This window comes from Phyllobates terribilis, unplaced genomic scaffold (assembly GCF_046119375.1).
Source record: "Phyllobates terribilis strain yellow unplaced genomic scaffold, ASM4611937v1 Scaffold_3__8_contigs__length_932513732, whole genome shotgun sequence".
NCBI lineage: Eukaryota > Metazoa > Chordata > Amphibia > Anura > Dendrobatidae > Phyllobates > Phyllobates terribilis.
Genome location: NW_027362763.1, coordinates 28,767,951 through 28,840,039, shown reverse-complemented (window position 1 = coordinate 28,840,039; position 72,089 = coordinate 28,767,951). Strand labels below are relative to the sequence as shown.

The 72,089-nt window shown below is 44.1% G+C and overlaps 2 protein-coding genes across 2 annotated transcripts in view; both read left to right on the top strand.

Moving 5' to 3' along the window:
- The window catches only part of LOC141258739 (fucolectin-4-like), a 15,467-nt gene extending 2,089 nt beyond the window's left edge, over positions 1 to 13,378 (top strand). Inside the window, exons 2-4 of the mRNA XM_073673795.1 lie at positions 9,137 to 9,227; positions 11,537 to 11,837; positions 13,168 to 13,378. Coding sequence (XP_073529896.1) covers positions 9,167 to 9,227; positions 11,537 to 11,837; positions 13,168 to 13,339 — 534 coding nt within the window. The 5' untranslated portion in view covers positions 9,137 to 9,166 and the 3' untranslated portion in view covers positions 13,340 to 13,378. The remainder of the gene's footprint in view (positions 1 to 9,136; positions 9,228 to 11,536; positions 11,838 to 13,167) is intronic.
- Positions 13,379 to 30,235: 16,857 nt separating this feature from the next.
- LOC141258737 (fucolectin-like) lies at positions 30,236 to 67,825 on the top strand. Its single transcript, XM_073673792.1, has 6 exons — positions 30,236 to 30,405; positions 33,752 to 33,810; positions 44,043 to 44,117; positions 58,551 to 58,625; positions 65,810 to 66,110; positions 67,556 to 67,825. Exons 1-6 carry the CDS (start codon positions 30,251 to 30,253, stop codon positions 67,701 to 67,703), a joined length of 813 nt encoding a protein of 270 aa, XP_073529893.1. The 5' UTR covers positions 30,236 to 30,250; the 3' UTR covers positions 67,704 to 67,825.
- Positions 67,826 to 72,089: the final 4,264 nt, after the last annotated feature.

Here is a 72,089-nt window from a genome sequence, read left to right as displayed (position 1 = left end):
CTCATTTAAAGATTTTTCTGTATTTCCCTATGAAAATTGTACATTCACACTGAAGGCATCAAAACTATGAATTAACACATGTGGAATTATATACTTAACAAAAAAGTGTGAAACAACTGAAAATATGTCTTATATTCTAGGTTCTTCACAGTAGCCACCTTTTGCTTTGATGACTGCTTTGCACTCTCTTGGCATTCTCTTGATGAGCTTCAAGAGGTAGTCACCGGAAATGGTCTTCCAACAATCTTGAAGGAGTTCCCGGAGATGCTTAGCACTTGTTGGCCCTTTTGCCTTCACTCTGCGGTCCAGCTCACCCCAAACCATCTCGATTGGGTTCAGGTCTGGTGACTGTGGAGGCCAGGTCATCTGGCGTACCACCCCATCACCCTCCTTCTTGGTCAAATAGCCCTTACACAGCCTGGAGGTGTTTGGGGGTCATTATCCTGTTGAAAAATAAATGATGGTCCAACTAAACGCAAACTGGATGGAATAGCATGCCGCTGCAAGATGCTGTGGTAGCCATGCTGGTTCAGTATGCCTTCAATTTTGAATAAATCCCCAACAGTGTCACCAGCAAAGCCCCCCACGCCATCACACCTCCTCCCCCATGCTTCACGGTGGGAACCAGGCATGTAGAGTCCATCCGTTCACCTTTTCTGCATCGCACAAAGACACGGTGGTTGCAACCAAAGATCTCAAATTTGGACTCATCAGACCAAAGCACAGATTTCCACTGGTCTAATGTCCATTCCTTGTGTTCTTTAGCCCAAACAAGTCTCTTCTGCTTGTTGCCTGTCCTTAGCAGTGGTTTCCTAGCAGCTATTTTACCATGAAGGCCTGCTGCACAAAGTCTCCTCTTAACAGTTGTTGTAGAGATGTGTCTGCTGCTAGAACTCTGTGTGGCATTGACCTGGTCTCTAATCTGAGCTGCTGTTAACCTGCGATTTCTGAGGCTGGTGACTCGGATAAACTTATCCTCAGAAGCAGAGGTGACTCTTGGTCTTCCTTTCCTGGGCGGTCCTCATGTGAGCCAGTTTCTTTGAAGCACTTGATGGTTTTTGCAACTGCACTTGGGGACACTTTCAAAGTTTGCCCAATTTTTCGGACTGACTGACCTTCATTTCTTAAAGTAATGATGGCCACTCGTTTTTCTTTACTTAGCTGCTTTTTTCTTGCCATAATACAAATTCTAACAGTCTATTCAGTAGGACTATCAGCTGTGTATCCACCAGACTTCTGCACAACACAACTGATGGTCCCAACACCATTTATAAGGCAAGAAATCCCACTTATTAAACCTGACAGGGCACACCTGTGAAGTGAAGACCATTTCCGGTGACTACCTCTAGAAGCTCATCAAGAGAATGCCAAGAGTGTGCAAAGCAGCCATCAAAGCAAAAGGTGGCTACTGTGAAGAACCTAGAATATAAGACATATTTTCAGTTGTTTCACACTTTTTTGTTAAGTATATAATTCCACATGTGATAATTCATAGTTTTGATGCCTTCAGTGTGAATGTACAATTTTCATAGTCAAGAAAATACAGAAAAATCTTTAAATGAGAAGGTGTGTCCAAACTTTTGGTCTGTATTATATATAATGGTCAATGTGACAAAATAAAGTGCAATTGCAAACGTATGAAATATAGATTTTCATAGGGTGCAAATCAATAAAGAAATATAAAATATATATACATAAAACAAATATAAATATATAGATAACACTGATATGAGGAGGAGCATAATGAATAAAAAACACTGAGAATATTAAGAGTGAAAATAAAACATGGAAAAAGGGGGCAAAGTGCAAGTGCTCAAGTGGTAAAGTAAAGATGAATGAATGTGCATACTTACTCAAATATACAGTGCATTGTGAAAGTATTCCCCCCCCCCTTGAACTTTTCTACTTTTTGCCACATTTCTGGCTTCAAACATAAAGATATAAAATTCTAATTTTTGGGGGAAGAATCAACAACAAGTGGGACACAATCGTGAAGTGGAACGAAATTTATTGGATATTTTAAACTTTTTTAACAAATTAAAAACTGAAACGTGGGGCGTGCAATATTATTCGGCCCCCTTGAGTTAATACTTTGTAGCGCCACCTTTTGGTGCGATTACAGCTGCACGTCTCTTGGGGTATGTCTCTAGCAGTTTTGCACATCGAGAGGCTGAAATTCTTGCCCATTCTTCCTTGCAAAACAGCTCGAGCTCATTGAGGTTGGATGGAGGGCGTTTGTGAACAGCAGTTTTCAGCTCTTTCCACAGATTCTCGATTGGATTCAGGTCTGCACTTTGACTTGGCCATTCTAACACCTGGATACGTTTATTTTTGAACCATTCCATTGTAGATTTTGCTTTATGTTTGGGATCATTGTCTTGTTGGAAGATAAATCTCTGTCCCAGTCTCAGGTCTTTTGCAGACTCCACCAGGTTTTCTTCCAGAATTGTCCTGTATATGGCTCCGTCCATCTTCCCATCAATTTTAACCATCTTCCCTGTCCCTTCTGAAGAAAAGCAGGCCCAAACCATGATGCTGCCACCACCATGTTTGACAGTGGGGATGGTGTTTTGAGGGTGATGAGCTGTGTTGCTTTTACACCAAACATATCGTATTTCTGCGGGGCACTTAGCCAAAAAGTTTGATTTTGGTTTCATCTGACCAGAGCACCTTATTCCACAGTTTTGGTGTGTCTCCCAGGTGGCTTGTGGCAAACTTCAAACGAGACTTTTTATGGATATCTTTCAGAAATGGCTTTCTTTTTGCCACTCCTCCATAAAGGCCAGATTTGTCCTATGGACAGACTCTCCCACCTCAGCTGTAGATCTCTGCAGTTCATCCAGAGTGATCATGGGCCTTTTGGCTGCATCTCTGATCAGTCTTCTCCTTGTTTGAGATGAAAGTTTAGAGGGACGGCCGGGTCTTGGTAGATTTGCAGTGGTCTGATACTCCTTCCATTTCCATATGATCGCTTGCACAGTGCTCCTTGAGATGTTTAAAACTTGGGAAATCTTTTTGTATCCAAATCCGGCTTTAAACTTCGCCACAACAGTATCTCGGACCTGCCTGGTGTGTTCCTTGGTCTTCATGATGCTCTCTGCACTTGAAACAGAACCCTGAGACGATCACAGAGCAGAGACCCCTGAGACGATCACAGAGCAGAGACCCCTGAGACGATCACAGAGCAGAGACCCCTGAGACTATCACAGAGCAGAGACCCCTGAGACTATCACAGAGCAGAGACCCCTGAGACTATCACAGAGCAGAGACCCCTGAGACTATCACAGAGCAGAGACCCCTGAGACTATCACAGAGCAGAGACCCCTGAGACTATCACAGAGCAGAGACCCCTGAGACTATCACAGAGCAGAGACCCCTGAGACTATCACAGAGCAGGTGCATTTATACGGAGACTTGATTACACACAGGTGGATCCTATTTATCATTACCGGTCATTTAGGAGAACACTGGATCCTTCAGAGATCCTCACTGAACTTCTGCACTGAAAGTAAAGGGGCAGAATAATATTGCACGCCCCACTTTTCAGTTTTTAATTTGTTAAAAAAGTTTAAAATATCCAATAAATTTCGCTCCACTTCACGATTGTGTCCCACTTGTCGATTCTTCCCCCAAAAATTAGAATTTTATATCTTTATGTTTGAAGCCAGAAATGTGGTAAAAGGTAGAAAAGTTCAAGGGGGCCAAATACTTTCACAAGGCACTGTATAAAATACATACAGTGGTGTGAAAAAGTTTTTGCCCCCTTCCTGATTTCTTATTCTTTTGCATGTTTGTCACTTAAATGTTTCAGATCACAAAACAAATGTAAATGTCAGACGAAGATAACACAAGTAACCACAAAACACAGTTTTTAAATGAAAGCCATTATGATTAAGGGAAAAATAAATCCAAACCTACAAAGCCCTGTGTGAAAACATTATTGCTGTTAGAACCTTGCTGTTAGTTTTTTTTTCCTTTGCTGGTCACATGACCTTGTTGGCCTATTTAATCCTGCTCCGCCCTTCTGGCTTTGCTGGACTTCATTGTATATCTACTTTCTAGCTAGCCTGTGCTCTGTATCTAACTCTGTTAGTTTGCTTGGTCTACGGACCTCTATGTTCTATCTATTTTGTTTGTTCGTCTGTCTGCTACTATTTCTGTTAGGAGGTGTCCCATATTCCTCCCAGTCCTTAGTACTTGTAGGGATTCCCTCCCCACATCTATAGGTCTCCGTACAGACTAGATTAGGACTTTAGCAGGTCTGATCGCAGGATCAGGTTCCCTGTTACATCGTAGGGATTCAGCTGAGTCCTATAGTAGGGACAGATCTCCTCTCTTTCCTTAGCTTTGGTAGCAGAACATAACAGTAAGTCCAGCCAGCAAATTCTCTAAGGAAAGATTTTTTTTTTTTTTGTTCCATCATGGTGTCGGTTCAGGATTTGGCTAAACACCTGCAGGGACTCTCTCTGGAAGTGGCCGAGCTCCGTCAGCACGTGAGTAACTGTCCTGGAGCATATTTCTTGGAGCCTAAGGTATGTTTGCCGGATTTATTTTTTGGTGAACATCGAGAATTTTTTTCATTTAAAAATGCTTGCTTATTGTATTTTCGTTTGAGACCTAAGTCCTCTGGGGATGAATCCCAGCGCATAGGGTTCATAATGTCACTTTTGCGCAAAGAGCCTCAGGAGTGGGCCTTTTCTTTGCAACCTAGTGATACATGCTTCAGATCAGTGGATAGTTTTTTTTCTGCTTTGGGGCTATTATATGATGATCCTGACCGTGTGGCATCAGCTGAGACTGAATTGAATTACGATATTGGTAATCGGGAATTATTGGCTATTAAACTCGCATTTGAACACTGGCGCCACCTCTTGGAAGGTGCGGAATTTCCCGTTCAGGTTCTTACGGATCATAAAAATCTGATATATCTTGATGCTGCCAAGCGCCTGAATGCCCGTCAGGCTAGGTGGGCACTGTTTTTCTCGCGGTTTAATTTCTCCGTTACTTACATCCCTGGTACTAAGAATGTTAAGGCGGATGCCTTGTCTCGCAGTTTTTCTCCCATAGTCGGTGCTGAGAAAGAGGAGAACATTTTACAAGAAGGTGTTGTGATAGCTGCTTTAGACTCCGTTTTGGAAGATGAGATTCTTAAAGCTCAGGAGAATGCCCCATCTAACACTCCTCATGGGAGGTTGTTTGTGTCTGGGACCTTTAGGAGAGATTTGTTTGTTGAGTGTCACGAATCTCGGTTGGCAGGTCATCCCGGAATCTCTGAGACCAAGAGACTGGTGGGTCGCAGTTTTTGGTGGCCTGGATGGCAGAAGGAAGTCATTAAGTGGGTGCGCCAATGTACTATATGTGCTAGATCTAAGTCCTCACATACTCCTGCTGCGGGGTTGCTTTGTCCTTTGGAGGTCCCCAGTGCTCCTTGGACACATTTGGCTATGGACTTTATAACTGACCTTCCCCCCTCTGAGGGTTTTACTGTCATCTGGGTGGTCGTGGACCGTTTTAGCAAGATGTGTCACTTGGTTCCCTTCGTCAAACTGCCCTGCGCTAAAACTCTCGCTAAGGCCTTTGTCAAGGAAATTGTCAGACTTCATGGCGTTCCTACTGACATTGTTTCTGATAGGGGTCCTCAGTTCGTGGCTCGTTTTTGGCGTGCCTTTTGTGACAGGTTGGGAATTCATTTGTCGTTTTCGTCCGGATATCATCCTGAATCTAATGGCCAGACAGAAAGGAAAAACCAGGATGTTGAGCAGTTCTTGCGTTGTTTTGTGGCAGACAATCAAGAGGGGTGGTCTGAGTTTCTGCCACTTGCCGAATTTGCTCTGAACAATCATACATCTTCTTCTGCTGGTTGTTCGCCTTTTTTTTGTTGTTCTGGGAGACATCCGTCGTTTGGGTCGTTCTCCAAGTTGGGATCTGCCGTGCCTGAGGAGGAGAATTTTTCCGGTGATTTGGAAAGAGTTTGGACGGATGTGCGTGGTAATCTTCAGGAGGCCAACAGAAAATCTAAAGACTACTTTGATAGGAAACGACAGGAGGTTTTGTTCGCTGTTGGTGACATGGTTTGGTTGTCCTCTAGGAATCTGCGGTTGAGGATTCCTTCTAAGAAATTGGGTCCCAAGTTTGTAGGGCCCTTTAAGGTGCTTCAGGTTGTCAACCAATCTGCTGTTAGGTTGGAGGTTCCTACCTCCTGGAGAATTAATCCGGTCTTTCATGTCTCTCTGTTAAAAAAAGCTGTTGTGTCGGATGGTGACGCCTCTGCCTCTGTTCCTCCGGTGGTGGAGGACGGGGAATATGAAATTTCTCGCATCCTTGACTCTAGACGGTATAGAGGTAGTTTGCAGTATCTTGTGGCCTGGAAAGGTTTCGGACCCGAGGATAACTCTTGGGTGAGGTCAGATGATGTTTCCGCGTCCAGACTTATCAGAGCGTTTCACAGGAGATTTCCTGATAAGCCTGGTCCTAGGGGATCCGGAGGATCCTCTTAGAAGGGGGGGTACTGTTAGAACCTTGCTGTTAGGTTTTTTTTCCTTTGCTGGTCACATGACCTTGTTGGCCTATTTAATCCTGCTCCGCCCTTCTGGCTTTGCTGGACTTCATTGTATATCTACTTTCTAGCTAGCCTGTGCTCTGTATCTAGCTCTGTTAGTTTGCTTGGTCTACGGACCTCTATGTTCTATATATTTTGTTTGTTTGTCTGTCTGCTACTATTTCTGTTAGGAGGTGTCCCATATTCCTCCCAGTCCTTAGTACTTGTAGGGATTCCCTCCCCACATCTATAGGTCTCCGTACAGACTAGATTAGGACTTTAGCAGGTCTGATCGCAGGATCAGGTTCCCTGTTACATCGTAGGGATTCAGCTGAGTCCTATAGTAGGGACAGATCTCCTCTCTTTCCTTAGCTTTGGTAGCAGAACATAACAATTGCAACCCTCCTCCCTTAAAACATATATTAACTGTGGTTTATCACATCTTTGGGAAGCTGAGTTCAATTTCCCTACCCGCCTACAGGCCTGATTGAGAACAGATGTGACATTAATCAAGAAATCACTTAAATAGGAACTGCTTGACAAAGTGAAGTAGACCAAAAGATCCTCTAAAGCTAGACATCATGCTGCCATCCAAAGAAATTCAAGAACAAATGACAAACAAAGTAATTGAGATCCATCAGTCTGGAAAAGGTTATAAAGCCATTTCTAAAGCTTTGGGACTCCAGCGAACCACAGTGAGAGCCATTATCTACAAATGGAGAAAACATGGAACAGTGGTGAACCTTCCCAGGAGAGGCTGACCGACCAAAATTATCCCAAGAGTGCAACGACAACTCATCCAAGAGGTCACAAAAGACCCAGCAACAACATTCAAAGAACTGAAAGCCTCACTTGCCTCAGGTATGGTCAGGTCAGCGTTCATGACTCCACCATAAGAAAGAGACTGGGTGAAAATGGCCTGCACGGCACAGTTCCAAGATGAAAACCTCTGCTGAGCAAAAAGAACATAAAGGATCATCTCAGTTTTGCCAGAAAACATCTTGATGATCTCCAAGACTTTTGGGAGAACACTTTGTGGATTGATGAGACACAAGTTGAACTTTTTGGACGGTCTATGTCCCATTACATTTGGCTTAGAAGTAACACAGCATTTCAGAAAAGGAACATCATACCAACAGTAAAATATGGTGGTGGTAGTGTGATGGTCTGGGGCTGTTTTGCTGCTTCGGGACCTGGAAGACTTGCTGTGGTAAATGGAAACATGAATTCTGCTGTCTACCAAAATATCCTGAAGGAGAATGTCCGGCCATCTGTTCATGACCTCAAGCTGAAGCACACTTGGGTTATGCAGCAGAACAATGATCCAAAACACACAAGCATGTCCACCTCTGAATGGCTTAAGAAAAACAAAATTAAGACTTTGGAGTGGCTTAGTCAAAGTCCTGACCTTAATCCAATTGAGAGCTGTGGCCAGGCCTTAAAAAGACGGTTCATTCTTGGAAACCCTCCAATGTGGCTGAATTACAACAATTCTGCGAAGATGAGCGGCCAAAATTCCTCCAGAGCGTTGTAAAAGACTCGTTGCCAGATATCGCAAATGCTTGATTGCAGTTGTTGCTGCTAAGGGCGTCCCAACCAGTTATTAGGTTTAGGGGGCAATCACTTTCTCACACAGGGCCCTGTAGGTTTGGATTTCTTTTTCCCTCCATAAAGACCTTCATGTAAAAGCTGCATTTTGTGATTACTTGTGTTATCTTTCTCTAATATTTACATTTGTTTTGTGATCTGACAAACAAGCAAAAGAATAAGAAATCAAGAAGGGGGCAAACACTTTTTCACGGAATCTATGCAACAATATATCACTCAGAGAATAGAGAATAGGGTTAATAATGAACTATCTTAACAATTATTTGTAGAAATACTGGTTCTCCAAGATAATATGCTAAAAGTAAAAAGTTACATCAAAGAAGTAATACAGAAAAAACACATGCAGTGGTCATACATAACATAGGAACCTTATTATGGTATCCGCCAGCGATAAATAAGAGAAAAGAAATACAAACAATGTATCAACAACTTGTATCCAAAAGATGGCAGAGAATGTGCAGATATATGTCCGACAGAGGACTGACGGTATCCGAAATAATTCTAGAATTCAGCCTGGAAATGAAGAAATAAAAAACAAAAAGTAAACTATAAAAAAAAACGAAACAAAAGATACAAAAAGATACAAAGAAGAAGAGATATTTATTTATTTAAAGGAATGGCTACAAAACCGACGTGATCATTAAGACCGGATCATCTTGTGTCTTTACACTTTTTAATTAATTATCAATTAAAAAAACAAATCACGTTTTATCCGTATTGCTCCCAATAGGTTTTTCTTCTTATCTGTAAATGCATAGGGTCCTGTTCACTTTTATACTCGTCATTATACATATGTAGGGTTATTGGGTTCTCGCAGAGATTACCGCTAGTCGCTGAAGGATAATCAATAGTTTATTTCTAGGGAAAGGTTCTTTAACAAAAAAAAAAGAAGAGGATTGTCCCTAGCGGAGCGCCCCATTAATAGGTCTGGAAGTGATTGTTTGCAATGGGCGATATTACTCCACCAGTAAATCTCTGCTTTGTCTTCAGGTTCCTCCATATTCCCGCTGTGCCCTCAATATGACTCCTCAGCTCACTATCGCTCTCTTCTGGCTGATGACTGGAATTACTGCTCAGACCCGTGAGTAAATTACTTTTATTAGTAATTGGCAGATATAAGATATCATGGTCCACACTTAAGATAAAATAAAGACACAATCCATTTATTCCTCTAATCCTGGACAACCCCTTTAATATCTGATCAATCCTTATTGAGAAGCGGCGGGTAGAATATTTTTGAGCTGCTGCTCATCAATGTAAGACATGACCAGCAGGTGGCGGCACAACATTCTCCGCAGATGCATCCGGCACATGTTGGCTGCTGCTTCCCTGTAAGTACGGGGGGGCTACCACAGGGTTGTGGGGTCTCCTTCTGATGTTTTTAATATATTACAATCCGGGAATAGTTTCCAGCCAGGAATGTTTTCTACACATTGACAGCAAGCAGAGATCCTGAGAATGGTGAAGAATCTAAAAACCAGGACTGGCCTTACGTTGGGCAGTGCCCTGTGCAGGGTCTTCGGCTGGCATTGTCCCATACCATGTATGACCATACAGTGCACATATGGCCATATGGTGTCTAATTACAGCATGGTGCCCAAATAATAGTGCCATAAGGTGACACAATAGCAAGCCGCGGGTCCTAGGTGCCCAATCACCTGAGTAGTGGCAGCGCTGATCGCAAGCATCCTAAAGAAAGTCAAATTATACGGAGAGAAGAAGGGATAAGAGCCCAGGAGGCCTCCACCCGCCCATCACTTTGCAGACCCTCCAGGAGCAGGTAACAGAAGAGAGAACTTCCTTCTCTTGTGACCTTGGGAGCACATCTCTCCACACTGCTAACCAGAGGGAGTCCAGGAGTCCAACCATCATGGTCATTTCCATCAGAAGAGAGATAAGGGGTGGCCAGACGCATGGGATTAGTTGGTGGCGTACAGCTGGGATTGTGCAGTGATGCACAATTGGGATTGGTCAGTGGTGCATAGTTGAGATCGGTCACTGGTGCACAGTTGGAATTGGTCGGTGGTGCACAGTTGGGATTGGTTGGTGGTGCACAGTTGGGATTGGTTGGTGGTGCACAGTTGGGATTGGTTGGTGATGTATAGTTGGGATTACTTGGCGGTGTACAGTTGGGATTGGTCGGTGATGTGCACAATTGGCAGGTGGTGCAAGGTTGGGATTAGTCAGTGGTGCAAGGTTGGGATTGGTAAGTGGTGTACAGTTTGGATTGGTCGGTGATGGGCAGTTATGATTGGTCAGTGGTGCACAGTTGGGATTGGTCAGTGGTGTACAGTTGGGATTGGTTAGTGGTGCACAGTTGGGATTGGTCAGTGGTGGACAGTTGGGATTGGTCAATGGTGTATAGTTGGGATTGGTCAGTGGTGTACAGTTGGGATTGGTCAGTGGTGCACAGTTGGGATTGGTCAGTGGTGCACAGTTGGAATTGGTCAGTGGTGTACAGTTGGGATTGGTCAGTGGTGTACAGTTGGGATTGGTCAGTGGTGCACAGTTGGGATTGGTTGGTGGTGTACAGTTGGGATTGATCGATGGTGCACAGTTGGTATTGATCGATGGTGCACAGTTGGGGTTGGTCAGTGGTGCACAGTTGGGATTGGTCAGTGGTTTACAGTTGGGATTGGTCAGTGGTGCACAGTTGGGATTGGTCAGTGGTTTACAGTTGGGATTGGTCAGTGGTGTACAGTTGGGATTGGTCAGTGGTGCACAGTTGGGATTGGTCAGTGGTGCACAGTTGGGATTGGTCACTGGTGTACAGTTGGGATTGGTCAGTGGTGTACAGTTGGGATTGGTCAGTGGTGCACAGTTGGGATTGGTCAGTGGTGCACAGTTGGAATTGGTCGGTGGTGCACAGTTGGGATTGGTTGGTGATGTATTGTTGGGATTACTTGGCGGTGTACAGTTGGGATTGGTCAGTGGTGCACAGTTGGGATTGATCAATGGTGCACAGTTGGGATTGGTCAGTGGTGCAGTTGGGATTGGTCAGTGGTGCACATTTGGGATTGAACAGTGGTGTACAGTTGGGATTGATCGATGGTGCACAGTTGGGATTGGTCAGTGGTGCAGTTGGGATTGGTCAGTGGTGTACAGTTAGGATTGGTCAGTGGTGCACAGTTTGGATTGGTCGGTGGTGCATGGTTGGGATTGGTTGGTGGTTACAGTTGGGATTGGTCGGTGATGTACCGTTTGGATTGGTCAGGGGTGCACAGATCTGATCACTTTCTGTACATTTGGGATTGATATTTTGATGGTCACTATAAGAGCAGTATGGGGTAACATTGAATAACAGAATAGCAATTCTAGTCTAAAAATTAATGAGTTATCAGGTGAACTTTTATCTGAATGTCTGATTTTCTCTGTTTTTGTGATCCACAGTTAAAAATGTTGCCCTTCGAGGCCGAGCCACACAGTCATCCCTCTACTACAGCATTGATTATGGCTACCTCTTCAACGCTATTAATGCCATTGATGGAAACCTAAACTCGTTCTATAAGTATGGATCTTGTTCTAGCACTAACCTTGAGGATTCTCCCTGGTGGAGAGTGGACTTACTGGATCCTCATAAGATCTCTTATATCGCAATCACTAGCAGAGGAGACTGCTGTGGAGATCGGCTCAATGGTGGTCTTATTCTTGTTGGAAACTCAGAAGACAACAATGCAAATAATAACCCAAGGTGAATGTTTTTAGGTTTAGAGAACTGCAAGTAAAAATGTGTTTTCACTTTTCTCAGAACTGATATAATTTAGGAGTGGAGCAATTCTAGTCCTAGGGTGGAGAAATTCCACATGTAGAATGCAATGGTTTCCTTCCTCAGTTTGGTAGATAAACGTGAAAATTAACATGACATTTCAAGAGTTTGGCCTTTCAGCCACCCCTTGAAAATCCATCTAAAAAAATCCATATTATTTTGGTGTGTACTGATGGGACCTGACGACCAATGTTCTATTAAGAGAGATTAATGAGAAAAACTTGGCACTCAAAAAGAGAGAGAACTTTATAAATTTTAAATCACAGTCCATAAGTAGAAACAACAGACGTTTCGGTCAACACGACCTTCATCAGTGAACCATCTGCTGAGAAGAGAGGAAGAGGCAGAAGGAAAAGGACGAAAAGTCCCAATAAAGATAAATCATGTATCCAGATGAGTGGCGTGTGGGGCAAAGAATGCAGTATCCACCGCTAATTCAAGTAGTCGCGACTAGTAGTAGCGATGAAGGTCATATTGACCGAAACGTCTGTTGTTTCTACTTATGGACTGTGATCGAAATTTATAAAATTCTCTCTTTTTGAGTGCCAAGTTTTTCCCACTTATCATGCGGTATTGGACCCTACTTGCACACCTTAATTCAGTAGTGCTACATTACTATTTAGAGAGATTGTTTCGATTCATAAACCTCTTATTTCTGTGCCAGTGACCGGTCTTTGGCTTAAAACTAAAGGAACTTGTCCAGCAAGAGGGTGAAAAGAAGACCCAAGTGTTACTTAATCCTAATAAAAATGTAGTTCTGGGATAAATTGGAAAAAGTTGTAAAGTTCTTAATTGTATCATCCACGGACAAGCTCCATTTTTGTTTTGTACAACCCCCCCAAGCTATAGTCTACATTTACAACAACTAACCTATATATTGACTCTTTGACCCCAAATCTGTTCAAGAATAGATTTTAGGGCATGCAATGATGGAAAGGTGGATGAGAATCTCTTGGACATTTCACTTTGTAGGACAGAGCTCTTGGACAAAACACCCAAGAAATACTCTCCATAATTAATTAACACCATCAAAAAATTTGGTGCAAATGCCATATATTTATTACCTACTTGAAAGTCCTTCAAAATATTACTGGTGGTAACAATGATCTGGAGTATGTAAAAGGTGAACCCTTGCAAACCTCAGCCGGCACTCCTGATAACCCTTGTACAACTAGTACACAAAGGGTCATGGTTGTAGGATTAGAACTTGTTGTTTTTGGAGTTTTTGAAGTCTTTGGTTTTATTCCTATTTTAGTTGCGCTGAGATTAATGCCATAACCAATGGTGCCACCCAAACCTTCCAATGCAACGGGATGATCGGCCGCTACGTGAACATCATTTTACCCGGGAGACATCAGTATCTTCAACTCTGTGAAGTTCAGGTCTTTGGAGTTCCTGAGAACACCGATTCAAAATGTGACAAATGAAAAAGTAATGAAAAGTACAATAAAGTGATACAAACAATACTCTGCGTCTCAAAATATTTTTCCCAGAAGAAATGAAGGTGACAGCGCGTCAAATGATGAAAGAGTGAAATTCCTTTTTTGCATGTGATATTCCAGCTCATTACTAGAGATGAGCAAATTGCTTTAATTCAAATTGAATTTACCTCAAATTTTACAAAAAATTTAATTTGCCAGAATACAAATTTATTGTTTTTTGAATAACTTTGGAATCGGCGTAAGGGTGACTGTGGATTTCAAAAGGGTCGGGAAGGGTTTGAAAACGAAGGCTATAATAATACTCCCATTGTCCTCACCTGTTTTCCTAGTCTGGTGATCTTCTTTGGACTGGTCACTGGTGTGGTCTTCAGTGGGCCATCTCTGGCATCTTCCAGCATCTCTGTTGACTCTTGAGGTGTCTACGACACAACATCATGACATAGTAGCCTAGCCAGTGTAGGTAACAGTGAAGATGATGGGCTCCAGAAGATGTCAAAGATGGCCAAGTGAAGATCCCACCAGTGATGGGCTCCAGATGATGTCAAAGATGGCCAAGTGAAGATCCCACCAGTGATGGGCTCCAGATGATGTCAAAGATGGCCAAGTGAAGATCCCACCAGTGATGGGCTCCAGATGATGTCAAAGATGGCCAAGTGAAGATCCCACCAGTGATGGGCTCCAGATGATGTCAAAGATGGCCAAGTGAAGATCCCACCAGTGATGGGCTCCAGATGATGTCAAAGATGGCCCAGTGAAGATCCCACTGGTGACCAGACCAAAGTATATAAGTAGACCAGAGCAGGACTTTTTATTTTACAATGTTCCTCTCCCAAATTGTCGATGACGCAGTTTCAGACACAGACGTGGCAGCTAGTGTGTCAAAGAGGAAACAAGCTTTGCGATTACGCACTGGATAATTTCACAAGTATGACCGTTATAACAATGTTGATACAGTCCTAGATGGGTGCACTTCAAGACTAATATAGGAAAGACATATCTTTGTACCGTGTTAGCCAGTAGATAGAAAAATATTACAATTTGAGAGTCCTGAGTGATTGATACCTTTAATGATTAACTGAAATGATGGTAGTAAAAATCAACTTTTGAGACTACTCAGGTCTCGTCATCAGGCGTCAGTATAACACGAAATCTGAAGACTCGCATACCTATACCCTTTTTAAAGACGTAAAGCACCATGGAACTAATGGCGCTATAATAATAAATGATAATAATAATATTTATACACAACGGGACATAGAATAGTGCAGTAAATAAGACAAGTGATATGAAGCCGAACTATCAATGTAGGAAGGGGCGAAAGAGTTGTGGCAGTAAATATTGTAACAGTTCATAGATAAAAAGGGTGAAAGTTTCATTGTCCCTTTCAAGATTGAGGAACAGATTAGTTGTTATCAGTGAGAACAGAAATATGAAGACAGCACAAGAGCAAGATCATAAGATAAATATATTACCTGAAAGATGATCATAAAACACAGCACCAAACACACAGTAACCAAACTCAGAATGTAAATGTAGCAACAGAACCAAGCTCGTACAGCTTATGAGCTACATACATGAGCTTCAGCATATTGCACCGGAACCAAAATCATAACATAAGTACAATGGAAGAACCAATCTCTTGAGATATATATATATATATGGTACTAGAACCAAGCTCATAACATAAATTTAGCACCAGAACAAAGATTATAACTAAAATATTGCACCAGAACCAAGCTCATAATTTAAACAGCACCAGAACCAAGCTCATAAAAAAAGATACAACACCATAAACAAGCTCATTACTTAAATAATGGCACGGTTTCTTAACTGACTGTAGCCTAAGGATGCTGTGAGTGACAGCTCAGCCATCCTGGAATCTGGAGTGTACTGAACTGTGGGATTTGTGAGAGTCCAGTCATCCAATCTGATCCCGGGGTATGCTGGGCTGAATTTTGATTCTGGTCTAGTCTGTGGGTGTTTCCCCAGGTGCATCTCATCCTCAAATTATTTGCAAGGTGTTTAGCTGGCTTGCTGTGAGCAGCAGATTGTCAGTTGTAGCTTTGCATCAGTTAGGTGTGTATGCTTGCTCTGTGTCTGTCTTACAACCTTGTTGATGACCTCGGATCTGTTGTGACAATTTGTGTGGATTATACCTTCTGCTTTTGATGCTCTCTGACTTCAGGCATCTGACCCTGGACTTGGTCTATGACTATTCGTTTGTTGTACTCCCTGGTTTTGACGTACCCTCCAGGCATTTAACCCTGGACTGTTACCTGACCACATCTTTGTCTTACCACCCCCCTGAGCTACGAGCCCTCCTGGTATCTGACCTCGGATCTCCTGACTAGTCTGTCACATGGCTTGCCCGTGAGTAATGACTCAGTGTCACAAATAAAGCACCAGATCCAAAGTCATTATAAAAGGTAAAGGATCAGAACCAAACTCATAATATAAATACAGTACTAAAACAAAGTTATTAACATAAATACAGCACCAAAATCAACATCAGTACATGAATACAGCACAATACTAGTCATAAGTACATGACTATAGCACCATAACCAACATCCGTGCATGAATACAACACAAGAACCACTCAGTAAAAAATTACAGTACTAGAACTAAGAGAATAACATACTGTAAAAGAACCAAGCTCATAAAATAGATACGGTACTAGAATCAAACTTATAACATAAATACAGCACTAGAACCAAAATTATAATATGGATGCAGCACTAGGACCAAGTGCATAACATAAATACAGTACTAGAATCAAGAGTATAACATACATTACCAGAACCAAGCTCATAACGTAAATATAGCATCAAGCAAGCTCATAACAATAATAATACTTTTTTGTTAATTTCTATAGTGCCAACATATCCCGCAGCACTTTCCATTTTAGAGGGGATTTGTACAGACAAGAAAGACATAACAGAATAACACATACCTCAGACACCAAAAGGAGTTAGGACCCTGCTCGCAAGCTTACAATCTATGAAATACAGTGGGTACGGAAAGTATTCAGACCCCTTTCAATTTTTCACTCTTTGTTTCATTGCAGCCATTTGGTAAATTCTAAAAAGTTCATTTTTTCTCATTAAAGTACACTCTGCACAACATCATGACTGAAAAAAAACAGAAATGTAGAATTTTTTTGCAAATTTATTAAAAATGAAAAACTGAAATATCACATGGTCATAAGTATTCAGACCCTTTGCTCAGACACTCATATTTAAGTCACATGCTGTCCATTTCCTTGGGATCCTCCTTGAGATGGTTCTACTCCTTCATTGGAGTCCAGCTGTGTTTAATTAAACTGATAGGACTTGATTTGGAAAGGCGCACACCTGTCTATATAAGACCTCACAGCTCACAGTGCATGTCAGACCAAATGAGAATCATGAGCTCAAAGGAACTGCCCAAGGAGCTCAGAGACAGAATTGTGGCAAGGCACAGATCTGGCCAAGGTTACAAAAGAATTTCTGCATTACTCAAGGTTCCTAAGAGCACAGTGGCCACCATAATCCTTAAATGGAAGAAGTTTGGGCCACCAGAAGTCTTCCTAGACCTGGCCGTCCAGCCAAACTGAGCAATCGTGGGAGAGGAGCATTGGTGAGAGAGGTAAAGAAGAACCCCAAGATCACTGTGGCTGAGCTCCAGAGATGCAGTAGGGAGATGGGAGAAAGTTCCACAAAGTCAACTATCGCTACAGCCCTCCACCAGTCAGGCCTTTATGGCAGAGTGGCCCGGTGGAAGCCTCTCCTCAGTGCAAGACCTATGAAAGCTGGCATAGAGTTTGCTCAAAAACACATAAAGGACTCCCAGACTATGAGAAATAAGATTCTCTGGTCTGATGAGACGAAGATAGAACTTTTTGGTGATAATTCTAAGCGGTATGTGTGGAGAAAACCAGGCACTGCTCATCACCTGCCCAATACAATCCCAACAGTGAAACATGGTGGTGACAGCATCATGCTATGGGGGTGTTTTTCAGCTGCAGGGACAGGACAACTGGTTGCAATTGAAGGAAACATGAATGCGGCCAAGTACAGAGATATCCTGGATGAAAACCTCTTCCAGAGTGCTCTGGACCTCAGACTTGGCTGAAGGTTCACCTTCCAACAAGACAATAACCCTAAGCACACAGCTAAAATAACAAAGGAGTGGCTTCAGAACAACTCTGTGACCATTCTTGACTGGCCCAGCCAGAGCCCTGACCTAAACCCAATTGAGCATCTCTGGAGAGACCTGAAAATGGTCGTCCACCAACGTTCACCATCCAACCTGACGAAACTGGAGAGTCATAAAGGTCATAACATAAAAGTAGCATTAGAACCAAGATCATAATATGGATACAGCACTAAAACTAAGCTTGTTACATAAATTCAGTACTAGAACAAGAGTATAACATAGATGGACTCTTCTGAAATCATATATTTTTCAATTATTAACCTCTATACAGGGCTAGAGAAGGACACCAGTGCAGAAACAGGCTCAGTACCTGCACTGTAGTGTGAAAAGTAACAGGCAGAGTCTTCTACAGCAATTAGATCTCGAGTGGATAATAATGTGCATGTGTCAGACCAAACTATCAGAAAGAGATTATTTATTATATGAGGGTCTGATGTCCTGTACTGGGACCAGAGTTCACAGCCCAGCAACGTGAAGCTAGATATCTCATTGACCAGAGAACTCCAGAATTAGTAGGTCTGACGTTTTCACCATGTTCTTTTCATCGATGAGAAGACCCTCGCATTGAGCACATGTGACAGACTTAAAAGAGTCTAGAGAATGGGGGTTGGACCAGATGACCCAGGAGGTCCCTTCCAACTCTACCATTCTATGATTCTATGAATATTATGCTGTGTGCATTGTGACTTACGGCTTGGGGTGAGTCAGTGATGGTCTTGAGGGACACATCCTTGTAAGATCACGCAAATCTGATGAGGTGCATTTGCTAAGTGGCAAGTCAGTGTGAGCACAAGGACCCCAGACGTTAATGCAGCCAAGCTGTGCAGCAGGTAGAACAGTGGGAATTGGTAGAGCTGGTTATGCAAAATGGCAGGTAGATCAGCAGAGGCCGCCCAAGGCACGAGCATCTCATTATGTTAGAAATGAAAATAAATCTTATAAAAGAACCACAGGACGGATTTCATCAACCAAGGTATCATTTTTATCAGTGCAGTGTCGCCCACCTGGCAGTGTATGTGGTTTTCTGTGCACATTCCTGCTGACAGGTGCACTTTAAAAGGCCTTGAATGTTTAAATTAAAGGTGCAAACTGGGTTGCCATACTAACCCGATGCAGACTAGCTGTTGGCAGTCGATTAATCTCCGTACTGTCCAGCCATTCAACAGTTAATATATTTATTCAGGAATAAAGATAACACAGTCTGAATTTCTTATAGCTCAGGATCTTAGCATCTTGTCTGTCAACTTGCAAAGTGAAAGTAAACTGTGCTCCAGCTACTCACACAGACAGAGCTGGAGCACTATTAGACAGTAGTAAATAGTAGTTGATGCAATATATTCAATAATAAGCATTATTCCAACACCCCCACTCAACAACTACTTATCCCTGTTAGTCCCATAGTGGTTCTTAATTCTTCAAATTTGGCTCTTGGAAGTGGCTTTGCCACAACATCAGCTATATATAGACGCCTAACTGGTATACCCTTGTTTGATGTCGATGATTTCCTGACTTCATGTTCACCTGATAAATATGTTGCTTCTTCAGTGGTTGAAAAGCCTAAATACCAAAAATTCTACATCCTTTTCCTTGTTATTTTGAAATTGTGACTGAGATTGTTGTTGCTTCAGCTGGACTACTTGTATGATGTTATGAAACTTGGGTGATAAGGAGTTCTCATCAATCATTACATCTCTGCTTATTGAGAAGTTGTTAGTTTCTGCGTGCAGAATTCTCTATCCTTTCTGGTAGTAGCCCACTAGGATAGTTTCTTTTGCATGAGATTATAATAATAATAATCTTTTTATTTATATAGTACCAACATATTCCGCAGACATATTCAGACAATTTACAGATATTATCGGTACTGTCCCCATTGGGGCTCACAATCTACATTCCCTATCAGTATGTCATTTTGAGTGTGGGATGAAACCGGAGAACCCAGGGGAAACCCAAGCAAACAAGGGGAGAACATACAAACTCTTTGCAGATGTTGTCCGTGGTGGGATTTGAACCCAGGACCCCAGCACTGCAAGGCTACAGTGCTAACCACTGAGCCACCGTGCTGCCTGAGATTCCCACTTGGGTGTGTTTTTCATTGGGAATATGTACAAATACTTTACTTTTTATGAGTTGTAGTTCAGGCTCCTTGTTGTTCCATTGCTCCATTTTTCTGTGCCTAGTGTTTTGCTTTATGATCTTTCATTGCTTGACCTCGGACCTCATTCTGACCATCTATTTGTTTGTTTAACCCCTTTGTTCTGATCCGCTATCTTTCTAGTATTTTGACCTCAGACCGTTACCTGACTACGCTTTTTTCTCTTCCTTTTATTTATGTCATAGCCGCCTGGTTTTTGACCTTGGACTCCTTGACTATCCTGACTCACGGCTTGGTCATGAGAAGTGACTCCGCGTCACAGTGAGGTACTTAGTTATCACTTTTGATTAAAAGTGTATAATCCATCCATGAACGACAAAGTATTCTCCTTGGATAGACCCTAATTATTTTAATCTATCTCTCTGTCATGCCAGGTGTGGGAAAAATTTAGTGCAACACAGGGGGAAAAAGAAAAGGGAGCCCAGACACTAGGGAAAGGGGGAAATTGAGACCTCCTAATCTGGTCTAGCGTCACCCTGTCTCAACTACCGTCCCTATATTGCCTCTTCAGCAATCGCCGCACGCATGCCTCGCCCTACTCTCCCTGGCGTAAGGCTACGGCTAGGGATGGGAGTAGATGAGCACTAATCAACCTCCACTAAACTCTACAGACAACAAGGGTGGACAAAACAGGGGAAATTTCTTAGCTTTAGATGAACTCCAAATAAGCACACGGCCTCAAGCTCCAGAGTGGACGAAATACTGCTCCTTCTAAGCTTAATAAGTAGAAATTGATATAGCCGGTGATTCCCTCTCAGACACACCAGGTATATATACACCCAGGCCAGAGAGCTAATTAGCAAGAGAGAGGTAGCTGCTCGGTCCTAAAGACAGCCTCTTATCTAAGGAGCTGTCTGCAATGCCAAAACGTAGAGATCTCCTGCAACCAACTGCAGGATGACTGTCACCTCTGACACACCGTGACACTCTCTTTGTATCTAACTAAGCCATCAAATGAACTAGTGAAGAGGTAGGATCCAGGTTAGCTTCAATTAAGAAGAGATGGGAGGATACGGGTACACAACCTAGGGGGCCAGTTGAATTAGGGTACATCCAATGACATTTTCATTTTGAGTCCACTGTGAGAAAAGCACAATACAAATGTATATAAATATGTTGCAAAAGTGGAATTCATGTATTTATTAATTGCAGAGTGCTGTTGCATAGTGTCTGTAAATATGTTCATAACAGAAATACAGAACTAGAACCAAGATCAAAAGAAAGATATAGTACCAAAACCAAGCGCATAATATAAGTACAGCACCAGAACCAAGCTCAAAACAGATATAGTACTAGATAATCAAGCTAATAAAAATACAGCACCAGAACCAAGCTCATAGTATAAATAAATAATAAACTAAAAGGTATGCAAATATAAAGACATTATGTGTATTACAACGAATTACTTTATGGACCAGAAAAAAAAATATGATTAGAAGACATACATATCAAATCAGACATACGAGTGTGCTAAAATTCTGATGGGACAATATCATTATTATACATGCGTTATATTGATATACAAATAAATACAACCACCTAAATATAAATGCAAGTGTATAATAGGTAGCAATGACATAACATACATATAGCACTAGAACCAAGCTCAAAGCATAAATACAGCACCCGAAGCAAGTGCATAACATAAATACATCCCCAGAGCCTAGCTCAAAAGATAAGTACAGTACTAAAACCAAGATCATAACATAAATACAGTGGCAGAGCAAAGCTCCTAACATAAAGCATCAGAACATAGAACATAATATAAATTTAGCACCTGAACCAAGCTCATAAAATATATATGGCATCAGAATCAAGCTCATGATATAAATACAGAACCAGAACAATGATCATGACATGCATGCAGCACTAGAACCAAGAACATGAAATAAATACTGCACAAGAACCAAACTCATAACATAAATACAGCACCAGAACTATGATGATAACATAAAACAACCAAAACACAGCAAAAGAACCAATGAAATTGGCAGGCTTACCTGGTGAGGTGGATATTCTATGCCCCAGTGTTATGTCCCATGATTTGGGAATTTTACAGACTGCATTGCACTTCTTTCATTGTCATGTATTGCAGTTTTGTTGCTATGCAGTAATGTTTGCTTTCCTTACAAGTTTGTCCTTTCTCTCTCCCTGTCTCCCTCTGATGTGGCTGTGATGTAACTAACCCCTCCCTTCTTCATGTTCTTCCTCATTCTCCATTTTAGCGATGACAGAAGCTCATGTGCTTTCAGTTTCTATCTAAAAAAGGTCTTTTTTACCTGCTGCATGTTTGCATATTATCGAGCATTCTGCAAGAAAACCAATCTTCTTCTGAATCTTCACCAACGTGCCTTCCTTCTGTCGAGTTAAACTATCTGAGGACATCGCCTTTGTGAGTACGGTTAAAAGAGGCAGCCTAGAAAGGGTGTCTCACAGCGTCCTATACTTGCAGCTCAGCCATGGAGTCAGAATACCCAGGTCCAGTTGATCACACAGACACCCAGACCCGGGCGTTGATGTAGCAAGCTGGAAAGCAAGTGGGCAGTGAGGACTTGAGACACTCTGGAGTCTCAGGAGCAGCAGGATGGAGTCTCAGGAGCAGCAGGATGGAGTCTCAGGAGCAGCAGGATGGAGTCTCGGGAGCAGCAGGATGGAGTCTCAGGAGCAGCAGGATGGGGTCTCGGGAGCAGCAGGATGGAGTCTCAGGAGCAGCAAGATGGAGTCTCAGGAGCAGCAGGATGGAGTCTCAGGAGCAGCAGGATGGAGTCTCAGGAGCAGCAGGATGGAGTCTCAGGAGCAGCAGGATGGAATCTCAGGAGCAGCAGGATGGAGTCTCAGGAGCAGCAGGATGGAGTCTCAGGAGCAGCAGGAAGGGTGAAGTGGAAACCAGCAGAGATGGAGGCAAGTAAAACACAGTATGGACGGAAGGTGGAGCACACCACCAAAATAGCGCTAGAAACTAAAGTCCAAGACACAGGTGCGTGTCCCGCCTTAAATAAGGCGAGGAAGATGATGTCGCTGATCCACGCTGGGCAACCTGCAAAATCCAAAGTGGAGCACAATGGAGGGCAGCGGACCCAGGAGAAGGGAGCAAAGCCAAAAATACCTGGGAAAAGTGTGTAACAGAAATAATATAATTACAACACCAGAACAAAGTGCATATACAGTACCAGAAGCCTTCACAGAACAACTGTAACTACAGTGAGAAGAAAATACACACAGATGGTCTCAATGTACTAAGTATGTGACTTCTGGGGGCAATTGGTCACTCGGGATTGTATTTAGGGGTATCAGACTACAGGGGGCTGAATACAAATGTATTTCACAATTTTCAGATTTATACTGTAGTTTTCAGATAATTAGAATACCATGTATAATTTCCTTTACAATTCATAAACATTTCCTATATCACATAAAATTCCAATAAAATACGTTTAAGTTTGTCTGTGGAATGTGAAAAATTTAGAAACGTTCACGGGTATGAATACTTTTCCAAGGTACTGAATGTAGTTTTTAAGCACCCAGCATCTCTGCTCAGGACTACGAGTCATTTCACAGTCCAGAACTCAGTTGATTTCATACTCCGTGATTGGATCAGAAATACAAGCAGCAACTGTTTGACTGTAGAAGAGGACCTGTTGAGGACCAGAGAACAATCTGCAGATGGCGAGCTGGAAAATGAAGAGGCAGAAACAAGGACACACTCAAGTTCAGTTACGTTCTTTTTAGCCCCATGCCTGGAGAAGACATCTGCAAAGTCCCGATAGGAGGAAGAAATTTTCGGAATCAATAAGCCTTTGTCCGGTGAACACAGAGGGACTGTAGGAAACAGACATTTGCACGAGTAATTTAACTTTAGCGAAGGAAAGAGTTAATTGTAGGATGATACCTCCCTTTCTGCCTAGGGTCTGAAGTTCTCCATGGATTCCAGTTCAGCCATACTGGGAGGAGATTTAAACACAGGTGGACACTGACAGCTTGGGGCCCCTGTGCAAGAAATGTACCTGGGCCCCCTCCTTTTATGGCGACAAAGCTACAGATTATATATATATATATATATCTTACATAGTCTCCTTTATTGTGTATATTGCCGTCCCTTATTACACAGTGCCCTCTCTTGTTATGTACAGCACCGTCCCTTACATATCAAATAATATAGCGCCCTGTATTTTCATTACATACCGTCCTCTCTTGTTAGATTTATAATGCAATGACGGCTGATGGAGCATGAGGGAAAGCTTCTTTTTTGATGGAGGAGCTGATGGACTGGTCTTCTGGTCACCGGCTGCTCCATCGGCAGTCATTTTATATCTAACAAAAGATGACTATGAAATAAAAGAGGGTGCTGTTACTTACAAAAATAACAAGAATACGCTATGTAAGGGACAGCACTGTACATAACAGCAGAGGAAGCTATATAATAAGAGACGGCACCGTATATCACTAGAGTGGATAGTACATAATAAGGGACAGTGTTATACATAATAACTGAGTATACTACAACCCCTGGCAAAAATTATGGAATCACCGGGCTCGGAGGATGTTCATTCAGTTGTTTCATTTTGTTGAAAAAAAAGCAGATCACAGACATGGCACAAAACTAAAGTCATTTCAAATGGCAACTTTAGGACTTTAAGAAACACTAAAAGAAATCAAGATTATCGAGATTGGCTCCAACACGAGAGATGTCAATTGAAACAAAGAAGAGGATTATCAAACTCTTAAAAGAAGGTAAATCATCACGCAATGTTGCAAAAGATGTTGGTTGTTCACAGTCAGCTGTGTCTAAAATCTGGAACAAATACAAACAACATGGGAAGGTTGTTAAAGGCAAACATACTGGTAGACCAAGGAAGACATCAAAGCGTCAAGACCGGAAACTTAAAGCAATATGTCTCCAAAACAGGAAATGAACAACAAAACAAATGAGGAACGAATGGGAGGAAACTGCAGTCAATGTCTGTGACCGAACTGTAAGAAACTGCCTAAAGGAAATGGGATTTACATACAGAAAAGCTAAACATAAGCCATCATTAACACCTAAACAGAAAAAAACAAGGTTACAATGGGCTAAGGAAAAGCAATTGTGGACTGTGGATGACTGGATGAAAGTCATATTCAGTGATGAATCGCAAATCTGCATTGGGCAAGGTGATGATGCTGGAACTTTTGTTTGGTGCCGTTCCAATGAGATTTATAAAGATGACGGCATGAAGAGAACATGCAAATTTCCACAGTCATTGATGATATGGGGCTGCATGTCAGGTAAAGGCACTGGGGAGATGGCTGTCATTACATCTTCAATAAATGCCCAAGTTTACATTGATATTTTGGACAGTTTTCTTATCCCATTAATTGAAAGGATGTTTGGGGATGATGACATCATTTTTCAAGATGATAATGCATCCTGCCATAGAGCAAAACTGTGAAAACATTCCCCGAAAGAAGACATACAAGGTCAATGTCATGGCCTGCAAATAGTCCGGATCTCAATCCAATTGAAAATCTTTGGTGGAAGTTAAAGAAAATGGTCCATGACAAGGATCTAACCTGCAAAGCTGATCTGGCAACAGCAATCAGAGAAAGTTGGAGCCAGATTGATGAAGAGTACTGTTTGTCACTCATTAAGTCCATGCCTCAGAGACTGCAAGCTGTTATTAAAGCCAGAGGTGGTGCAACAAAATGAGATGTATTGGAGTGTTCTTTTGTGTGTTTGTTTTTCATGATTCCAGAATTTTTTTCCTCGGAATTGAGTGATTCCATAATTTTTTCCCTCTGCTTGGTCTGAAAAAAAATACCCTTACTGAGTACCACATTTTTTATCTTGATTTCTTTTAGTGTTTCTTAAAGCCATAAAGTTGCCATTTGAAATGACTTTAGTTTTGTGCCATGTCTGTGATCTGCTTTTTTTCAACAACATTAAACAACAGAATGAACATCCTCCGAGCCCGGTGATTCCATAATTTTTACCAGGGGTTGTATATACTAAGGGACTGTGCTATACATAATAAGGCTACATTCCTGTATCTGTGTGCAGTGTCGGTGTGCTGCCTGCTTTTACAGACGCACTAAGCATGTCCTATTCTGATCCTCAAAATCGGATCAGAACAGGACATTCTCTGACCCTCTTAGATCTCGTTCTCAGATCCGTGATTTTCATGGACGTGTGAATGGACCTAGAAAACTCTACGAGTCCATGTGCCATCCGATAAAAAAAATCTAGCAGCCCAAGGACATTTCGCACAAATGTGAGAATTCAGTCTAAAGGCCCCGTCACACTTAGCGACGCTGCAATGATCCCAACAACGATACGACCTGTCAGGGATCGTTGCTGCGTCGCTATATGGTCGCTGGTGAGCTGTCAAACAGGCAGCCTCACCAGCGATCAGGGAGAATCTTTCCACGATGTCCTGCTCCGGTTACGAGCCTGCTGAAGCAGGAGCAGGCTGGTAACCATGATAAACATCGGGTTACTAGGTGCGCGTGTGCCCCTAGTAACCCGATGTTTACCATAGTTACCAGCCTGATCGCTGCTCTCACGCTGGTCACACACAGCGATGTGTGCTGACCAGCAGGAGGGCAACGACCAAAAAATGGTCCAGGACACTTTGCAGCGATCAGCGACCTCACAGCAGGGGCCTGATCGTTGCAAAGTGTCACACATAGCGACATCGCTGGTGAGGTCGCTGTTGCGTCACCAAAACCATGACACAGCAGCGATCTCGCTATGTGAGACGGGGGCTTAAGGGATTTTACAGATAACATTATCACTCCAAGTCACACAGTGCAGATACAGAATAATATTTACATCCAGCACTTACCGCTGACGTCTCATCTGATCAGAGACGGTTTCTGCTGCTTCTTCTCCATCTGGTTAGACCTTAATGTCGACATCTCCCAGCCACGACTCGTCTTGTCACAATGATCACCGCAGCCCTGAAAATAACAAGGTCACATATATTGTATGCATACATGTGTCTCCCCCGCACTGCGCCCCTGAATACAGATATGTACCCCACCATTAATATATTATTAGCCACTCACCAATCAAAATATATCCATCATTATCCTTTCCCCCACCTCCATCATTGTCATCTCACCCACCTCCATCATTGTCCTCCCCCATGTCCATCATTGTCCTATCCCCCACCTTCATCAATGTCATCTCCCCCACCTCCATAATTGGTCTCCCCCACCTCATCATTGTTCTCCCGCACCTCCATAATTGTCATCTCCCCCACCTCCATCAGTCATCTTTCCCATCTCCAATATTGTCATCTCCCCCACCTCCATCATTGTCCTTCTCCCCACAGCCCTAATTCTCATCTCCCCAACTTCCATCATTGTCATCTCCCCCACCTCCCTCATTGTCATCTCCACCTTCATCATTGCACTCCTCCTTCCTCATCACTGTCATCTCTCCCACCTCCATCATTGTCATCTCCCCCACCTCTATCATTGTCATCTCCCCATCCCCATCATGTCATCTTTCACATGTCCATCATTGTCCTCTCCCCCACCTCCATCATTGTCCTCTCCACATCATTTTTCTCCCCCACTTCCATCACTGTCATCTCCCCCACATCCATCATTGTTCTCTCCATCCCCATCATTGTCATCTCCTCCACTTCCATCATTGTCTTCCCCACCTCCATTATCATTGTTCTCCCTCATCCCCATCATTGTCATCTCCCCCACCACCCCTCATTATCCTGGACCTCTCAGTGTAGTAGTAAAAAAACAAACAACAACAAAAAAAACCCACTTCTCTGCCTGTTCCCCAGCAGCTTCGTCGCTGCTGGCAACTTTCTCCCTGACACAGACAGACGTCATGAAGACATGCAAGCCTGTCAGGGAGAAAGCACCGGGCAGGAAGCAGAGGATGGATCTCTCTCTCCACCGCTATTTTCCTGCTGTCAGCAGTGGAGCTCCAGGGATCACTCCCTGCCCGCCGCGTATGATGAGGGCAATCTGGCCATGGGCTCCCCGCTCCCCGGGGCTTCGGGCTCTGAGTAACAGGCCAGATTGCCCTCAGTATTAGCCGCCCTGCAAGGGCCCCCCTCCACCTCCGGGCCCCGGTGCAGCTACACCGGCGGTATGTCTGCCCGGGATTTAAAGGCATTCTGACATGAGAATCAAGCATTTTTCCCTTAAACCACTCTTTAAAACTAAAGTCCATATGAGTAGCAAGGTAAATCAAGTCAACGAGGGGGGGGCGGCAAATCTCTACCAGTGAGTTCATCTTTGATCCGACTGGATAAGCTGGCATAAAAGGACAGCCAGGAGAGCGCCATTTTTCCAAGCTAATTCAGCAGACAGTGTGCGGAACTGGATGGCATAAGGTCCCACAGAAATAGTCCCTTGTCTGAGCCACAGTATGGAATCAGTGTTGGAGTGGACACGACCTGGTTCATCAAATGCTTTATGAAATGCAGACAGGAAAGATGGGAATAAAGCATAGCATCATCCTGCTCCCACAATGGGGCAGCCCACTCCAAAGCGTCCCCAGACAAAAAAGAAAAAATATAAGCCACTTTGGACTGGTCAGAAAAAAACTACCAAGGACACATCTCAAAGTGTACAGTGTATTGGTTCATGAAACCACAGCAAGCCTTCACCATTAATACATGCAGGAGTAGGCAAATGTGGAGATGTCTCCTAGGCATAGGGTTACAGGTGAGAATTAGGTTTCTGCAGGTGTTGAGTAGCTGATGGACAAACTGCAGGAATCTGGGACCGTGTGTGCACATGGGCTATGAGTTCCCACATGGCCAGGACAAGCTCTTGTTGACTTGCAGCAAGTTGCATTACAGGACCATGGCAGATTGTCTGTGTCCCACAGTAACGGTGTTGTGGTTGCTTCACCTTTGGAATCCATGGTCTTGGTATTCTGTCTTTTGGGGTCTGTCTCTCCAGCTTTCTCTGCAGTCTTTTGGGGTCTGTCTCTGCAGCTTTCTCTGCAGTCTTTTGGGGTCTGTCTCTCCAGATTTGCACATCTAGAGGTGACATTTCACCCCTTCTTCTTTGCCCCCTCGCTCTCGCTCAGTGATCAGATGGAGACGTCTGTGATCAGTGATTTTCACGTCTTGTCACAGATTCTCTGGGATTTGGGTCTGGACTGTGACTGCGCCGTTCACACACAGGAATAAGCTCGGATCTAAACCCTCCATTGTAGCTCTGGCAGGATGTTTAGGGTCATTGTCCTGTTGGAAGGTGAACCTATGCCCCAATTGCAAGTCATTTGTAGCCGCTAACAAGTTTTCCCTAATGATTGCTCTGTATTTAGCTCCATCCATCTTCCCATCACCTCTGACCAGAATCCCTGTCTCTGCTGAAGAAAAGCTTCCCCACAACAGGATGCTGCCTTCACTATGTGTGATGGTGGGGATGGTGTTTTCAAGGTGATGTGCAGTGTTAGTTTTCCACAAAGTCCTACTTTGCTCTCACCTGACTGACCAGAGCTCCTTCTTCCACATCCTCGCTTTGTCCTCTACATGAATTTTTGCAAGCAGCAAATGGTATTTCTTACATCTTGATTTCAAAAAATGGCTTTTTTCTTGCCACTCTTCCATAAAGGCCAGATTTGTGGAGCATAGGACTAATAGTTGTCCTGTGGACGGATTCACCCACATGAGCTGTGGATCTCTGTAGTTCCTCCAGTGACCATGGGACGCTTCTCTAACTAGCGCTCTCCTTGCTTGGGATGTCAGTTTAGGTAGACAGCCATGTCTTGGTAAGTTTGCAGTTGTGCCATACTCCTTCCGTTTTTGCATGATGGATTGAACAGTGCTCCATGAGATGTTCAGAGCTTGGGCTACTTGTTTATAACCTAACCCTACTTTACTCTTCTCCACAAATTTATCCCTGACCTGTCTGGTGAGCTCCTTGGTTTTCAGCTTTATCCCTGACCTGTCTGGTGAGCTCCTTGGTTTTCATGATGCTATTTAATCCTTATTAATGTTCTCACACAAAACTCTGAGGCCTTCACAGAACAGCTGTAGTTACACTGAGAAGAAATCACACCCAGGGCAGGGGGAGGCAATGTACTAATTATGTGACTTCTGGAGGCGATTGGTCACTCAGGATTCTATTTAGGGGCATCAGACTACAGGGGCTGAATACGAATGCACCTCACAATATTCAGATTTATATTTTTAAAGTAATTAAAAAAAACCCTGTATCATTTATTTTACATGTCACAAATACTTGTTACTTTGTGTTGGTGTCACATAAAATCCCAATAAAATACATTTAAGTTTGCGGGTGTTACGTGAAAAATGTGGAAAAGTTAATGGGGTATGAAGACTTTTTCAAGGCACTGTAGATATTTCCTTCTGTATAACTTGTACTTTTGGTATTTTGCAGGGTGGACTTGTCTTCCTCTACAGTAACGTCTGGATTTTTGAAGGCCATTTATGGCATGTATAGAAATATCAGTTATGTCTCATTCTCCTATGTGGTCAACTCCATAACTTATTTTATCTCCTTATCGTACAAGGTCTTCATGACTCTTTTTTGAAATAACTGTGAAATTAAAGTGAAATATGTCTGTAGTAAGAGAACTTCCCTCTTTATATCTGTCCTGTGTGTATATAAGGCTCCTGGTAAGTGATCCCACCATAAGTCTAGGTAGACGATACATAATAACCTGTTGTGTCTCCTTCCGTTTGGCTTCACATCGGCTCTTCCATTGGTTCAGGTGAGAAGCACTTTTTCCCCCTTTTCTCATTGATGTTTGTTGGGGGCAGAAAGTCTCATGACGGTTAATATTTATTACTTATTCCTCTGCACCGCACCAATGTCCCAAGAAGAGACTGTCAGGGGACTGTGTAGAGGGAATGGCGGGGCCTAGAAGGTGAATGGTTTTTAGTATTGGACAACCCTTTTAATTGGAACTGGTAATGTTAATCAGTGGCCGCTCTCTCTCGAAGTGTGTCAGCTCTGATAATTAGCGGAGTCCTCTCTCTCTCTCCTGTGCAGTGTAAGCTCTTATGGTCAGTGGGGTCCTCTCTCTCCTGTAGAGTGTAAACGCTTATGGTCAGTGGGGTCCTCTCTCTTCTGTAGAGTGTAAGCTCTTATGGTCAGTGGGGTCCTCTCTCTCCTGTAGAGTGTAAGCTCTTATGGTCAGTGGGGTCCTCTCTCTCCTGTAGAGTGTAAGCTCTTATGGTCAGTGGGGTCCTCTCTCTCCTGTAGAGTGTAAGCTCTTATGGTCAGTGGGGTCCTCTCTCTCCTGTAGAGTGTAAACGCTTATGGTCAGTGGGGTCCTCTCTCTTCTGTAGAGTGTAAGCTCTTATGGTCAGTGGGGTCCTCTCTCTCCTGTAGAGTGTAAGCTCTTATGGTCAGTGGGGTCCTCTCTCTCCTGTAGAGTGTAAGATCTTATGGTCAGTGGTGTCCTCTCTCTCCTGTAGAGTGTAAGCTGTTATGGTCAGCGGGGTCCTCTCTCTCCTGTAGAGTGTAAGCTCTTATGGGCAGTGAGGTCCTCTCTCTTCTGTAGAGTGTAAGCTCTTATGGTCAGTGGGGTCTTCTCTCTCTCTCCTGTAGAGTGTAAGCTCTTATGGTCAGTGGGGTCCTCTCTCTCTCTGCTGTAGAGTGTAAGCTCTTATGGTCAGTGGGGTCCTCTCTCTCTCTCCTGTGGAGTGTAAGCTCTTATGGGCAGTGAGGTCCTCTCTCTTCTGTAGATTGTAAGCTCTTATGGTCAGTGGGGTCTTCTCTCTCCTGTAAAGCATAAGCTCTTATGGCCAGTGGAGTCCTCTCTCTCTCTCCTGTAGAGTGTAAGCTCTTATGGTCAGTGGGGTCCTCTCTCTCTCTCCTGTAGAGTGTAAGCTCTTATGGTCAGTGGGGTCCTCTCTCTCTCTCCTGTAGAGTGTAAGCTCTTATGGTCAGTGGGGTCCTCTCTCTCTCTCCTGTGGAGTGTAAGCTCTTATGGGCAGTGAGGTCCTCTCTCTTCTGTAGATTGTAAGCTCTTATGGCCAGTGGAGTCCTCTCTCTCCTGTAGAGTGTAAGCTCTTATGGTCAGTGGGGTATTCTCTCTCCTGTAGAGTGTAAGCTCTTATGGTCAGTGGGGTCCTCTCTCTCCTGTAGAGTGTAAGCTCTTATGGTCAGTGAGGTCCTCTCTCTCTCTCCTGTAGAGTGTAAGCTCTTATGGTCAGTGGGGTCCTCTCGCTCTCCTGTAGAGTGTAAGCTCTTATGGTCAGTGGGGTCCTCTCTCTCTCTCCTGTAGAGTGTAAGCTCTTATGGTCAGTGGGGTCCTCTCTCTCCTGTAGAGTGTAAGCTCTTATGGTCAGTGGGGTCCTGTCTCTCTCCTGTAGAGTGTAAGCTCTTACAGTCAGTGGGGTCCTCTCTCTCCTGTAGAGTGTAAGCTCTTATGGTCAGTGGGGTCCTCTCTCCCCTGTAGAGTGTAAGCTCTTATGGTCAGCGGGGTCCTCTCTCTCTCCTGTAGAGTGTAAGCTTTTATGGTCAGCGGGGTCCTCTCTCTCTCCTGTAGAGTGTAAGCTCTTATGGTCAGCGGGGTCCTCTCTCTCTCCTGTAGAGTGTAAGCTCTTATGGTCAGTGGGATATTCTCTCTGTCCTGTAGAGTGTAAGCTCTTATGGTCAGCGGGGTCCTCTCTCCTGTAGAGTGTAAGCTGTTATGGTCAGTGGGGTCCTCTCTCTCCTGTAGAGTGTAAGCTCTTATGGTCAGCGGGGTCCTCTCTCTCCTGTAGAGTGTAAGCTCTTATGGTCAGTGGGGTGCTCTCTCTCCGGTAGAGTGTAAGCTCTTATGGTCAGTGGGGTCCTCTCTCTCCTGTAGAGTGTAAGCTCTTATGGTCAGTGGGGTCCTCTCTCTCCTGTAGAGTGTAAGCTCTTATGGTCAGTGGGGTCCTCTCTCTCCTGTAGAGTGAATGTCCTTGGTGTCTGCATGAGCCCAAGCTCCATAGACTTCAGTATGTGCTGTCAGTTCCCTCCTCATTCCATTATTATGAACCTGGACTGACTGTAGGTCCTTCCTCCAGGAAATATTTGGCCACCGGTTCTTGTGCTTTTATGATTCCCGATTCTCTCCTTAAGGCCACGGCTCCACTATCAGTATTTGGTCAGTATTCGGTCAGTATTTTGTCTCAGGAGTGGGAGCCAAAACCAGGTGAGGAACAATCAGAGGAAAGGTAGAATAGAAACAAGTCACCAATTCTGCATTTATCACCCACTCCTGAGAACAAATACTGACCGAATACTGACCAAATACTGATAGTGGGGCTGCGGCTTAACTCTGGTAGTTGTTTCACCTATATACATAGTCCTCAGGGACAGACATAGTCAGGGAAGTGCAAGACCATTTGTAAGGGAATATATGTTAGGTGCCTCAGCGAGGTAGTGGTGGGCAAGCTGCTGCCCCTGCTCGCTCCTGCACCCTACAGACAGAGTGCCCCCCCGTCCCGGTGCGCTGCTGCTTCCCACTTACTTCTGGCTTACAGGCCTCCTCTGCTTCCAGGAACTCCTCTTCTGGAGCTGGGCAGCAATCAATCCAGGGGACATGAGAGTCATAATAACAATCAAACTTTTACTGGGTAACTGGCAGTCTTTACAGGCAGGGATAAAAGGCCCAACAGGTGGTGATCCTTCCCACAGGTACTGGACACAACTTCTCTGGCCCTAGGGGTTCTTCTCCACCACTAGCACTATATTCAGATTCCATCTCACTCTGCCTGAAGGGGTTCTCTGGCAATCCACTACCCTGAGGTACTAGCCCCACGTTGTCCCTAGCAGCCCTTAACCTGTCTGCTGCTTGTCATCTCTCTCTCTCTACACACTGACTGTCACTTCCTGTTCCTGAAAAACTACCCAGAGATTCCCAAAGTGCCCACCCACTATGGGCTGCTGTCCTCACACTGTCTCTATGCCTGCTGTGTAGCTGGGCAAACTTTACCTTTCATCTACATTTTAGACAGTGACATCTTGTGACCGTTAGTTAGTACTGCACCCAAACACTTATCACAAGGAAACAAGGCTTTAATGTGCTTCATATATAAATGGGAACAAACAATTTACCAGAATTATTTGATGATTTTTAGGATGAAGCTTCTTTTCCTCATTGTCCTCGCCTGGATGGTGTCTGACGGCGCTTCTACAGGTTCAGTACACTTCTTTCTTTACACTTTATAACAAATTCACATGAGAATTAGGCGATCTGCTCATCGTATGCAGTAGAAGCAATCAGAAAACCACTGCTTCTAGTCTCCTATGGAGACTATTGACGCATTCAGAAAGTGTAAAATAAATGTTTTTAAAAATATTTAAAAATATATATATATATAAAAAAAATATAATATATAATATATATTTATATATTTATATATATATATAAAAGTTTAAATCACCCCCTTTTGCCCCATTCAAAATAAAATAATAATAAAAAAACAAAACATATTTGGTATCGCTGCGTTCAGAATCGCCCGATTTATCAATATAAAAAAAGAATTAATCCGACGTAGTGAGAAAACAAAATTTCAAACGCCAGAATTACGTTTTTTTTGGTCGCCACAACATTGCAATAAAATGCAATAACGGGCGAGATCAAAACATTGTATTTATCCCAAAATAGCATCAATAAAAATGTCAGCTTGGTATGCAAAAAAATAAGCCCTCACCCGGCCCCAGATCCCAAGAAATGGAGACGCTACAGGTCTCGGAAAATTGCAGTATTTTTTTTTTTATTTTTAGCAAACTTTGGATTTTTTTTTTCACCACTTAAATAAAAAAAGAACCTATACATGTTTGGTGTCTACGAACTCGTAATGACCTGGAGAATAAGAATTTTCAGTTTTAGCATTCAGTGGTGAACGTGGTAAAAAACAAAAAAACAACAACCGTGGAATTGCATTTTTTTGAAATTTCACCGCATTTGGAATTTTTTTTCCCCGTTTTACAGTACATGATATGGTAAAACCAGTGATGGCGTTTAAAAGTACAACTCATTCTGCAAAAAACAAGCCCTCACATGGCCATATTGAATGAAAAATAATAAAAATTTTCTGGCTCTGGGAAGAAGAAAAAACAAAAATGCAAAAACAGAAAATGCTCCGGGCTAATGTTATTAGGGGGCAGATCTGGCTTGGGGCGTGATTACTATCAATAGTTAGAACTAATAAGTCAGGAAATTTTAACCCCACCCCAAGGAACACTGCAAAAATCCAGGACGACCCCCAAGTTGTCCAATTTGGGCTGTGACTTTGCTAAACATTGCGCTTTTTGTTATACAGTTCCCTGGATCTGTTTTGCAAAAATCAGGCAAAATCAAGAGTGTTGGGAAGGATGGCACTGGGCATTTGCTTGTGGCGTCGGGTCAGGTCTCCTGTGTGGTCTGCATTCATTGTGATGAATGATATGTTATATATATTCACTTTTGTGACTCATATGCCATAAAATGGGGTGTGGCCTATTTAATAGGGTGGAGATAACACCAACATTTTTTATTCTTCATATATCGTATCTCTTAACAATAGCGGTGTGCCGATGGACCGTCAATGCAGTCGGGGGTCTGCTAAAGACCCTATTGATGTCATCTTTATATTCACGAGGCTATACTTCATAGGAGATCATCATTTGTTTTCTACACTACAGTGTAAAGTACAAGCAAACTATTGCAAGTTTAAGTCCCCTACTAAAAAATACAATAAAAATGAAAAAAAAAAAAGATAATTACGGCATATTAAAGCATTCCCTTCCCTTTTCCTACTTCAAAAATACAGAAATAAAAAAATAAATAAATGAACGTATCCGGTATAAAAAAAAAATTAACCAATAAGGTAAACAGTGTAAAAAAGTTTAAACTTGAAAATTAGCATTTTTCTGTCAGTAAACCTCCTCAAAAAATGTCAAAACTGGTCCCATTAAAAACATAAAATCACTGCACAAAATGCAAGCCCTCTCACAGCTCCATCGATGCAAAAAAATAAATTAAATTATGAATCTCTGAAAATGGCTACATAAAGCTACTGTAATTTTTCTTAAACATCTAAAGGATAAAATTAACTTTAATTGTTGTGACTTAAAGAATCACCGTTCCATCTCATTGTTCCATGTCATTGTTAAATGCCATAAAACTTAAGACACAAAAGACAACAGCGGAACTTCATTTTTTAAATTTTTTTTGTGGAATTTTTTAGAAAAACTGAGAGCACAGGTAGTGTCCTGTAGAGAGGACCGGGTAAGGTGGTAAACAGAGATGAGGCAGAGCAGCACTGTGCATGGGAAGGGCAGTATATAGAGGTGAGGAGGAGATGTAGGTGGTGCAGCAATGTGGACAAAACGAGTAGGGTGGTAGACAGAGATGAGGAGGAGATGTAGGGTGGTGCAGCACTGTAGAGAAGATGGGTAGGGTGGTAGACAAATGAGGAGGAGATGTAGGGCGGTGCAGCACTGTGAAGAGGACGGGTAGGTGGTAGACAGAGATGAGGAGATGTAGGGCGGTGCAGCCCTGTGGAGAGGACGGGTAGGGTGGTATACAGAGATGAGGAGGAGATGTAGGGCAGTGCAGCACTGTGGAGAGGGTAGATAGGGTGGTAGACACAGATGAGGAGGAGATGTAGGGCGGTGCAACACTGTGGAGAGGATGGGTAGGGTGGTATACAGAGATGAGGCAGAGCAGCACTGTGCATGGGAAGGGCAGTATATACAGGTGAGGAGGAGATGTAGGTGGTGCAGCAATGTGGACAAAACGGGTAGGGTGGTAGACAGAGGTGAGGAGGAGATGTAGGGTGGTGCAGCACTGTAGAGAAGATGGGTAGGGTGGTAGACAAATGAGGAGGAGATGTAGGGCAGTGCAGCACTGTAAAGAGGACGGGTAGGTGGTAGACAGAGATGAGGAGGAGATGTAGGGCGGTGCAGCCCTGTGGAGAGGACGGGTAGGGTGGTATACAGAGATGAGGAGGAGATGTAGGGCAGTGCAGCACTGTGGAGAGGGTAGATAGGGTGGTAGACACAGATGAGGAGGAGATGTAGGGCTGTGCAGCACTGTGGAGAGGATGGGTAGGGTGGTATACAGAGATGAGAAGGAGATGTAGGTGGTACAGCACTGTGGAGAGGACAGGTATGGTGGTAGACACAGATGAGGAGGAGATATAGGGCGGTGCAGCCCTGTGGAGAGGATGGGTAGGGTGGTAGACAGAGATGAGGAGGAGATGTAGGTGGTACAGCACTGTGGAGAGGACAGGTATGGTGGTATACAGAGATGAGGAGGAGATGTAGGGCGGTGCAGCACTGTGGAGGAGACAGGTAGGGTGGTAGACAGAGATGAGGAGGAGATGTAGGTGGTACAGCACTGTGGAGAGGACAGGTATGGTGGTATACAGAGATGAGGAGGAGATGTAGGGCGGTGCAGCACTGTGGAGAAGATGGGTAGAGTGGTAGACAAAGATGAGGAGGAGATGTAGGGTGTTGCAGCACTGTGGAGAAGATGGGTAGAGTGGTAGACAAAGATGAGGAGGAGATGTAGGGTGTTGCAGCACTGTGGAGAAGATGGGTAGAGTGGTAGACAGAGATGAGGAGGAGATGTAGGGGGGTGCAGCACTGTGGAGAGGATGGTTAGGGTGGTATATAGAGATGAGGAGATGTAGGGTGGTGCAGCACTGTGGAGAAGACATAAAGTAGTTGACAGAGATGAGGAAATGTAGGATGCGGCAGCACTGTGGAGAAGATGGGTAGAGTGGTAGACAAAGATGAAGAGGAGATGTAGGGTGTTGCAGCACTGTGGAGAGGATGGGTAGGGTGGTAGACAGAGGTGAGGAGGAGATGTACAGCCAAACTACTAAGTCATTCAGGAACTGGAGAGATTGGCCCAGAGAATGGTACACACCTGTCACTCACAGAGAGAAGGAGTGGAAACATCTTACAGTGTAGACTTCAAAACAGGGAAATATAAGTGAGGATCCTGTGGGGGAAAGATTATCTGAAAAGAACATATTGATGAAAGAAGCAGACCAACACTTCCATCTTGTCTGTTCTCAGGTCTGGAAAAATGTAGCTCATCATAGAAAAGACCAGCAGCGGAGGTAGTGTCCAAACTGCTGGATCAAAGTTTCAGAGAAAGCAAGAAGCTTTAGAGAATTAGAAAGGAAGAAATTGTGAATGTAGGAGAGTTTGTCACACACAAATCTGGAGCTCCAGAGAGAACAGTTAAAGGAGACTGGAGAAGGCTGTACTGAATGTTAATAAGATTCTGTGTACAGAAGAAAAGGCGTTAGATGTAGTAGTACAGAGTGGGCCAGCGTTAGGGAGGATTCACCAGTTATTATGAGAAGCACAATAGAGAGAGTGAGTAGATGGTTCACTGATTTGCAATGGTGTCTCCTGCATTGTACAGTGGGAGTGGATGGATTTGAGTGTTTTAAGAATATGAGAAGAGCATGAGAGCTGTACATGAGAGTAAGGAAGAGAAAAGGACTGATATGGATGCATTGTACATGCTGTGTGAAAGAACGTTAAATATGAAAGAAAGATAGAACATTATTCCCCAACTGCAGTCCAGAAGAGCCACCAACAGATCAGGATTTCAGGATTTCCTTAGTATTGCACAGGTGACAATTCCATTATCTGTGCAAAACTAAGTAATACTGAAAACAAGATTTGTTGATGGCTCTTGGTGACTGTAGCTGCAAAAGATTGAGCTAAAACATAGATGATGTGAATAAATATTAGAAAGGCATTTTACTGTACAAGATAACCAGGACCAAGCAGAAAATACAACTTACACAGCTCCATTCACAGAAGAAGAATTAAAAACAAAAGTTGCAGATCTGAGAAAATGGTGACACTAAATTTTTATTTTTTTTTACAAAGATCAGAGTTTTTGTAAACCATAGGAGATTATATATATATTGTGGAAGATCGGCTCACTCGGCTACGCATTGAGGTATAAACAGAACACTGTCTCTTTAAATTTTTAGTTGGTTTATTGTGTAGCATAAACTAATAAAAAGTTCATGTAAAATAAACATAATGTCCTTGCACCGGCCGGGGTCCGGTCACTCAGGGTTAGCAAAAACCACACTGTTCAGGTTCAGCAGAAACAAGCACACACTCCTCTCTCGGGAGCTGGCCTCCAGATACTGACCAACTCCTGAGTCAAAAGGCTGGCTCTTTATAGCCCAAAACCACAACCTGGAGTGGAGATAGGGTGGATGGCTTCTCTCCCAGCACTTAGCCATCCACCTGTAAAGCATGTTCTTGTAACTCTGGCTATTAACCCTCTCTGCACCTAACGTGCAGGAGAAACCTCCATGTTTTACATCACTGAAGCAAAACGTCTCAGAGACACGCATCTCCCCTCCGGTATTCTGCCAGTGACTTTGTCACAATATATAAAACTAGCTATTGAACCCGCTCTACACCCGGGTGGCGAGCATTTTTATTGGTATATGGTCTCCCATGCTGTTATGTGCTGCCCCCCTCCTGGTATTTGTGCTGCCCCCATCCTGGTATTTGTGCTGCCCCCATCCTGTCCCCACCATCCTATCCTGATATGCATGGCATCCTATCACTCATCCTGGTAGAGATGGAATCCTTCATCCCCATTCTGGTATGTATGGCCTTCTCATCCCAGAAACCTGGTATGCATGGCACCCAATCCCTCATCCTGGTATGCATGGCACGCCTCATCCCCAATCCTGGTATGTATGGCTCCCTCATCCCTATCCTGGTATGCATGGTACCCCTCATCCCTATTCTGGTATGCATGGCACCCCATCCTGGTATTTATGGTACCCCGCATTCCTATCCTGGTATGTATAGTACCCCTCATCCCTATCCTGGTATGCATAGTACCCCATCCCTATCCTGGTATGCATGGTACCCCACATTCATATTCTGGTATGCATGGCACCCCTCATCCCTATTCTGGTATGCATGGCACCCCTCTCCCCCCAATCCTGGTATGCATGGTCCCCTCACCCCCCAATTCTGGTAATACATGGTCCCTTCATCCCTATCATGGTATGCATGGCTCCGCTCATCCCCCAATCCTGGTATGCATGGCACCCCTCATCCCCCAATCCTTGTATGTATGGTACCCCTCATCCCCCAATCCTGGTATGTTTGGTACCCCTCATCCCTAAATCCTGGTATGTGTGGCCCCCTCAACCCCCAATCCTGGAATGCATGGCACCCCTCATCCCCCAATCCTGGTATGTACAGTATGGTACCCCTCATCCCCCAATCCTGGTATGCTTGGTACCCCTCATCCCCCAATCCTGGTATGTTTAGTACCGATCATCCCTCAATCCTGGTATGTGTGGCCCCCTCAATCCCCAATCCTGCAATGTATGGTACCCCTCATCCCCCAATCCTGGTATGTATGGCTCCCTCATCCCTATCCTGGTATGCATGGTACCCCGCATTCCTATCCTAGTATGAATGGCACCCCTCACCCCCCCCAATCCTGGTATGCATGGTCCTCTCACCCCCCAATCCTGGTAATACATGGTCCCTTTATGCCTATCATGGTGTGCATGGCACCCCTCATCCCCCAATCCTAGTATGCATGCCACCCCTCATCCCCCAATCCTGGTATGTATGGTACCCCTCATCCCCCAATCCTGGTATGCTTGGTACCCCTCATCCCCAATCCTGGTATGTTTGGTACCCCTCATCCTTCAATCCTGGTATGTGTGGCCCCCTCAACCCCCAATCCTGGAATGCATGGCACCCCTCATCCCCCAATCCTGGTATGTACAGTATGGTACCCCTCATCCCCCAATCCTGGTATGCATGGTCCCCTCACCCCCCAATTCTGGTAATACATGGTCCCTTCATTCCTATCATGGTATGCATGGCACCCCTCATCCCCCAATCCTGGTATGCATGTCACCCCTCATCCCCCAATCCTGGTATGTATGGTACCCCTCATCCCCCAATCCTGGTATGTTTGGTACCCCTCATCCCTCAATCCTGGTATGTGTGGCCCCCTAATCCCCCAATCCTGGAATGCATGGCACCACTCATCCCCCAATCCTGGTATGTACAGTATGGTACCCCTCATCCCCCAATCCTGGTATGCTTGGTACCCTTCATCCCCCAATCCTGGTATGCTTGGTACCCCTCATCCCCCAATCCTTTTATGCTTAGTACCCCTCATCCTGCAATCCTGGTATGTGTGGCCCCCTCAATCCCCAATCCTGCAATGTATGGTACCCCTCATCCCCCAATCCTGGTATGTATGGCTCCCTCATCCGTATCCTGGTATGCATGGAACCCTGCATTCCTATCCTGGTATGTATGGCCCCCTCAACCCCCAATCCTGGAATGCATGGCACCCCTCATCCTCCAATCCTGGTATGCTTGGTACCCCTCATCCCTCAATCCTGTTATGTGTGGCCCCCTCAACCCCCAATCCTGGAATATATGGTACCCCTCATCCCCTAATCCTGGTATGTATGGCTCCCTCATCCCTATCCTCGTATGCATTGAACCCCTCTTCCCTATTCTGGTATGCATGGTACCCCTCATCCTGGTATGCATGGCACCCAATCCCTCATCCTGGAATGTATGGTACCCTACATTCCTATCCTGGTATGTATGGTACCCCTCATCCCTATCCTGGTATGCATAGCACCCCATCCCTATCCTGGTATGCATGGTACCCCATCCCTATCCTGGTATGCATGGTACCCCGCATTCCTATCCTGGTATGTATGGCACCGCTCATCCCTATTCGGGTATGCATGGCACCCCTCACCCCCCAATCCTGGTATGCATGGTCCCCTCACCCCCCAATTCTGGTAATACTTGGTCCCTTCATCCCTATCATGGTATGCATGGCACCCCTCATACCCCAATCCTGGTATGTATGGTACTGCTCATCCCCCAATCCTGGTATGTTTGGTACCCCTCATCCCTCAATCCTGGTATGTGTGGCCCCCTCAACCCCCAATCCTGGAATGCATGGCACCCCTCATCCCCCAATCCTGGTATGCTTGGTACCCCTCATCCCCCAATCCTGGTATGTTTAGTACCCCTCATCCCTCAATCCTGTTATGTGTGGCCCCCTCAATCCGCAATCCTGCAATGTATGGTACCCCTCATCCCCCAATCCTAGTATGTATGGCTCCCTCATCCCTATCCTGGTATGCATGGTACCCCGCATTCCTATCCTGGTATGAATGGCACCCCTCATCCCTATTCTGGTATGCATGGCACCCCTCACCCCCCCCAATCCTGGTATGCATGGTCCTCTCACCCCCCAATCCTGTTAATACATCGTCCCTTCATCCCTATCATGGTGTGCATGGCACTCCTCATCCCCCAATCCTGGTATGTATGGTACCCCTCATCCCCCAATCCTGGTATGCTTGGTACCCCTCATCCCCCAATCCTGGTATGTTTGGTACCCCTCATCCTTCAATCCTGGTATGCATGGCACCCCTCATCCCCCAATCATGGAATTCATGGCACCCATCATCCCTCAATCATCGTATGTACAGTATGGTACCCCTCATCCCCCAATCCTGGTATGCATGGTCCCCTCACCCCCCAATTCTGGTAATACATGGTCCCTTCATCCCTATCATGGTATGCATGGCACCTCTCATCCCCCAATCCTGGTATGCATGTCACCCCTCATCCCCCAATCCTGGTATGTATGGTACCCCTCATCCCTCAATCCTGGTATGTGTGGCCCCCTCAACCCCCAATCCTGGAATGCATGGCACCACTCATCCCCCAATCCTGGTATGTACAATATGGTAACCCTCATCCCCCCATCCTGGTATGCTTGGTACCCCTCATCCCCCAATCCTGGTATGCTTAGTACCCCTCATCCCTCAATCCTGGTATGTGTGGCCCCCTCAATCCCCAATCCTGCAATGTATGGTACCCCTTATCCCCCAATCCTGGTATGTATGGCTCCCTCATCCCTATCCTGGTATGCATGGTACCCCGCATTCCTATCCTGGTATGAATGGCACCCCTTATCCCTATTCTGGTATGCATGCCACCTCTCACCCCCCAATACTGGTATGCATGGTCCTCTCACCCCGCAATCCTGGTAATACATGGTCCCTTAATCCCTATCATGGTGTGCATGGCACCCCTCATCCCTCAATCCTAATATGCATGGCACCCCTCATACCCCAATCCTGGTATGTATGGTACCTCTCATCCCCCAATCCTGGTATGTGTGGCCCCCTCAACCCCCAATCCCGGAATGCATGGCACCCCTCATCTCCCAATCCTGGTATGCATGGTACCCCTCATCCTCCAATCCTGGTATGCTTGGTACCCATCATCCCCCAATCTGGTATGCTTGGTACCCCTCATCCCTCAATCCTGGTATGTGTGGCCCCCTCAATCCCCAATCCTGGAATATATGGTACCCCTCATCCCCTAATCCTGGTATGTATGGCTCCCTCATCCCTCTCCTGGTATGCATGGAACCCCTCATCCCTATTCTGGTATGCATGGTACCCCTCATCCTGGTATGCATGGCACCCCATCCCTCATCCTGGTATGTATGGTACCCCGCATTCCTATCCTGGTATGTATGGTACCCCTCATCCCAATCCTGGTATGCATAGTACCCCATCCCTATCCTGGTATGCATGGTACCCCGCATTCCTATACTGGTATGCATGGCACCCCTCATCCCTATTCTGGTATACATGGCACCCCTTACCCCCCAATCCTGGTATGCATGGTCCCCCACCCCCCAATTCTGATAATACATTGTCTCTTCATCCCTATCATGGTATGCATGGCACCCCTCATCCCCCAATGCGCATCACGCATGTGCAGTCTATAAAGGCTTCAGACAGAGGGTCGAATCTCCCGTTATATTATAGATTTTGCTATTACCGTATGGCCTGCCGAATCAGGAGGTCCGTTCTTTGCATGAGAAAGGTTCACACATGAACTGACACATTGCCATGAATTTTTTTCTCACTTTACACTACATTATACAGTAAAATTAATGTTGTCATTCAAATCTACAATTGGTCTCACAAATAGTAAATCCTCATATGACTATACAGACGGAAAAAATAAAAAGGTTATTGTTCTTTGAAGAAGTGCAGAAAAGAGAAACGGTTCCAACGGTGAAAAAACATAATATTAAGTAGTGGACAATCCCTTTAATATATCACGTCTTGCAATTTCCTTTATGTCACTACTCTAAAGTAGATAGGTATGGTGGTTTACATGTGATGGTTATGAAATACTGAAAGATGCTGAACTGGTGACATTCACACCCCAGTGAAACTTAATAATGACCAAGGGAGTCCCTATCCCACTGACGCGCGTTTTCTCCCGATGTCTGAGACTGGACACATGTTGTGCCTCTATGCACAGGACTTTTACGTGACTTTTTCTTTTTAGTTGCAGAAAACATGGATCATGAGGAATTTACTTCAGCGATGGAAGACCAAGAATCGGAATCCTACCTGATCAAATGTAAGTGATAAGGTTTAAAGAATATCTCCAATAAGTATGAGATTATCCAGTTAGCCACTATCGGCTCCACTAATAATTAAAGAGGAAGTACATTCTAATTTTAAAGTGGAGGAAATACCTCCTGTTCCCCTGTAAAGGACTGTTCACATGGGGCAGATACAGTCAGCCTGGAAAACATGGAAATTTAAATGAAATCCACAGATGAATTTGAAGCTGAAAAATCCATGTGTTAATAAACCCTACGGGAAAGTTCACAAGGATTTTTTTCCCTAGGAATTTGGAGTGAATTCTGCTTCAAAATCCATGTGAAAAACCCCTCTTCAAATACTAAATGAATAATCCTCTGATTTCAGACGGTAGTGCTATGAGCTCTTCTACGCCCCTGATAATGTCCAGACAGCCTGGAAATTCCTGTTAGTAGAAGTCAGATACATCAGACAGAGTAGACAATAAGAGGAGGAGAAGTTTACAGCCTAGCAACTTAGCTAGCTAGCAAGTAGGGGTAAGTAAGAAAGATGTTACCAAAAAAACAAACTAATAGTATTAACCTGCAGACAGGGCCGGCTCCAGGTTTTCATTGGCCGCGGGTGAAAGAGTCTCAATGGCCCCTTTAACCCATACCACGATTCATGATGCATCGATATGGCAGAGATATATAGGTATAGTACAATGCCAAAGATTTCACTGACTTCTTCCATCACATGAGTGATATCTATTGTAAAGCCTACAAGAGCATAGAGCCGAGGGAATTTATGCAAGTCAACCCCTTATGTGCAAATTCTTGTGCCCCTCATCCTTCACATATATCACTGCCCACAGGTGCCCACTCTCAGGGGTCTGAAGCTGCTGCCTCGGCCCACAATGTCCTGAATGCATGTTAGATCATGTCAGATGCAAAGCATTATTCCACAGGGTGGTCTGGCCACAGGAGTGACCACTGTAAATCTGCCATGTAGGGCAGCGCATGACCCCCAGGCCTGACCAGACATACACAAGCAGTATATATATATATATATATATTATATATATATATATACTGTACAGACCAAAAGTTTGGACACACCTTCTCATTTAAAGATTTTTCTGTATTTTCATAACTATGAAAATTGTACATTCACACTGAAGGCATCAAAACTATGAATTACCACATGTGGAATTATATACTTAACAAAAAAGTGTGACACAACTGAAAATATGTCTTATATTCTAGGTTCTTCACAGTAGCCACCTTTTGCTTTGATGACTGCTTTGCACACTCTTGGCATTCTCTTCATGAGCTTCAAGAGGTAGTCACTGGAAATGGTCTTCCAACAATCTTGAAGGAGTTCCCAGAGATGCTTAGCACTTGTTGGCCCTTTTGCCTTCACTCTGCGGTCCAGCTCACCCCAAACCATCTCGATTGGGTTCAGGTCTGGTGACTGTGGAGGCCAGGTCATCTGGCGTAGCACCCCATCACTCTCCTTCTTGGTCAAATAGCCCTTACGCAGCCTGGAGGTGTGTTTGGGGTCATTGTCCTGTTGAAAAATAAATGATGGTCCAACTAAACGCAAACCGGATGGAATAGCATGCTGCTGCAAGATGCTGTGGTAGCCATGCTGGTTCAGTATGCCTTCAATTTTGAATAAATCCTGAACAGTGTCACCAGCAAAGCCCCCCCCACACCATCACACCTCCTCCTCCATGCTTCACGGTGGGAACCAGGCATGTAGAGTCCATCCGTTCACCTTTTCTGCGTCGCACAAAGACACGGTGGTTGGAATCAGAGATCTCAAATTTGGACTCATCAGACCAAAGCACAGATTTCCACAGGTCTAATGTCCATTCCTTGTGTTCTTTAGCCCAAACAAGTCCCTTCTGCTTGTTGCCGGTCCTTAGCAGTGGTTTCCTAGCAGCTATTTTACCATGAAGGCCGGCTGCACAAAGTCTCCTCTTTACAGTTGTTGAAGAGATGTGTCTGCTGCTAGAACTCTGTGTGGCATTGACCTGGTCTCTAATCTGAGCTGCTGTTAACCTGCGATTTCTGAGCCTGGTGAGTCGGATAAACTTATCCTCAGAAGCAGAGGTGACTCTTGGTCGTCCTTTCCTGGGGCGGTCCTCATGTGAGCCAGTTTCTTTGTAGCGCTTGATGGTTTTTGCAACTACACTTGGGGACACTTTCAAAGTTTTCCCAATTTTTCGGACTGACTGACCTTCATTTCTTAAAGTAATGATGGCCACTCGTTTTTCTTTACTTAGCTGCTTTTTTTCTTGCCATAATACAAATTCTAACAGTCTATTCAGTAGGACTATCAGCTGTGTATCTGACGCGCCCCCTGGGCCCTGGGGTACTCGGCAGCCGGGCCTCTGGTTGCTGGGGGATATAACGGTAGCTGGCCCGGTCCGTGACCCAGGGCGGTCAGTAAAAGGGGGAATAGTTTATAGGGGATTTGGGAAAGTGTTTGTGACGCCACCTGTGGAATGCGGCTAAGGGGTGCCGCCACTGCGGAGCAGTACTCTGGAGCTGGTGTTACGGCAACAGGGATGGTGTGGCTCTCTACAGGTAGAGCTAGCTCCAGGGCAGCGTGGGGTGTAATGGATGGTGGTGCAGGGGAGAGACGGCAGGATGCTCCCGGAGGGCAGACGGACACTCACACGGGGGTAAGCTTCAGTTCCTTTACTGGTGATGTTGCAGGCACGGTCCAGGGTACTCCAGGCAAAGGGCACACTTTTGGACTCTCCCCAGTGAGCCGGTATAGGGCCTCCTGATCCGTTGCTTTATTCTCTAAGCTTCTGACCTGCCTGGAGCTAGGCCTAGCTTGGTTACTGTCTCTCTTTGCACCTGCTGACCTGGTGGTAGGGCCTTCTCTTTGGAGATCACTCTCCCTGGATGCTGAGGCCTCCATGACTCCTAGCCCTGGTACTGTAGTCAGCGTTTGGTAAACCTGGGACCTGTAGTCCTCCAGGGGTTCCAGTAGTTCCTACTGGGTGTAAAGGGTCCCTGTAGGCGCAGACTTGGTGTCCGGTATATATATTAGGGTGAGCCTGGTATGCTCCTCTGCCCCCTCGCCACTTCTTCCTTCTCCTCTCGCCTTCGGCCCACTCAAGGCCCTCACTAGGCCTTCACACGTGCTGTAGGCCTTGGCTCGCCTAAGCACAGCAGGCAGCTCGCTGCCTCTTCACTGCTCTCTGAGCGTCAGCACACTCTCAACTCAACCCTGAGCTGTGTTCCTCTCTGTCTCTGAACACTAAACTGAGCTGCCTGGCTCCACCCTCCCTATATATATATCCCTAACGGGCTCCCTCTGCTGGTCTGAGGTGGTAGGGTGGAGGTGTGTGAATGTGTGAGGGCCTCTTGTGGAGAAGTCCATCCATGCACCCTTCTGGGTTCTGTTTCACCCATGCGCAGCAGGGCGCCACATATCCACCAGACTTCTGCACAACACAGCTGATGGTCCCAACCCCATTTACAACCCCTGGCAAAAAATATGGAATCACCGGGCTCGGGGGATGCTCATTCAGTTGTTTAATGTTGTTGAAAAAAAGCAGATCACAGACATGGCGCAAAACTAAAGTCATTTCAAATGGCAACTTTATGGCTTTAAGAAACACTAAAAGAAATCAAGATTAAAAATGTGCTACTCAGAAAGGGTAATTTTTTTCAGACCAAGCAGAGGGAAAAAAATATGGAATCATTCAATTCTGAGGAAAAAATTATGGAATCACCCTGCAAATTTTCATTTCCAAAACTAACACCTGCATCAAACTAGATCTGCTCGTTAGTCTCCATCTAAAAAGGAGTGATCACACCTTGGAGAGCTGTTGCACCAAGTGGACTGACATGAATCATGGCTCCAACACGGCCAATCATGGATCCAAAGAAATGTCAATTGAAACAAAGGGGAGGATTATCAAACTCTTAAAAGAAGGTAAATCATCACGCAATGTTGCAAAAGATGTTGGTTGTTCACAGTCAGCTGTGTCTAAAATCTGGACCAAATACAAACAACATGGGAAGGTTATTAAAGGCAAACATACTGGTAGAACAAGGAAGACATCAAAGCGTCAAGACCGGAAACTTAAAGCAATATGTCTCCAAAATAGGAAATGCACAACAAAACAAATGAGGAACGAATGGGAGGAAACTGGAGTCAATGTCTGTGACCGAACTGTAAGAAACCACCTAAAGGAAATGGGATTTACATACAGAAAAGCTAAACATAAGCCATCATTAACACCTAAACAGAAAAAAACAAGGTTACAATGGGCTAAGGAAAAGCAATCGTGGACTGTGGATGACTGGATAAAAGTCATATTCAGTGATGAATCGCAAATCTGCATTGGGCAAGGTGATGATGCTGGAACTTTTGTTTGGTGCCGTTCCAATGAGATTTATAAAGATGACTGCATGAAAAGAACATGCAAATTTCCACAGTCATTGATGATATGGGGCTGCATGTCAGGTAAAGGCACTGGGGAGATGGCTGTCATTACAGCCCAAGTTTACATTGATATTTTGGACAGTTTTCTTATCCCATCAATTGAAAGGATGTTTGGAGATGATGACATCATTTTCAAGATGATAATGCATCCTGCCATAGAGCAAAAACTGTGAAAACATTCCTTGAAAGAAGACACATAAGGTCAATGTCATGACCTGCAAATAGTCCTGATCTCAATCCAATTGAAAATCTTAGGTGGAAGTTGAAGAAAATGGTCCATGACAAGGATCCAACCTGCAAAGCTGATCTGGCAACAGCAATCAGAGAAAGTTGGAGCCAGATTGATGACGAGTACTGTTTGTCACTCATTAAGTCCATGCCTCAGAGACTGCAAGCTGTTACTAGTGATGTATTGGAGTGTTCATTTGTGTATTTGATTTTCATGATTCCATAATTTTTTTCTCAGAATTGAGTGATTCCATAATTTTTTCCCTCTGCTTGGTCTGCAAAAAATTACCCATACTGAGTACCACATTTTTAATCTTGATTTCTTTTAGTGTTTCTTAGAGCCATAAAGTTGCCATTTGAAATGACTTTAGTTTTGTGCCATGTCTGTGATCTGCTTTTTTTCAACAACATTAAACAACTGAATGAACATCCTCCGAGCCCGGTGATTCCATAATTTTTTCCAGGGGTTGTATAAGGCAATAAATCCCACTTATTAACCCTGACAGGTCACACCTGTGAAGTGAAAACCATTTCCGGTGACTACCTCTTGAAGCTCATCAAGAGAATGCCAAGAGTGTGCAAAGCAGTCATCAAAGCAAAAGGTGGCTACTGTGAAGAACCTAGAATATAAGACATATTTTCAGTTGTTTCACACTTTTTTGTTAAGTATATAATTCCACATGTGGTAATTCATAGTTTTGATGCCTTCAGTGTGAATGTACAATTTTCATAGTCATGAAAATACAGAAAAATCTTTAAATGAGAAGGTGTGTCCAAACTTTTGGTCTGTACTGTACATACACACACACAGTATATCCACATGCACGCATGTACCTACAGAGAAACACGCTGTTTAAACTTTGCTGTACATTCACGCTGTAACGTGTAATACACAGTATTTCATATACTGTATACCATTTACTCACTGTCTTGTACACTATATAATACATGCTATTATGCACAATATATATTTATTTTACTCACTTATACAGCGCCATTAATTCCACAGCGCTTTACAGACATTATCATCTCTGTCCCCATTGGGGCTCACAATCTATATTCCCTCAGTTTATCTTTGGAGTGTTGGAGGAAACCGGAGAACCTGGAGGAAACACAGGGAGAAGCTGCAGTGCTAACCACTGAACCATCATATGGTGCTAACCACTGAGCCATTGTATAGTGCTAAGCACTGAGCCGGTGTATAGTGATAACCACTGAGCCGGTGTATAGTGATAACCACTGCGCCAGTGTATAGTGATAACCACTGCGCCAGTGTATAGTGATAACCACTGCGCCAGTGTATAGTGATAACCACTGCGCCAGTGTATAGTGATAACCACTGCGCCAGTGTATAGTGATAACCACTGAGCCAGTGTATAGTGATAACCACTGAGCCACCATGCTAACCCCTATATAAATTATAAACTTCAAAATTATAAACTTCAAAATTACCATTTTTCTGTCAATAAACCTCCTCAAAAAATGTCAAAATTGGTCCCATTAAAAACATGAAATCACTACAGAAAATTCAAGCCCTCTCACAGCTCGATCGATGCAAAAAAATAAATGAAGTTATGAATCTCTGAAAATGGCTGCATAAAACTACCATAATTTTTCTCAAACATCTAAAGGATAAAATTAACTTTAATTGTTGTGACTTAAAGAATCACCGTTCCACGTCACTGTTCCACGTCATTGTTAAATGCCATAAAAATTAAAACAAAAAAGACAACAGAGGAACTTCATTTTTTAGAACTTTTTGGAATTTTTTTAGAAGAACTGAGAGCACAGGTAGTGTCCTGTAGAGAGGATCGGGTAAGGTGGTAAACAGAGATGAGGCAGAGCAGCACTGAGCATGGGAAGGGCAGTATATAGAGGTGAGGAGGAGATGAAGGGCCGTGCAGCAATGTGGACAAAACGGGTAGGGTGGTAGACAGATGTGAGGAGGAGATGCAGGGTTGTGCAGCACTGTGGAGAGGATGGTTAGGGTGGTATGCAGAGATGAGTAGGAGATGTAGGGCGCTGCAGCACTGTGGAGAGGACGGGTAGAGTGGTAGACAGATGAGGAGGAGATGTAGGGTGGTGCAGCTCTGTGAAGAGGATGGTTAGGGTGGTATACAGAGATGAGGAGGAGATGTAGAGCGGTGCAGCACTGTGGAGAGGACGGGTAGAGTGGTAGACAGATGAGAAGGAGATATAGGGGGGTGTAGCTGTAAGGTGCCCCAGCGAGGTAGTCGTGGGCGAGCTGTAGCCCCCTCTCGCTATGGCACCCTACAGACAATACGTGTCCTCCCTCTGAAGTGTGGCTGTGTATATAGTGCTCTTCACTTACTTCAAGCCATCTGATCGCGGCTGTCTCCAGGCATTTCTCTTCTGGGACCAGGGCAGCAATAAATTCAGAGGACACTAGGTTCTTAACCAGAACTTGGACTTTACTTGGGGAAGAATAATATGCACAATATTTACAGGCAGATATAATGGATAAGGCCCGACAGGTTATCATCTCTCTCACAGGCGCTGGTAACTCCTTCAGCCCTGGTTCCCTCTTTAAGTGAAGCATCTCTGTGACTCTAATCTCTGGCCCAAGAGACTCTTCTGTAATACTGACAGTGACCTGGATCCGATATCTCTCCCCCACGTCTTAGCCTGGAGTCCTATTTATCTTCCTCTGCTTCCTGCAGACTAGAAGTGCCCCGGGTCCTCACTACCTTTGATGAGTTTCTCCGGCCGGCTGACAGGACTCGTGCTCTTGTGTGGGGAGACTTGCACACTGGTGATCCCACTGTCTGAGGGTATGGAGCTCCTGTCTACCCTAGCAGCCACTATAGTCAGGCTGCCTGAACCATTTGCTGTCCAATCTCTTACTGAAGAATCACTTCCTGATTCTGGAAACTAAACAGAGATTTTCCTAATGTGCCCACCCTCAGTGAGCTGTCATCACACAGCATTAACTCATCACTGTCTGTAACACTGCTAGCAGACTCATCCTGACATCTGCACCCAGGACAGTGGCATCTTGTGGCTGTTTACAGGTACTGCAGCCCACAATGAATTATGCCAGGAACAAGCTCTATATCACTCAAGGCTTGATCCGGGCACTAAGTTCCCCCTCTACTCTACTGACTGGACCACTGAAGCTAACCCCTTAGCTTGGCCTACCACAGTTCAGAGAGGATTAACTAAGGGAACATTTTCCTTAACTACTTCAGTGCCTAGGGAAGGCTACATCCTTCCCCACTATTACATAGCACTGTGGAAAGGATGGTTAAGGTGATATACAGAGATGAGGAGGAGATGTAGGGTGGTGCAGCACTGTGGAGAAGACAGATAAAGTAGTTGACAGAGATGAGGAGATGTAGGGTGGTGCAGCACTGTGGAGAGGATAGGTAGGGTGGTAGACAGAGGTGAGGAGGAGATGTAGGGCCAAACTACTAAGTGATTCACGAACTGGAGAGATTGGCCCGGAGAATGGTACACCCCTGTCACTCACAGAGAGAAGGGGTGGAAACATCTTACAGTGTAGACTTCAAAACAGGGAAAAAAAAGTGAGGATTCTGTGGGGGAAGGATGATCTGAAAAGAACATATTGATGAAAGAAGCAGACCAACTCTTCCATCTTGTATGTTCTCAGGTCTGGTGGTATGAGAAAAATGTAGCTCATTATACAAAAGATCAGCAGCGGAGGTAGTGTCCAAACTGCTGGATCCAAGTTTCAGAGAAAGCAAGAAGCTTAAGAGAATTAGAAAGGAATAAATTGTGAATGTAGGAGAGTTTGTTACACACAAATCTAGAGCTCCAGAGAGAACAGTTAAAGGAGACTGGAGAAGGTGTGGCGCCCCTGAGGGTTCAGTCGCCACAGGGGTACTGCACCTCAGATAGAGGTGTGGTATCTCCTCTTCCAGGTAAGGATGGAGCATCTCACAGGACCCCACTTCACCACTCAACACTACACCACTCCTGTCCTGTAGGGGACCTAAATGCACCAGGGTGCTGCCCCGGGCCGGGATAGAGGAGATGGGGAAACTAAAGATAGGGAGAACCATGTAGTGGGTGAGGGTGGAGGACACACTTTTAGGAAGCACTTATTGATTCATATTTAATCTACGGCCATCTTAAGTTCAAGGTCTTTTGATTGTGGTCTTCTGTCAGGGTCCAGCAAGAGTCTGCAGCTGGCTGAAGATACACGGTCCTTGTACTCTGGCCTTGAGACGAGGAGCGGGTCAGAGTTAACCACTGTCTCTACCCGGTCAAGGTCCTGTCCTAAGAAGGCCTTGGAGGGGAGCAGAGGAGATAGGCTCCACAGGCAAAAGGATCCCAGGGGGATACGGACGGAGCGGAGTCGCCACCTGTATTCTTTACTCTGGCTTAGCCAGAGGGATTCCTGCTGCAAAAGGGGTGACCGGCCCCCCGATATCTGACTGTGTACTTCACGTCACTGTTGGAAAGGCCCGGCGGCTTAGTGGATCCCAGGGAGGGACACGAGCGGGAAGAGAAGGAGAAGGAGAGGAACACACTGACGGGGTCTTGACAGGGGCTCCTGATCTACCTGTGAAGTGCTGAACCCCCTTCCCGGTGGCCGCAGTACACCGTGTGTAGCAGAGAGAAGCTTTGCGGCTGAAAGTTCATCTAAAGTGAGTAAAGACCCGGATGACTTCATTCACCGCCTCCGCTTGTTTATTCCTGCGCTTCACTGCACCTACCATACCTCCACACGGTTCCTTTAACTACTGCCCTGAGGCCTACTCCGCCTGTGGGGAGTAGCACCAACCGAGCTGCCCAAAACACTGGCCTCAGAGGGCTGTTGCAGCGCTGGTGGCCTTCACCAGAAACCGCAGGTGGCGTAGTCGAATCAACCTTACCACCGAACCAACAAAAACCCATTATTTTTTTATGTGACAGCCCTGGGCACGGAACGGGTCTAGGCCACGACTGCATCCCCGCGACCCCTACACTGACCCAGCTCCGAGTAACCCCATTGCTCAGGGAGGGCGAGGTGTCACAAAGGCTGTAATGAATGTTAATAAGATTCTGTGTACAGAAGAAAAGGAGTTAGATGTAGTAGTACAGAGTGGGCCAGCGTTAGGGAGGATTCATCAGTTATTATGAGAAGCACAATAGAGAGAGTGAGTAGATGGTTCACTGATTTGCAATGGTGTCTCCTGCATTGTACAGTGGGAGTGGATGGATTTGAGTGTTTTAAGAATATGAGAAGAGCATGAGAGCTGTACATGAGAGTAAGGAAGAGAAAAGGACTGATATGGATGCATTGTACATGCTGTGTGAAAGAACGTTAAATATGAAAGAAAGATAGAACATTATTCCCCAACTGCAGTCCAGAAGAGCCACCAACAGATCAGGATTTCCTTAGTATTGCACAGGTGACAATTCCATTATCTGTGCAAAACTAAGTAATACTGAAAACAAGATTTGTTGATGGCTCTTGGTGACTGTAGCTGCAAAAGATTGAGCTAAAACATAGATGATGTGAATAAATATTAGAAAGGCATTTTACTGTACAAGATAACCAGGACCAAGCAGAAAATACAACTTACACAGCTCCATTCACAGAAGAAGAATTAAAAACAAAAGTTGCAGATCTGAGAAAATGGTGACACTAACTTTTGTTTTTACATAGATCAGAGTTTTTGTAAACCATAGGAGATTATATATATATATGTTATATATTGTGGTAGATCGGCTCACTCAGCTACGCATTGAGGTATAAACAGAACACTGTCTCTTTAAATTTTCAGTTGGTATATTGTGTAGCATAAAACAATAAAAAGTTTATGGAAAATAAACACAGGCCATCCGGCCTAACGGCGAACAAAAATAAGAGAAGTGTCCTGCAAAGTCCTTGCACCGGTCGGGGTCCGGTCACTCAGGGTTAGCAAAAACCACACAGTTCAGGTTCAGCAGGAACAAGTACACACTCCTCTCTCTGGAGCTGGCCTCCAGATACTGACCAACTCCTGAGTCAAAAGGCTGGCTCTTTATAGCCCAAAACCACAACCTGGAGTGGAGATAGGGTGGATGGCTTCTCTCCCAGCACTTAGCTATTCACTAAGTGATAAATTACTGATAGGGGTTTGTTATAAGTCTCCAAAAATAATGGAAGCGGCGGAGAATATCCTCATAAAGCAAATAGATGAAGCAGCGACTCAAGGAGAAGTCATTATTATGGGGGACTTCAACTACCCTGAAATACATTGGGGGACAGAAACATGTAATTCAAGCAAAGGAAATAGGTTTTTGACAACTATGAGAGACAATTACTTTCACAACTGGTTCAGGACCCAACAAGAAGGGGGGCACTGCTAGACCTAATATTAACCAACAGGCCAGACCGCATATCAAATATACGAGTTGGGGGTCACTTGGGTAATAGTGATCAAAAATAATACGTTTTCATGCATCCTTTAATAAGATGTGTAGTAGAGGGGTTACAAGGACACTAAACTTCAGGAAGGCAAATTGCCAACGGTTGAGAGATGATCTTAGTGCAATAAACTGGGACGATATCCTGAGACATAAAGCTACACAAAGCAAATGGGAGACATTTATTAGCATCCTGAATAGGACCTGTGCACAATATATACCCTATGGGAATAAACATGCTAGAAACAGGAGGAAACCACAATGGCTAAATAGAGCTGTAAGGAGTGCAATAAGTGACAAAAGAAAGCATTTAGAGAACTAAAGCAAGTAGGTAGTGATGAGGCATTAAATAAATACAGAAAATTAAATAAATTATGTAAAAAACAAATCAAGGCAGCAAAGATTGAGACAGAGAGACTCATTGCCAGAGAAAGTAAAAATAACCCCAAAATATTCTTTAACTACATAAATAGTAAAAAACTAAAAAATGATAGTGTTGTTCCCCTTAAAAATAGTCTGGGTGAAATGGTGGATGAGGATGAGGAAAAAGCCAATATGCTAAACGATTTTTTTTCAACAGTATTTACACAAGAAAATCGCATGACAGAAAACCTGATCAGTGATAACAAAAATTCTCCATTGAATGTCACTTGCTTAACCCAGCAGGAAGTGCGGCAGCGTCTAAAAATCACTAAAGGTGACAAATCCCCGGGCCCGGATGGGATACACCCGCGAGTACTGCAGGAATTAAATAACGTCATAGATAGACCATTATTTTTAATCTTTAAAGATTCCATAATAACAGGGTCTGTACCACACGACTGGCGTATAGCAAATGTGGTGCCAATATTCAAAAAGGGGAAAAAAACCGAACTTGGAAATTATAGGCCGGTAAGCTTAACCTCTACTGTGGGTAAAATCCTGGAGGGTTTCCTACGAGATGCTATACTAGAGTATCTGAAGAAGAATAACCTCATGACCCAATATCAACATGGGTTTACGAGGGACCGTTCCTGTCAAACTAATCTGATCAGCTTTTATGAGGAGGCAAGTTCTGGACTGGACCAAGGAAATGCAGTGGATGTTGTGTATATGGACTTTTCAAAAGCTTTTGATACGGTTCCACACAAAAGGTTGATACATAAAATGAGAACAATGGTGATAGGGGAAAATATATGTATGTGGGTTAAGAACTGGCTCAGTGATAGGAAACAAAGGGTGGTTATTAATGGAACACACTCAGACTGGGTCTCAGTTAACAGTGGGGTACCACAGGGGTCAGTATTGGGCCCTCTTCTTTTTAACATATTTATTAATGACCTTGTAGGGGGCATACAGAGTAATATTTCAATATTTGCAGATGACACTAAACTCTGCAGGGTAATCAATACAGAGGAGGACAATTTTATATTACAGGAGGATCTATGTAAACTAGAAGCTTGGGCTGATAAATGGCAAATGAGCTTTAATGGGGATAAATATAAGGTAATGAACTTGGGCAGAGGAAATAAAATGATTAATTATATGCTTAATTGTAAAACACTGGGCAAAACTGTAACTGAAAAAGACCTGGGTGTATTGGTGGACGACAAGCTCACGTTTAGTGGCCAGTGTCAGGCTGCTGCTGCAAAGGCAAATAAAATAATGGGATGCATTAAAAGAGGCATAGATGCTCATGAGGAGAACATAATTTTACCTCTATACAAGTCACTAGTGCGACCACACTTAGAATACTGTGTACAGTTCTGATCTCCGGTGTATAAGAAAGACATAGCTGAACTAGAGCGGGTGCAGAGAAGAGCGACCAAGGTTATTAGAGGACTGGGGGGTCTGCAATACCAAGACAGGTTATTAGAGGACTGGGGGGTCTGCAATACCAAGACAGGTTATTAGAGGACTGGGGGGTCTGCAATACCAAGACAGGTTATTAGAGGACTGGGGGGTCTGCAATACCAAGACAGGTTATTAGAGGACTGGGGGGTCTGCAATACCAAGATAGGTTATTAGAGGACTGGGGGGTCTGCAATACCAAGACAGGTTATTAGAGGACTGGGGGGTCTGCAATACCAAGACAGGTTATTAGAGGACTGGGGGGTCTGCAATACCAAGACAGGTTATTAGAGGACTGGGGGGTCTGCAATACCAAGACAGGTTATTAGAGGACTGGGGGGTCTGCAATACCAAGACAGGTTATTACACTTGGGGTTATTTAGTTTGGAAAAAAGAAGGCTTAGGGATGATCTTATTACTATGTACAAGTATTTGAGGGGACAGTACAAAGACCCTTCTACTGATCTTTTTACTCTGAGGCCAGAGACGGGGACAAGGGGGCATCTTCTACGTCTGGAGGAAAGAAGGTTTAATCATAATCACAGACGGGAATTCTTTACTGTAAGAGCAGTGAAACTATGGAGCTCTCTGCCGCATGATGGTGTCATGAGGGATTCACTAGTAACATTTAAGAAGGGCCTGGATGCCTTTCTGGAAAGTATAATATTACAGGTTATAAATACTAGATTCCTTGATAGGGCGTTGATCCAGGGAACTAGTCTGATTGTCGTATGGAGTCGGGAAGGAATTTTTTTCCCCAATATGGAGCTTAGTGTTTGCCACATGGGTTTTTTTGCCTTCCTCTGGATCAACATGTTAGGCTATGGGGTGAACTAGATGGACTTAGTCTTCCTTCAACCTTAAAAACTATGTTACCTGTAAAGCATGTCCTTGTAACTCTGGCTATTAACCCTCTCTGCACCTAACGTGCAGGAGAAACCTCCATGTTTTACGTCACTGAAGCAAAAAAGTCTCAGAGACACGCATCTCCCCTCCAGTATTCTGCCAGTGACTTTGTCACAATATATAAGATTTTGCTATTACCGTACGGCCTGCCGAATCAGGAGGTCCGTTCTTTGCTGGAGAAAGATTCACACGTGAACTGAAACATTGCCATGAATTTTTTTTCTCCCTTTACACTACATTATACAGTAAGATTAATGGTGTCATTCAAATCTACAATTGGTCTCACAAATAATAAATCCTCATATGACTATACAGACGGAAAAAATAAAAAGGTTATTGCTCTTTGAAGAAGAAAAAAACAAAGTGCAGAAAAGAGAAACGGTTCCAACGGTGAAAAAACATAATATTAAGTAGTGGACAATCCCTTTAATATATCACGTCTTGCAATTTCCTTTATGTCACTACTCTAAAGTAGATAGGTATGGTGGTTTACATGTGACTCTGCTTATGAAATACTGAAAGATGCAGAACTGGTGACATTCACACCCCAGTAAAACTTAATAATGACCAAGGGAGTCCCTATCCCACTGACGCGCGTTTTCTCCCGATGTCTGAGACTGGACACATGTTGTGCCTCTATGGACAGGACATTTACTTGACTTTTTCTCTTTAGCTGCAGAAAACATGGATCATGAGGAATTGACTTCAGCGATGGAAGACCAAGAATCGGAACCCTGCCCGACCAAATGTAAGTGATACGTTTTAAAGAATATCTCCAATAAGTATAAGATTATCCAATTAGCCACTGTCAGCTCCACTAATAATTAAAGAGGAAATACCTCCCATTCCCCTGTAAAGAACTGTTCACATGGGGCAAATACAGTCAGCCTGGAAAACATGGAAATTTTAATGAAATCCACAGATGAATTTGAAGCTGAAAAATCCATGTGTGAATAAACCCTACGGTAAAGTTCACAAGGATTTTTTTCCCTAGGAATTTGGAATGAATTCTGCTTCAAAATCCATGTGAAAAACCCCCTCTTCAAATACTAAATGAATAATCCTCTGATTTCAGACGGTAGTGCTATGAGCTCTTCTACGCCCCTGATAACGTCCAGACAGCCTGGAAATTCCTGTTAGTAGAAGTCAGATACATCAGACAGAGTAGACAATAAGAGGAGGAGAAGTTTACAGCCTAGCAACTTAGCTAGCTAGCAAGTAGGGGTAAGTAAGAAAGCTGTTAGCAAAAAAACAAACTAATAGTATTAACCTGCAGACAGGGCCGGCTCCAGGTTGTCATTGGCCGCGGGAGGGTATTCTGTCCTCATGCAAAACAATTGAAGCAGAAACCATCCAAAACCTGACAAATTCAATGGACGAGAGAGTTCAGAAGCTCCTTTCCAACAAGCGGTCCTATGTGCAAATGTAACATCACCTAGAATAAAGTTTTGAGTTGAAAACTGTTTGATTTCAGTGTGTAATAACCTGCTAATGCTTATAATTTCACAAATGACCATTTTTTTGTTCTTTATTAAAATAAAAAGGTTGAAAACTCTGCTGTGCATAATAATTTGGAACATGCATTTTGAGTGCAGTTTGAGTGTTTTATTTTTTTAAAAAATATCCTGTTATCATAGGCAGTTTATACAAAAACCTTTCAATTGTACTCTAATAGTTATTTGACTGGAAAATTACAATGACTGCAATTCATATAGGTAATTTGGGAAAATCTGAGAAAATATTATTTGCATAATAATTTGGAACACAGTGTATACACACACACAGTATATCCACATGCACGCATGTACCTACAGAGAGACACACTGTTTAAACTTTATTGTATATTCACGCTGTAACATGTGTAATACACAATATTACATATACTGTATACCATATACACACTGTCTTGTACACTATATAATACATGCTATTATGCACAATATATATTTATTTTACTCACTTATATAGTACCATTAATTCCACAGCACTTTACAGACATTATCATCTCTGTCCCCATTGGGGCTCACAATCTACATTCCCTCAGTTTATCTTTGGAGTGAGGGAGGAAACCGGAGAATCCGGAGGAAACCCACGCAAACACGGGGAGAAGATGCAAACTCTTTGCAGATGTTGTCCTTGGTGGGATTTGAACCCAGGACCCCAGGGCAGCAAGGCTGCACTGAGCCATCGTATAGTGCTAACCACTGATCCAGCATATAGTGCTGTGACGATACAACTTAAAATCATAATTAGCCAGATGATTAGATTTATTAATCCAAGAGAAATACTTTATTGTGTTTTATTTATTGCTGGCTGTGTTTTATTAATGTTCTGCTTGCTCGTCAGTTTATGTACACTAATTTAACTTGCAAAGTGTCCAGCATTCCAGTAATCTCATTAGTATCTCAGGAGCCTCTAACCATTGTTCAAAAATCGTCTAGACCCATTGTGTAAGTGTTGAAAGAAGATCTGACAGAGCCTTCACCACAGGGAGTCTCACATATAAACCCAGGTGATGTGGTCGACCTGAGAAAGATACCTCCACTAAAGCACACTTAGCTTTGGGGGGAGTGAGAGCAGCTCTGCCATTCAGGGGGCTGAGCCCAGAGAAGCAAAAGGGACATGTTTTTTTGGGACAGAGAATCAGAAAGACTTTACAAGGAGATTAAAAGACATCCTTCAGGACAGCAGATGGATTGCATGGCCTTACCCAAAGAGATACAGATTTGAATTCTATGTGATTCTAGTCTAAGGGTATCAGCCCTGACTGGAAAGATTCAGATCTTCTCCATTAACCATCAGGGAGACCATGGATACATTTTGGGGAGACCACGGTGCGACAAGGAAGTCACCTGTCCCCATGGACATCTTGTTTGGAGTTGCCAGAAGGGGCTCACCGGTCGCCTGCAACCCATGGAAACTGTCAGATAGACCAGGGTGGGACTCTCCGGTCTCCTGGTTTTGTAACTCAATGGACTGTTAGCTTCCTAAGCTTGCCGCTACCTCCTCTCTGTGGGGGCCTGCCAGAAGCGGGGGGCCACTGGTTGAGGTAGTCTGCCCTGGAAGTCTCCAAAGTCGCAGCTGTTCTATCCCAGGCGGGTGGAGAAGGAAGGGAGAGGCTGTGTAATGTTGCACCATCTTGGGTATTTGCTACTACTGTTCTATGTGTTTATTGTCCACTTTGTGGTTCAATAAAGTAATGCCACTCTGTTTTATCCTCACCCTGTGTAGTCTGAGTAGTGTTACGCCCACGGAAGACCCCAGGTTTTCACAAGTGCTAATCACTGAGCCAGCATATAGTGTTAACCACTGAGCCAGTGTATAGTGCTAACCACTGAGCTAGCGTACAGTGCTAACCACTGAGCTACTGTATAATGCTAACCACTGAGCCACTATATAGTGCTAAGTGCTAACCACTGAGTCACCATGCTGCCCCTATATAAATTATTTGCCCACTTGAATACACTATATACCATATTCATACTATTTACTATTATAAACTCTATATACTATATACATTTACACACTCTAAGTACTATTAGCTGTACAGCCCAAGTATTAATGCTATGGTGGGAGTGGGAGAAATTTCTTCCCATAAGCACCACATTAATCCAACTCCTGGCAAACATTATACAGAATAAAAAACAGAGTTATAATGGCTAAAACATATGTGACATGCAGACGTAGCGCTGTTGCAGAGTGTGAGATGCAGACGTAGTGCTGTTGCAGAGTGTGACATGCAGAAGTAGTGCTGTTGCAGAGTGTGACATGCGGAAGTAGTGCTGTTGCAGAGTGTGACATGCAGAAGTAGTGCTGTTGCAGAGTGTGACATGCGGAAGTAGTGCTGTTGCAGAGTGTGACATGCAGAAGTAGTGCTGTTGCTTTAATAGCATTCAGCAACTATTAGAAGTAACACAAGCACAGGAGACAGAAAATGTTGTGCTCCAGAAGACTCCAGGAACTAGAGAGATTAACACAGTCACAGGAGAAGGTGAGTGTTTTAGCAGAGCCCCAGGGGGATTGTGGGGAAGTTGTTTACTGTCTGGCTGGAGCCGAAGAGAAAGGTGGCTTATGATCTGTATCTCACAGAAGGCAAGGGAACAGAATTCATGTCAGGAGGGAAGCTAAACAGAGCTCAGTTAGACTCCTGGAGCTAACAATGTGGAGTATTATCGGCCATAATGATAAGGACCGGAAGGAATCCTGTCATAGAGATCATCTCCCTCATCACACCCCTCTCCATCTCCATGCAGGATAAGGAATGCTGTGTACTATTGAGTCTTTGTGAAGGAAAAGCCTGTGGTTGTGTAGGCATCAAAACTGTGCTGCACTGTGCTACCGGATAATAGACTGTGTACTGCTGTGCTGCAAAGGAGACTGTACTGTTATTACTGGAGCCTGTTACTCAAAGAGACATTTACATTGCACTGGCCGTGCCTCATTAAATGTTACTGTTCTACCGTTTATGAAGACTCTTGTCAGATGTGTCTGGTCAGCAACTGAATCTATCGTCTGCCTGAGAGAAGCTGCAACACATGGTCTATAGTCGCCCTGAGTAACGGTTCCCCCAACGAATTCATGTAACCGGTCTTGCCCCTGAACTTAGGCGGCGTACGTGTAACACATACATATTTTATTATAGATGAAAAATTTCATATAGACAAAAGACGATCTAAAAATATACAGCTAATGGCAACAGATGTGCAGCGGATAAGTCCACAGCCCAACAAAGGGTAGAAAATGTCATATTAGGCTGCAAACAGAACTCATAAAGTGCAGCACAGGTAGGGCATAAAACCAATCACCAGCGTTAACCAATGCCAGTATAAGTGTGTCCATGACATCCATGCACAATTTCCATGTAAGCAGGCTAGTTAACCCTGTGGTGGCCTTACCGATAATAAAGGCCGTGGGCTGTGGGTGAAAAAGCAGCACAAGGGGCGCGGTGGTTAACCCCGACGGTCGGCACGCACAGCCGCTTTCTCTTTATTATCTGTTTGCAGCCTAATATGACATTTTCTACCCTTTCTTGGGTTGTGGACTTACCGCTGCACATCTGTTGCCATTAGATGCATATTTTTAGATGGTCTTTTGTCTATATGAAATTTTGCATTTATAATAAAATAAGTATATTTTATCCATTATAACTCTGTTTTCTCATTCTGTATAACACTCTATATACTGAATACAAGCTTAGATACGCTCATCTACGCTGAGCTCGGTCTCCAGGAGAAGTCGGGGTCTTCACACACCAGCCGCTCCCGGTACTGCTCCATCTGTCCCGACTGCCTGTGTCCAGTAATGACTGGAGGGGGGAGGAGGACATGGCTTATACACAGGCAGCGGTGGGGAAGTGACGCAGCCATCATGGGTGTGGGGAGCCTGTATATTTTTCCTGCCCCCCACACTGCTGGCAGCTGTGGGCTTCTCACAAGTCCAGCAATCTGCGATGCCCCCCACCTAGTGGACATAATGATGTCACACAGAGAAGAGACCTCATTACTGAGTCGGGACACAACGTTTACCTGGACTGTACAGGGACGGGTCAGGAAGTCCCCAGAATCAGCGCTCCACCATGAATCTGTGCACTAGGGCCTGGTGGGAAAACATGGCAAGGAAGACACATGTCCATCATGAAGCGTCAGCTAATCACAGGGGTGCACACAGTGCACATAATACGGAGTCTGTGATTGGCTGACAGGGTGAGGCACAAATGTCAATGCAGTGCTGTATAAGGGGCCCCTCTCCAGTCTCCACCTTATAGTGGCTGTGACTAATGTCTTCACCGAGAACAATATCTCCCCGCTGGCCATTCCCTCCTCACTATGTTAATGATCATATCATGAGTCGTCCAAAAAGTTCCTGTCCTTAACGCTGTCATTTGCAGAGTGAAGCAGAGATGGCCCCCACTGTCTGCAAATGACAGTCGAAAGGCCCCCTGCCTCTCCCCACAGTGTTCCTGCTGCTGCTGTCTCTGTGATGGACCAAGCATCATCAGTAGTTGTTTGCGCTCCCGTTCTTCAGGTCCCGGTGGTATGGAACTCCCTCCCCCGCTCTCATCCCTGTCACCTTTCAGCTGAAACTTCCGGTTCCGTGCTGTGACTCACGTCAACATACAAACAATACAAAGGCAGAGGCAGCGGTCCTGCTGCTGGGTTGTTGTCCTCCTACGACCACCTCCACGTCTCCTGGTGTACTGACCTGTCTCCTGGTAGCGCCTCCAGCCTCTGGACACTACGCTGACAGACACAGCAAACCTTCTTGCCACAGCTCGCATTGATGTGCCATCCTGGATGAGCTGCACTACCTGAGCAACTTCTGTGGGTTGTAGAGTCCGTCTCATGCTACCACGAGTGTGAAAGCACAACCAACATTCAAAAGTGACCAAAACATCAGCCAGAAAGCATTGGTACTGAGATGTGGTCTGTGGTCCCCACCTGCAGAACCACTCCTTTATTGAGGGATGTTTTGATAATTGCCAATAATATCCATCGATTGTCTATTCCATTTGCACATCAGCATGTGAAATTGATTGTCAATCAGTGATGCTTCCTAAGTGGACAGTTTGATTTCACAGAAGTTTCATTTACTTGAAGTTATATTCTGCTGTTTAAGTGTTCTCTTTATTTTTTTGAGCAGTGTATATTCAGATGTAAGATGGTACCAGTACGACCTGAGACTGAAGTAGAAGGGTCCTTGCTGGGCTGAGTCCCCAATAATCAGAAACGCTGTGTTGAAGCTCTTAGGGAATGCCGATCTCTCCATCGCAGGGCTTCCCTAAGTTCTTAGAGTTGATGCCTCACATGGCCTAGCCCAAGATGCTATGTACTTGGTTGTCCTCACCAAGTCAGCTCATGTCAAGCTGAACAGCATGCCCCAGAGTCACCAACAACCATCCAGAGTTGCACCGCTCTATCCAGACTTTCCCAATAGATCCGCACCTCCACTTTTCTCCGGTCTCTTCTTCACCTCCCTCCAACCACTGACCAACTGCCAAAACCCTCATGCTCTAACTCAGGCCTCATGCCGCTGCCCCCTACTGGCCAGCTCATATATTACGTCACAAATCTCAAACAATACAGTAAACTGTGATTAACCCTTACACCACTATGGCCTTTACTTAGCTTTGCTGTTTGTCGAGATATTGGAACTACCGCCCGGGGCACTCTCTTCATCTCGTTTTCCCTGCTCCAATTAGTTCTGTCACCTCTTCTGCTTGCAAACTCGGGAATGTCCCACTAGGCCTCCTGCCACGGATCCCGTCTCCAGGAGATCACTCACTCCGACTATTACTTTGCCTCGGTCTCTACTCTGGATCTAGCTATCTCTTGCCTCAGTCTCCCCTCACATAACCACCCAACCACCCTCTACATGCACAAGACCAGGGAAGCTCTGCATAGACCCTGAAGACGTGCAGAATGCTGAAATATTTTTGCTCAGATGAAACTCAAAACTCCCCCTGTAGAAAGAAGCTACGGCGTAAAGGGATTTTTGTGTTTTGGAAAACCCCTGTCCCCAGCTGCAGTTTGTTTTAAAAAATAAATACTTTACTCCCTTTCCCCAGGTTCAGCACTATTTCTCGGCTGCTGCTCTTAGTCTTTGTTATTGTCTGCAGCGCTGAAGCATCTTCAACAGCACTGCTGCCAATCAGTGAGCATGACAGCTCTGCCTAAGTTGACAGCCTGAATTTGCTGAGCTCACTGATTGGCTGCAGTGCTGTCCATTTAGCATCAGCGCTGCAGACAGTAGCAGACACCGGGGAAAGCGACAAAGATAATCTGCTGGACTAAGGGAGTATTTTTAAAAAAAAACTGCAGCCAGGAGGCCGTAAAATCCCTTTAAAATGGAATTGGTTGTTCATTGCGTTGTTGTCTGTGTGCAGATTACTGGTATAACCCGATTAATCTTCCACGTTTCACCTTCTCTTGATAGATAGGAACCTCGCACTTCATGGTCGAGCCACTCAGTCTTCGATTTTAAGTATTCTGGAGTATGGCTATTTGTCAATGGCAATAAACGCCATAGACGGAAACCAGGACTCAGATTTTAGTCACGGATCCTGTTCCCACACAAATAATGACTTTTCTCCCTGGTGGAGGGTGGACTTGCTGACCTCATACAAAATTAACCACATAACGATCACTAACAGGGGAGGCTGCTGTGAAGAACGGCTGAACGGTGCAGAAATCCTAGTTGGAGACTCATTGGCCAACAACGGGAACAATAATCAAAGGTGAGAACGAGCGGCTACATATTCTGATCTACCAATATGTGTTATATATGTTCCAAAGAGCATAAATTTACTGTGCTCACCACATTGCGTTAGAATCCATGAAAATATTTATTTAATCTATATACCTATGGCAGTCGCAAGATATATATGGCGACTAATGGCCAGTAGGTTGCCAAGACTCCTCTGTCCCCTCTAGACTTCTCTGTCATCTCCAAACCCCTGGGTCCTCCAAACTCGTCTGTCCTCTCCAAACTAATTTGCCTCCTGCAGACTTTTTTCCCCTCCACACTTCCATCAAACGTATCTGTTATCTTCATACACTCCTGTCCTCTGTAGACCCCTCTATACCCTCCAAAACCTTCTGCTCTTTCCAGACTCCTCTGTCCTCTCCAGACTTTTCTGTCTCCTCCAGACTCCTCTGTCCTCTCCAGACTTTTCTGACTCCTCCAGACTCCTCTGTCCTCTCCAGACTCCTGATTCTGTCCCAGGCTCCTCAGTCTGTTCTAGAACTCTTATTCTGTTTCAGACTTCTCTGTCCTCTCCAAACTACTCTGTCTCCTGCAGACTTCTTTTTCCCCTCCACACTCCCACCAAACTATCTGTTATCTTCATACACTTCTGTCCCATGTAGACTCCACTATACCCTCCACAATCCTCTGCTCTCTCCAGACTCCTCTATCCTCTCTAGACCCCTTTGTTCTCCAAAATACTCTGTTCTCTCCAGACTTTTCTTTTTCCTCCAGACGTTCCTGTCGTTTCAAGACTCCTATGTCTTTTGAAGGTCCTTGTTTCCTCCTGTCCTCCAGATTTCTTTGTTCTCTCCATTCTCTGCTTTGTCTTCCAGACTCCTCTGTCCTCTCCAACCTCTTTTTTCTCCTCCAAACTCCCAAGTCTTCTCCAGAACCTTGTGTCCTCCACACTCCTCTCTGTGCTCCAGACTCTTCTTTCTCCTCCAAGCGCCACTGTCCTTTCTAGACCTTCTCAACAGGTTCTTTTTTTTCTTCTCCAGATTCCTCTGTCCTCTCCAAATCCCTGTGTCTTCTAGATTTCTCTGTCCTCTCCACATTCCCATTTCTCCTCTAGACTCCTTTGTCCTCTCCAGACCCCTATGTCCTCCTCCAGACTCCTCTATCTCTTCCAGACTACTCTCTTCCCTCAATACCCTTCTGTCTCCTTCATGCTCCTCTCAATATCAAACACTTCTGTTCCCTCCATACTCCTCTGTTCTGGATGTTTATCTTCCTTGGAATTCAAGGGTTTGAATTCAAATTATGTTGGGTTCCATGTGCCGCTAAGTATCACTAACTTCAGGGGGAGGTCCATCACTGGGCGAGTTTTCCTCGGGAAGCTACCAAAAGGTCCATAACAGTCAGGCCCGGTGCCCTCTTCTACATGCCGATATGAATGTATGGAAGGATTTTAACCTATTATGTTTCCTATTACAGGTGTGCAGTGGTGACGGCAATTCCACGTGGAGCAACTCAGACCTTCCAATGCCACAATATGGTCGGGAGATATGTCAACGTCATTGTGCGTGGAAGAAAGGAATATCTTCACATGTGCGAAGTTCAGGTTTTTGGAAGTCTCCACTGAAGTAGAGCTCGTGCCGATAAAAGGAAGAAAAATATTACTAACAATATAGTGATAATATATGATAAATGCATATCTATACAATTGCATAATATCATGAAATAAAAGCATTGACATTTATAATGCATGATGTCCAGTTCTTTCCTTCCTGGGGTTCATAGGATGAATTTCCATGCTTAGGATGCTTAGTTCATGTGTAGGGCTTTTTTGGAAAGCTCAGACAACGACTTTCACCGCTATCACCTCTATAGTCAAGGCTGGTGGAGGCATATCACATCACTTTTTTATATTATAGTGGTTTGTTGCTAAATTCTACTGCCTAGCAATGCATCCGTACAGTAACTATACAATATTCACATTATCATAGCACAAAACCTCCAATGGAGAACGGCTTGAGCGCTGTGTCTTGTGGCCACAAGGTCAGACGTCGCTTTATTGAGCTGCTCTCTTTACAATGTATACGATTTTTGGTGATCCATGTAAGGAATGTGCTACGGCTTTATGCCAAAGAAAACCATAAAAGTATTACCATCCTGTAACAAAATATGTTGTATTAAAAGATACCATATTATGCAGTATTAAAATATACACACATCAGTAACTTAGCTACCAGGAGGGGCAGAGGGAGCGGTCACCATGTCGCTCTGCCCACGCCATGATGCTGACTGTTCTAGCAAACTTGCTATTTTTTTCGGGGGTTAGGTGAGTATAAATATTACAGCGCCAAAGTTTTAGGCAGGTATGAAAAAATGTTATAAAGTAAGTAGCTTTCAAAAATAGAAGTGTTTAAGTTTTATCAATTAACAAAATGTAAAGTGAAAGAACAAAAGGGAAATGTAAATCACATCAATATTTGGTGACCACCGATTGCCTTCAAAATAGCATCAAGCAAACCATTCTGGCCTGTTCGGTGCTTGAAGTTTATCACAATTTCTGAGTTTTTCTTTGTCCACCCACTTTTTGAGGATTGACAACAGGTTCTTAATGGGATTGAAATCTGGGGTTTTTCTTGATATGGACCTAAAAGTTCAGTGTGTGAACGTTCCTGTGCAAACTCTGCACTGGTGTTAAGCCGATCCTGTAACCAAATCCTCGTTAGGAGACTGTCTTGGCACCTGCTGGACCTTCTTCTGCACCCTGAAGTTTTCTTCACAGCAATTGGACCTTTCTGATTGAAGTTCTTATTGAACCAATAAATAGTTAATTTAAGGTCAATCTTGTAAGCAGCAATGTCCTTGCCTGTAAAGCCATTTGGGTGCCAAGCAATGATTAATACAGGTGTTTCCTTGGAGGTAACAATGGTTAACAGAAAAAGATAAAGACATCAAGCATCGGCCTCCTTATAATGTCTCATTCAAACAACATTTTTTTGCGTACAAGTGCTATCAGTCCTATATTTCCTCTGGGTTCTCCGGTTTTCTCCCAAACTCCAAAGACATAATGATAGGGAATATAGATTGTGATCCCCAATGGGGACAGCGATGTTAATGTCTGTAAAGCGCTGTGGATATGATAGTGATATAAAAGTAAAGCTTTTATGTATGTGGTGCTATATGGTAACTATGTGTTGGGGGAATATGTAGTCTGATCATGGTGTGGCGGTATTTGTTCCTTGTATGTGGTATTAATCGTTCACTATGTGGTGGTAATATGTGGTCTGGCAATGTGTGGTGGTATTTGTGCCTTGTATGTGGCATTATTCAGTCATTATGTGGTGGTAATATGTGATCTGGTCATGGTGTGGTGGTATTTCTTCCTTGTATGTGGTATTATTTGGTCACTATGTTGTGGTAATAAGTGGTCTGATCATGGTGTGGTGGTATTTGTGCCTTGTATGTGGTATTATTCGCTCACTATGTGATGGTAATATGTGATCTGGTCATGGTGTGGTGGTATTTCTTCCTTGTATGTGGTATTATTTGGTCACTGTGTATTGGTAATATGTGGTCTGATCATGGTGTGGCGGTATTTGTCCCTTGTATGTGGTATTCTTCGGTCACTATGTGATGGTAATATGTGGTCTGGTAATAGTGTGATGGTATTTGTCCCTTTTATGTGGTATTATTTGGCCACTATATGGTGGCAATATGTGATATGGCCATGGTATGACGGTGTTTGTCCCTTGTATGTGGTATTATTCGGTCACTATGTGATGCTAATATGTCGTCCAGCTATGGTGTGATGGTATTTGTTCCTTGTACTGTATGTGATATTATTCGGTCATTATGTGGTGATATTATGTGATCTGGTCATGGTGTGGTGATACTTGTCCCATGCTATGTGGTACATTATAGACTGTATACTATGTACAGAGCTCCTGGATATAATGGCACTTATATAATGTTAGTCCTGTGGTTTTTTTATTCATGATCAGTATTGTATTATTTAGTCACTATTTGGAGGTAATATATGGTTTGGTCATGGTGTGACAGTATTTGTCTCTTGTATGTGGTATTATTCAGTCACTATGTGGTGGTAATTAGTGGTCTGGTCATGGTGTGGTGGAATTTTTCCCTTTTATGTGGCATTATTTGTTCACTATGTGGTGGTAATATGTGGTCTGATCACAGTGTGGTGATATTTGTTCCTTTTATGTGGTATTATTCGGTCACTATTGTGGTGGTAATAAGTGGTCTGGTCATTGTGTGGTAGTATTTGTTCCATGTATGTGGCATTATTCGGTTACTATGTGTTGGTAATATGTGTCTGGTCATGGTGTGGTGGTAATTGTTCCTTGTATGTGGTATTATATTTGGTATTATTTGGACACTATGTGATGGTAATATGTGGTTTGGTCATGGTGTGGCGGCATTTATCACTTATACATAGTATTATTCGGTCACTATGTAATGGTAAGTAGTGATCAGCGAACGTGTTCGCCACTGCTTGGTACTCACCCAAGCATCACCCTGCTCGACATGCTTGGCGCTCGGCGAGTATTTCTGGGTTACTCGGGCGGGAGCTCGGGTCCCCGCCCTGCATGTCTGGCGCTCTTTAGAGAGCCAATGAACATGCAGGGATTGCTTGCCACGCACTGTAATGCCGTAGCATGTTGGTTGTGGAATTACAGTGATTTGCTGGCCGCATAGTGTAATCAGGTTTATATAAGACCTGGTGATGCTAGGCTCGTCAGAGTTTATCCTGGAAACAGGCAGAGTAGGGAGAGGTGCTGCTGTGTGAGGGACAGAATTGGCGGTGTAATACTTCTATATATGTAGTGGTATTCAAGGAGTACATATATATCCATCTGAACTAACAGTCCTTCTGAGGACTAATCTAGCTGCATATATTAATCCTGATAGCAGGAGTTAGGCAGGCAGGCAGGGTTTGTGGCTGAATATACAGCACAAGAGGGTTCATTGCACGTTCTGTCTGCTGCTGCTGCTGTTGTTACAGATATCTGTAGACATAGCCCCAGATATCAGAAGCCAGGGCTAATTTTTTTAATCTTAATCCTGTTTAATTGCTTAAAAAGCTATCCAGAGTACATCATTGTACTGCTCCATTTGCTTGTTAGCACATGCAGAATACAGCCAGATCTTTTCCCTCATCAGACGTGATCCCATATTACAGCGATAAAAATCCAGAAATTTGTACTGAACGTGGAAAATATTATCCTTCATTTACAGTTTGGCAGCAGTGTGTCAGTGAAGCTATTCACACATGGTCGCTGCCAATAATAGGAAATTACAGGCCTGCTATTTAAAACCGTGGGCGTCCGTCAGACGTATCACATATAACTGCGGTACAAATCCAGACATTTGTAGCGACCATGGAAAATATTGTCATCCATTTAAAATGGGCAAGGTGCGTGGCAAGGGACGGGGAAGTGGACGTCATGCTGATGGTGCATGCAGAAGCCGAGGCCGTGGGCAAACTGAAATTGTGGCAGTATTTGTTCCTTGTATGTGGTATTATTTGGTCACTATATGGTGGCAATATGTGATCTGGTCACAGTATGGCGGTATTTGTCCCTTGTATGTGGTATTATTTGGTCACTATGTGGTGCTGATATGTGGTCGGGCCATGATGTGATGGTATGTGTCCCCTGTACTGTATGTGGTATTATTTAGTCACTATGTGGTGGTAATATGTTGTCTGGTCATGGTGTGGAGGTATTTATCCCTTATATGAAGTATTATTCGGTCACTATGTGGTGGTAATATGTGGTCTGGTCATGGTGTGGTGGTATTTATCCCTTGTGTATAGTATAATGTGGTCACTATGTGATGGTAATATGTGGTCTGGTCGCAGTGTAGTGATATTTGTTCCATGTATGTTGTATTATTCGGTTGCTATGTGGTGATAATATGTGGTCTTCTCATGGTGTGGTGGTATTTGAGTCTTGTATGTTGTATTGTTCGGTCACTATGTAGTGATAATATGTGG

Bases quoted from the DNA above. Each gene is read 5' to 3' on its own strand.
- LOC141258737 (XM_073673792.1), top strand. From the start codon at position 30,251: ATGTCTGTAGTAAGAGAACTTCCCTCTTTATATCTGTCCTGTGTGTAT. The intron at 58,626-65,809 runs GTAAGTGATACG...TTCTCTTGATAG, and splicing joins GGAACCCTGCCCGACCAAAT to ATAGGAACCTCGCACTTCAT. The intron at 66,111-67,555 runs GTGAGAACGAGC...TTCCTATTACAG, and splicing joins AACGGGAACAATAATCAAAG to GTGTGCAGTGGTGACGGCAA.